The sequence below is a fragment of the Elaeis guineensis genome, chromosome 1 (genome assembly GCF_000442705.2).
Source record: "Elaeis guineensis isolate ETL-2024a chromosome 1, EG11, whole genome shotgun sequence".
NCBI lineage: Eukaryota > Viridiplantae > Streptophyta > Magnoliopsida > Arecales > Arecaceae > Elaeis > Elaeis guineensis.
The window spans coordinates 168741369-168812233 of NC_025993.2; the positions used below are offsets into that span (position 1 = coordinate 168741369).

General features: G+C 39.7%; 4 protein-coding genes across 12 annotated transcripts; 1 reads left to right on the forward strand and 3 right to left on the reverse strand.

The window, feature by feature from the left end:
• The first annotated feature begins 4866 nt into the window (after positions 1-4866).
• On the forward strand, positions 4867-28220 carry LOC105060200 (sister chromatid cohesion protein PDS5 homolog C). 4 transcript variants are annotated; one of them, XM_010943808.4, is made up of 15 exons: positions 4867-5026; positions 5196-5350; positions 7262-7465; positions 7587-7768; positions 8838-8964; positions 9052-9249; positions 12908-12958; positions 13048-13965; positions 15274-15387; positions 20346-20431; positions 21415-21466; positions 21578-21673; positions 21750-21793; positions 27108-27176; positions 27265-28220. In XM_010943808.4, exons 2-15 carry the CDS (start codon positions 5252-5254, stop codon positions 27869-27871), a joined length of 2847 nt encoding a protein of 948 aa, XP_010942110.1. In that variant the 5' UTR covers positions 4867-5026; positions 5196-5251; the 3' UTR covers positions 27872-28220. The 4 variants fall into 4 exon arrangements, with proteins under 4 accessions (XP_010942110.1, XP_010942109.1, XP_010942111.1 ...); XM_010943807.4 differs by having other exon boundaries at positions 4887-5026; positions 5185-5350; XM_010943809.4 differs by lacking the exon at positions 12908-12958 and having other exon boundaries at positions 4887-5026; positions 5185-5350; positions 27265-28118.
• A 1651-nt stretch (positions 28221-29871) lies between these two features.
• On the reverse strand, positions 29872-39642 carry LOC140853357 (uncharacterized). Of its 4 annotated transcripts, none has more exons than XR_012136357.1 (4): positions 39322-39634; positions 38694-39251; positions 38298-38601; positions 29872-30643 (listed from the first exon to the last, which is right to left on the reverse strand). XR_012136357.1 is itself a non-coding variant. In XM_073247878.1 (4 exons), exons 2-3 carry the CDS (start codon positions 39143-39145, stop codon positions 38343-38345), a joined length of 723 nt encoding a protein of 240 aa, XP_073103979.1. In that variant the 5' UTR covers positions 39146-39251; positions 39322-39642; the 3' UTR covers positions 29872-30643; positions 38298-38342. The 4 variants fall into 4 exon arrangements, 1 of the variants encoding a protein (XP_073103979.1); XM_073247878.1 differs by having other exon boundaries at positions 38298-39053; positions 39134-39251; positions 39322-39642; XR_012136356.1 differs by having other exon boundaries at positions 38694-39625.
• Positions 39643-44497: 4855 nt separating this feature from the next.
• On the reverse strand, positions 44498-48503 carry LOC105060198 (bHLH transcription factor RHL1). 2 transcript variants are annotated; one of them, XM_010943805.4, is made up of 7 exons: positions 47698-48503; positions 47535-47621; positions 47282-47440; positions 46949-47014; positions 45836-45901; positions 45552-45620; positions 44498-45262 (listed from the first exon to the last, which is right to left on the reverse strand). In XM_010943805.4, exons 1-7 carry the CDS (start codon positions 48352-48354, stop codon positions 44828-44830), a joined length of 1539 nt encoding a protein of 512 aa, XP_010942107.1. In that variant the 5' UTR covers positions 48355-48503; the 3' UTR covers positions 44498-44827. The 2 variants fall into 2 exon arrangements, with proteins under 2 accessions (XP_010942107.1, XP_029116327.1); XM_029260494.2 differs by lacking the exon at positions 47535-47621 and having other exon boundaries at positions 47698-48492.
• Positions 48504-53116: 4613 nt separating this feature from the next.
• Positions 53117-57502, reverse strand: LOC105060318 (protein POLAR LOCALIZATION DURING ASYMMETRIC DIVISION AND REDISTRIBUTION). Of its 2 annotated transcripts, XM_019855759.3 has the most exons (4): positions 56616-57498; positions 55199-55656; positions 53566-53843; positions 53117-53462 (listed from the first exon to the last, which is right to left on the reverse strand). In XM_019855759.3, the coding sequence occupies exons 1-4, from the start codon at positions 57112-57114 to the stop codon at positions 53459-53461; spliced, it is 1239 nt and encodes a 412-aa protein (XP_019711318.1). In that variant the 5' UTR covers positions 57115-57498; the 3' UTR covers positions 53117-53458. The 2 variants fall into 2 exon arrangements, with proteins under 2 accessions (XP_019711318.1, XP_029116313.1); XM_029260480.2 differs by lacking the exon at positions 53117-53462 and having other exon boundaries at positions 53562-53843; positions 56616-57502.
• Between the last annotated feature and the right edge of the window lie 13363 nt (positions 57503-70865).

Consider the following 70865-nt stretch of genomic DNA (forward strand, 5'->3'; position numbering starts at 1 on the left):
AGTGTGGAGACACTCCTATGGCATATAGGTGATATGTAATGGTACATCTGCACTGAACGTGACTAACTCCGGAGCTATTTCTGCTGTCAAGATTTGCTCCGATGGGATATGGGTATAAATGTTCCTCCGACCTGAGACCGTCACGGTGACTTACAAGCAACTCACTGCACTTAGACACTGGACTACCTAAATTTCTAATTCAATGACGGAAGGCTGCTGGGTGTAGTCAAGTACTTGACTTGTCGGTGTGTGTGTCAAGATGGGATTGACCACTCCAGTTTAGGAGCTGTGTACAGTCGTATTTTAATTTAGCAAAATCTTGGTCAGGGTAGTCCTAGTGAGGAGTCATAGGACTAATTGAGTTGAGCACGATTCGGATGATATCATCAGGGTTGACAGTTTAACTCTGAGTCGTCCTAAACACAGGGGTCAAAAGGGATGAATTATACGGTAACCATATTCACGTAGGTTTTGAATGTTGCGATTGTGATTATTCGACCTATCCGGTCATCGGGTACCATTGCTAGATGGTCACTTCGATTAGTACAGGAATTGGTTCCTGTACTACCGGCTTAGGTTCGAACCTGCGGAGTCACACACATTAGTGGTTCCTTTCTGATCAGATGGCTGATTATGAGTCTTATGTGTCTGGGACTCTATGATTGAGAATTAGGATTCTCTGATCATGAGTTCCACATATTTTGAGTACCGGGGTCAAAATTTTGAATTTTAAATTTTGAATTTGAAATTTGAACTCTTTGATCAGGGTTTCATATCGATGGTCTCTGATGCTTGATTGTCCATCGAATTTGGACTCAATATTTATGAGAGGTTTAATTAGTGATTTGATCGCTAATTAACTCAATTTGATTGAGTAATTATTTTTGGATCAAGTCTAATTGAATTGGATTCAGTTTGGATTGACCCGATTAGGTTAAATGTTGACCTAATCGCTAAGGTGGTTTAGTCCCTGATTTGATCAGGAGTTAGGTTTAGTTAATTCTTGATTTGATTAGAATTTTATTGAGCCTAATTAAGCCTAATTAAGTTGGATTTAATTTATTCTAATTGTGCTTAACCTATTTAGATTAGGTTGGCTCAATTAGGTTCAAATCACCTTGACATTTCTCCCTGCGCCACCTCACTTCTTCTGTGCATATTTAAATTCACGAGAAGCAACTTCTCGTAAATTTTCTCCACACAGAAGCCATCCCACGCCCACCCTTGTGCGCCAAATATCTGAATAAAAATAAGTTGGTTGGCCATTCAAATTCAAAAGAAAGTTTGAATTTGAATGAGCAACCAACTAATCCATGCGCCATGGTCTTATCTTGTGCGCCCCATATTTTACACGAGAAAATATTTCTCATGTAAACTCTCCACGCACAAATCAACTCACACCCCTTCTCTTCTCATGCACAAGTGGATAGGGATGAGTTGGTTTTGCATTTGAATTCAAATTTGATTTGAATTCAAATGTGCAACAACTTATCTTTATCCTCTCACGCGGATAAGACACGTTCGACGTTGTTTTAAAAAGAGGAGAAAGGTGGGATGTGCGTAGAAATTTTAGGAGAGAAACTTTGGGGTGTGAGGAAAGTTTGTGCGCAAGGTGAAGGTCCAAAATCTTCTGAGAGAAAAAGAAAGAAAAGAAAGAAAATTAAGCGTAGGGTTTCTAGTGTGTACCCTAGGGTTTCTACCTAGGGTTTGGGAAGTGAGATTGGTGTGCCACGAGTGTCGTGAGTCCACCAAATTTCAGGGAGAGATCCATCAGCCTCTCAAACAATCGTGCAAATGATCCAGAGCATCCGAAGAGTCGGCACACATTGATCGAAGGAGTTCGATCAACATCTGCCATCAAAAGGGTGAAATCACGAACTAGCATTCGTGAGGAGCTGATCAGACGGGAGCTTCGTGTGGATGATCTACAGAGGTCAGATATTTGTGTGGCTATGATGTGATGATCAGAGCTCCCCGACGGTGATCAGATTGCGGTGATCGACTACCCGCAAAAGGTGATGTGTTCTGAACACAGTACTGTAAAAGGTTTACTGATTCAAATTTGAATTTCAAATTTAAATGCATGCTGTTGTATCATATTTAGATCCTAGTATAGGATTAATTAGTATTAATTAATGAGATTAATTAATAATTTCGCTGTAAAATAGTAATTTTGAAAAAAATTTAAAATTACCATTTTGCCCCTGCACTAAATTTTCGCTACAAGTATATGCTGATTTTTTTATTAGATTATTTTTGTTTTAGATTTTGATGGGTTAACCTAACTCAGCCTATGGCCTTTAAAGGATCGGGCTGGGCCAGCTATATGCTGTCCCATTTTTTGGCTGGACCTAGTTCGGTCCAGTCCATCAAATTTTAGGTCTTTGTAGTTGTGGGCTGGGCCAGCCCATTTGACACCTTTAGGCTTTATTGAGAGGCAGTATTCTTCTTGTGTTCCATTTTTTTTGATTATAACGAAATATGTTCTCCATTCTCATATGTGAATATAGGCATGTGACTAAACTATGTAATTTTACATGTGCATTATTTTTCTTCTCTTTATCTTCTCAAATCTCTTTGTTCTTGATCATTTTGAGAGCCTTAAGTATCCTATTTTATCAAGATCTATTCTAATATTAACTTTCGACTTCTCTACTTTGAAAGTCTCTTGTCGCCATATGTTTCATTGCATCGCACATGCTTTTTTCTCTTTTCTAAGAATCCAAATGCAATATACATCTAAAATTTATTTAATGTGGAGTGATATATTATTAGGATGATATTAGGTTTATGCATTCTAGATGATGGCCGAGCACTACACTGTAGCAAATCTTCTGTACATCCGATACATCATAAAGTTGGCTCGTTGCATGATCATCACTACATAATTATGATAACATAAGAACTAATTTTTAAATATATTTTATCTAATTTTTAAAGTCAATTGATTCCATGCAATTGGATAATTGTTTCAAGAGGAACTATATCATCTCACCAATTTAATACAAAATTTTAGATTTGGAATTCTAGTTTGTAAAATCAACAGGAAAAACACTTCTCACGGAGAGAGAAAGAGTTTGAAATTTTGTTCATATAATTTTTGATTTATTAAAATGTTGGGATGACAAATACATGTTACTATCTTAGATGAAAAGATGTGTAAAATATGTTTGTTTATATGAATCAACATGTATTAGTTTCACACGTTTAATAAGTGATTGAAGGAGTGTTTTTTCAAAAAAAAATGCTTTTAACAATTTTAATGTGGGACAAAGAAATTTATGAAAAAATTACTCTAAGTAAAAAAAATTTAGATTTTAAATGCACTATACATTTTAATATTGTTATGCATCACCATAGTTGATGCATATATACCAATTCATTAAGTGTATTATAAACTAAATATCTTTGCATTAATTCTTATTATTGACATGTATCTTCTGAAATTTAGAAAGTTGGTGGCTAATCTATCTCATAGATTATGAGGACCATGTGTCAACCATTATAACTAACTAGAGTGGCTCCATTACGTATCAGGACGAGCCACAACTTAATGATGCCATGCTATCATACTTAAATTAATGTAAAAATAGAATGCATTTAATAGAATAGTACATTCTTGTGAATGCAAAGTTCTACCGCATTCAATTAGGCTTGCTTAAATTTAAGCTTTCCTCTGTTACCGCTTGTTGAGTAACTAAACATTTAATCACAGGAGAATTATCATTACATACATTGAAATTTATTTAATAAGATAATATAACAAACAAAAATTATGTTTCTATAAAGATATATCAATAATTAATTTTCAAGCAATCTAGTTGTTATGCAATTTCAGCACATATTATTCGGTCACAAGCATTTAGCATCTCAACCGAATATATTCTATACTTTATATGAGTTATTAAGTAACATAGTTAAATATCTTCATGCTATCTATAAATGATTTTGATTTAAAATTATAGATATTTAAAATTGAAATCAAAAATATCCAATCACTTTTCATATTAAATTTGGAGCTTGTGGCTGTGATCACAGGCCACTAAAATTGCTATTACACACCTTGATACTATTTATGCAGATCATTAATATTTCATAGAATTTGATTTCAAGCAAAATATCTATTTTATATTTTTTTAATAAAAATAAGATTAAAATGGTACATTTTTTAAAACTAATCAAAAAATATAACTTATTTTTTGATATAGTTTTTAATTAAATATAAAAATTTAAGTAATTTTTGAAAAAAAACAGCATTATAATTCTAAGGATCATATGCCTCGCACACTTAACATTTAGAGAAAAATATCTAATGATTCATAAAATCTAAATTTCTCCTAACTGTTAAACATAATCAAAAAACCAAAAAATATTAATGTATAATAATATTTATATAATAATTTATAAATAAATGTAAAATATCAAATACTTTTGAAAAAATGCTAACCAGTAGAGTAAAAAAAAAACATCAAGTATTGAATACCAGTGACCTAGGTTTGATCCCACCATTGTTTGCACTTTTTTCTATCATATTCTTCATGAAGGACACTAAAAAATTTCAAACTATTTCCAAATTTACAGTTATTTTTGCAATAATATTTTTGGAATACCTTATTTTTAAATTTAAAAATTCCCAATGCAGCGACCCAAAGCAGTCCCATCCCTTCAACGTCAGCGCGGACCTTTAATGATTCATGAAGGGCAAACTGGTTATTTCGTTCAAACTCCAAGATGGCACCCGCCATCCCTTCTCGGACCTTCCCACGCGAGACCCGGCAGCCAAGGAAACCCGTTGCGGACGCGAAAGTTCTCGGTGAAACCGATTGCATAAATCCGGCGGAATCCATCGGGTCCGCTGAAAAGTCACCCACCACCCTCCAGAGCGTGTCCGCAGCACCACCGCGATTCCGCGAGCGAAGCGAAGACAAATCGGGAAGACAACAACAAAAAAAAAAAAAAAAGAAAGAAAGAAAGAGAAAAAGTAATAGGAGACTTTCTTTTCGCCACCGAGAAAAAAAAAATCCAGGTAATATCACCGCGCTTGTCCTCCAAACCCACCCACCCTCTCTCTCTCTCTCTCTGTCTCCCGTTCGAAACCCTAGGTTTCGATTTCTTTTCTTGTTTTTTCGTTCCTTAATCTGTTGTCCCGGGCTTTTGATTTGAGTCCTGATGGCGGGGTTTTAGGGGTTTTCTAGGGTTTCGATGCCCTGAGGGCTTCGGGGGAGGTCGGAGCGCCGGCGATCTTAGAGGAATGGCGTCCACGGAGGAGCTGGAGGACCGGCTTCAGGAAGTTGGGAACCGGCTTGCCTCTCGCCCGTCCGCCATCGATGAACTCCTCCCTCTTCTTGATGTAAGCCCTAGTCTCTCCCTGCTGTTACTTTCTTCTTCGCTCTCTCGTTCTCGATTCGTTGTTGAGGCCATTGTTGTGTGGCTTATCTGATCAACATGCTGCTGATTTTAAGCAGATTAGAATGCATGGGTTCCTCCATTTGGACTCAGTAGTTGTTTATTTTATTAATCAGTATTAATCAAAGAAGCAGGATTTGTGTCCTCCTCCTCCTCCTCATTTTTCTTTTTTGCGAAATTTGGTGTAAATTGATATCGTTTCTTCACTCGTTGGTTAGCTGATTAGTATGCATGGGTTCCCCCTGTTTAGATTCCCATTTGTTTATTCTATGAATCAGTTAATTAATTAAAGAAGCAGGGTTGGTATCTTGTTCTTCCTCTTCTTTGCGAAATTTGATATAGATTAGTCTCGTTTCTTCACTCGTTGGTACTATGATGTGTTAGTTGAAACTTTATTTGATGTATAATACGTAATTAATTTCAATTTACATCTGTATTGTTGATTAGAAGTTGAAAGAGATTGTTTTTAGACACCTGTGGAGTAGTTGGGAATGATCACTTATGAAAACTAGTGGATTTTTACTGCATCGATGTAACGAGATTCGGGTCTATCGGTCATTTAAAATATCTTTCAAAAAAAAAAATATTTGCATGTTTCCTTGGTGGTTTACACGAAATGAGTTCTGATGCAAGTTTCAAATCTGCTGTATGGAAAACCTTAATTTTTCTTGGAACTTTGTCGTGTACTTCATGATCAAAGTCTTTATTCTTCTTCATCTGTGAGGAACTGATACTTCAGATTGTGAAAACTTATGCCAAGATGCTCCACCAAGCACATTTTGTATATCACAAAATCAATATGTGAAACATGCAGTTCTGTCCAGCACTAGAATGCATTTTTTATGTAAAAAGTGTCTGAATATAGCTGAATTTGCTACAGAAGCCTATTATAGTAAATCTAGACATTGCGTACACCTTATTTGATTCGTCCAAGTTTTGCATCCATTTTCATTTTCTGACATGACACCCTCAGAAAAACAACAAGAATGCTTAATACCTTCATATTATTCTCTCGTAAGATAATACCTTTTTGCCACGTGCTCCATGTTGTTTGGTAGTGAGAAACTTAATGTGTTAAGTAAGGGATGTCTGTTTTCATGGATATCAATTGGGCTTTAGAATTTTTGAAGGAAACAAGAGAAAAAGGCTGATGTGAAATTGAAAAGAATTATTGCGCAGCCCCACCACAAGGTATCGCTGGTTTGGTACTTTTCTTTATGTTAAATCATGTAATTATTCAGTCTTCTGAAGCACATGTCTAGTTTAGTCAAACATGGCCACAATGAGGAATTGTCCTAAAACTTTCTTTAGATAATAAGGATAGAATCATGGTTCCCTTGTATTTTTATCGGCACCCAGAAATCATTTGTGATAGAAGCTGAAAACTACATCAGCAATTTCATTCTTCAAATAAGAGTAGGCAGGTACATGCCTGTCCTTGCGGACTTTGTTTATATGTTCTAATTAGTCATAGTTATAGCTTGACATGGTCACACTAATTGTGGCCCTCAGGAAGCTTTTTTTTTTTTTTTGTATGTTATTTGGTAATAAAAAGCTGACAGACCATTTATTCTTCAACTTGTTTCTCCCTTCGTTTTTTATGCTTGTAATGCTGAATCAACCTTTCATCCACTGTTGAACAGTCTCTCATTGTAGGTCTACTGTTATCTAAGCAATTAAATGTCCCTTTGCACTCAACAAAAATCAATACTTTCATCTTTGATATTGAATATATCAGGGTTCAATCACTAGACTGCTTCCTCTGTGCATGGTGGATCTTTTATGTGCATCTCATAAGTTGATCTTCCATATGCTCTGTTCCTTCTTGTGACTTTTTGGTTCTTTTAATTTCTAGCAAACTGAGAGTTTTTTAGCAAGAGTGGAACAATCACCATCGGAGTCAATGTTGAATGCGCTTCATCCTGCAATGAAGGCACTGGTTGCTAAAGAGCTTATAGGACATGCAGACACAGATGTGAAAGTTGCTGTGGCATCTTGTATCAGTGAAATCACGAGAATAACAGCACCAGAAGCTCCATATGATGATGACTTGATGAAGGTTTGGAAACACGAGCATTTTTTTCTATGGAGGCACATCACATTATTTGAAAATTTAAGAAAGGCATCACGATGTGTATCTTTTGTCCATAAGTTTGTCTAACCCCTTTTTATTAATTCAGGAGGTATTTCGGAGGATCGTTGAAGCCTTTGAAAAATTGGATGACATATCAAGTCGTTCATATTCTAGGAGAGTTTCGATTCTTGAAACTGTTGCAAAGGTTCGGTCATGTGTTGTGATGTTGGATCTTGAATGTGATGATCTGATTCTTGAAATGTTTCATCATTTTCTGAATACCATAAGGTGAGGAAGTCCATTAATGATGTTACTATTTTATTCCAAGCTCCCTGCCCTGCAAACCATTAAATGCCAGTGTAATATAAATTGTTATCCCGTTGTCTTAAGAAAATGGAAAAATACATAGTTCACTTCTGTTTCTTGTTTTTGGTTTTTGCATGTTTGTGTTTGATATCATAATGTGGCTGTTGCAATAGTGTTATCTGAACCATTTATGTTTCTAACAGTGAAATTCTAGGGTCCCAACAGCTGTATAAAACATGGAAAAATTTATTAATTAAATATTTAAAGTGTAACATAATGAGATCTTGGGGGAACCATTTTCACATTAATTATGTTGAAACTATTGCATGTGTGGTAGTGTTTGTAGATGTTCTATGAGCAAATGCTGGAATTTTATGTTGTTTGTAATCTTTTTTTTTTAAAAAAAAATTAATTTTAATCAGGCTTCACTTATCGTTAATTTTCTTGTATCCTGATTGTATCTAGAGTAATCTAACGTAACTATTGATTGAAAGGTGGAAGTCTTACCAGAAGAAATTTTGATAGTTAAGGGGACATATATCCTTAAAAAAAGGTGGAGAAAACGTGTGAGGAGGAATTCACCATAAACAGTTGTCATCCAATATCCTGGCCCAAGCGATGTGCCACCTCTCATTCAGGATTTGGAATTTCATTTCCTTTAGACTTCTGACCTTGGTTTCCAATTTTCATAGTTTATCTTTTAAATTTTATAGCATTCAATAATTTATAAAGAATTAATTATATCTTCACCATGGTCATCAGGACATGTAATGCTCCAATTTTATATTTATTTTTGCTTATATGGTAACTTTATTGTCTGGAGTTGGTAGAGCTTCCTCTTCTTTCCTTAGGCTTTACTAGGTCAGATATACCTTTGCTTTGCTTCACTTTGCTGCTCTTATTTTGGTTCCATTTTATATAAAGAGTTCTATGTACTATCCTCTCTGTTTGTGATTCAACAGTTTTGTGTTTATTTCTCTTAACGATTGGTTTATCAATTGTGTTTTCTTGTGTATGATGGATGGTCTTTATTTATTTATTTTTTCTTCAGGCCAAATCATTCCGAAAATATTTTTAATTCGATGGAGACCATTATGACACTTGTATTAGAAGAGAGCGAGGATATTTCCCCAGAGCTTCTCACATGCCTCTTGGATATCGTGAAAAAGGATAACCAAGTAATTGTCATATCTGTAATGTTGTTGTCCTCTATATAATATGCATTGTTAATTCTTCTTCTTCTTTTTCCTTTTGGTTGCCTTCAGGATGTGTTGCCTATTGCTCACAAACTTGGGGAGAAAGTGATAAGTAATTGCACAGCAAAGCTCAAACCATACATGAGAGAATTAGTTAAATCCATGGGTGCTTCTTTAAGTCAATACAGTAAAATCGTTGCCTTAATATGCCAAGAGAGTTCTGATGGCATGGAGCAGAACGATGCAAATGCTTCTGGCATGGTTATGGTGTGTCCATCTTTGCTCTACTTTGTAAATAAAATGTGTTATCTAGATGTAACATGATAAGCAAATCATGGACATTGTACGCATCTTAGTTTTTGGTACAGGCACTAATCATTTCATGAAGAGAACTGTTTTACTCGTGTACATGGATGGAAAAGGAGCAAAAGGATGTCTGACTGATATCTTAGCTGAATTAAAGAAAATGCATGTCTAAAACACTACTACATTTATTTTTGATTGTTTTGGAAAAAAGGGGGGAAATCAACTTTCCTTCATTTAAACACTGAACATGATGATGACAAGACATCGAGTGAAAGTAGTGGCCAAAAACTGGGGCTGTGTTTGGATGTCAAACAACTAACCACATCTTGAATAACTTTAACCATTAGTATTCACCCCCAAATAGCTAACCAGCAAATATCTTTATTTGTTGTTTGGTTGGTGCTCCCATGGGTAGTGGGATAAAGTGTAGGAAAAAGTGAAAAAGTATGGAGCTGATGAGAGAGTGCTTTTGGTGGTTAAAGTTATATCAAGGGGAATGGTTGGTGCTCCCATGATCAGTGGGATACAGTGGAAAAAAATGAAAAAGTATAGAGGAGGAGGGAGTTCTTGGGGTGGTTAAAATTATTTCGCCTTCCCCCTGAAAAAACTATAACCCAGTTAAGACTTAAGACCTTTTTGACCCATCGACCAAGCAAGTTCATACTCCTTTTTTGAGGGTTGTTTGACTGGTTAGCTGGATAACTTTATGTTATCCATCCTTTAACCAGCATCTAAAACTGCCTAGGATATTGAATCTAAAGTATAAGATCTTGCTTTAATCAATTTCTAGCTGTCATGCTCGATGATGTTAAGAAAAAGATGCTGTCTGGTCATGCTACAGCTTATTAATAAATACTACTTGTAGATTGGTTTTAAAGAAGCCTTTCTTATTGTAAACTTGCAAGCACTGATAGCTAGAGGTTGTTGTTTTGCTAGGATTGCGAAATTACAGTACATCAATTCATTTATTTGTTGGACTGCCATTCTCTGATTTTTGTCTTCTTTTTCAGCTGATAGCTTGAATTTTACTTTTTTTCATCATGTATTTCATAAAACTGTTTGGAGCTTTACCTTTCATGTACTGCTCAACAACTACCCTTTACCAAATTAAAGCAGACATTTTATAACCTCACCATCAAAGCATGGTAGTTCAAAGAGTAGTAGTTAGAAATGAAATGACTGTTCATAGAACTCTTTCTGATTTTTGCTAATCAGTCCAGCATTGGTTGCCAAATGGATTGTCCTAAGATAAGTGCTATTACATTGAATAACATCCTGTGAGAGTGGGCCAATCCTGTGTGGCAGTGTCAGCTGCCTGAACTAAGGTTGTTATGAGTTATGACCCTTCTGGAATTCTTTTCCACCCAATGACAAGGGGCTCTGCATTTCATTATAGCACAAGCAGTATCTTCGCTAAGGCATTGAAGCACTGCTTGATATATTAAAGGCTATGCACAGAATCTGTAGATTGTCCCTAATGTTCATGAGTGTTATGGTCACAATCCACATGAAGGAATTCTGGAATCATTTAGTGAAATAAAACATCGTTAATCTTAACCATTCCATATTGAGTTGCCATTTGACAAAAGAAATGCCTCTCCCCTCAGGGCTTGTATTCAATGATGTTTAGAAGAGGATGTACAATGTTGGAACCATTGTGCACCCACTCAATCCATAGAACTCTTTGCGATTCCTTACAGCTTTTTTGACAATTCACTCAGCAGATTACATTGCTTCTCAAGCACCCAACTATTCTATTATTTCCATGTGGGCCACATCATACAGCAAATGGTATTGGTCTAGATGCTTCTTAGTTTCTTCCTACCCTGAGGCATGTGCCCTTGAACTTTTGCAGCCATCTTTCGCTGTGTTGTTGTTTAGAAGTGTCTTGGAACTAGCCCAATTCTTATAAGAGCAGGGGCAGTAGACAAGGGTATAGTTGAGGTGCTTCTCTCAAAAATTATTGCTGGGGAACACTTTTCTTTTTGTTTTTTCCAGTGGCATCCTCCATACCTGTACTAATCTTAACAATGTCAAGATGTTTCAAGTTTCTCAAACAAGCTAACCTTGAAGTGATTGAAACTCATCTGTCTGGTCAGTGTTGGTGGGAAAGAGTATAGGATGGTTTGATAACTAAATGCCTCATATGATTGCATTTTGTTCTGCTTTCAGTATTATAATGGATGGAAATGCGTGTTTTTTTTTTTTAATAAATTTTTAATCTTCATCTTTTTTGAGACTTCTGAACGTTGGGCATGCTGGAGATATTTTGTTGATCATTTCATTTTGTTAGGATGCTTTGTTAATTTCATCTTTTTGAGACTTCTGAACTTTGGGCATGCTTTGCTACTGCTTCTTAGTGAATGTCATGAAGTTATATACTGAGATTTTGGTTATATTCCCTTATGTTTTAAAGTTTTTTGTAGCGTCAAATGGAGCCTTTGACCAGCAATGCCATTTTCATGCTGTTTCCCTGCATATGGCCTTTATATTTCATGGGTTGTCATTCTCCCAATTTGCATTGGCATAAGTAAGAAGGTATTAGCAAGGTTTGCTGTGCTAGTATCGGTGGCCGTTCTGGCTAGCTGGTGGCACAGTATGGTATGACCCCGTACTGTACCGGGCCGGTGCAAACCGACGAAGGCAAAGAAAGCGAACTGGGATAAGAAAAGAGAGAAAGAGAGAGAAATAGAGAGAGAGGGAGGAAGAAAGAAAAGGAGGGAGGGGAAGGAGTTGGAGGGGCCGTCGGACGGCCTCCGATGGGCTGTCGTGGCCCCTGTTTCACAGGTTTTTTTAAAAACTAAAACTTAAGTGGAGCTAGCAAACCATTTGCCAGATTCACTGTTTTTGCTTTTTTTTTTTTAAAAATTCAAAAAAATAAAGCCGGTAATCCGATTACTGACTTCACTGATTTTAATTTTTTTAAAATATATCTTAAACAGTGAAGCCGGCAACAGTGAAGCCGGCAAATCTTAAAAATATCTCTATTTTTAAAAAAAAGGGCCGACTCGTGAACAGAGGGGACAGTCCCTGTTCCGCGGATGCGCCGTCGCCTGCGTTGCTTCCGCTGTCTGGTGGCCACGGCGGCCACCTAGAGACCTCCGGCGGCCTCTCCGCCATCCCGTCTTCCCATCTCCGGTGGTCTCCCCCCTCTCTGTCTCTTTTTCACTCGTTGGGGCTGCCCCATTGGGTGAACCGAGCCGCGGCGGCCGCAAAGGGCCACCGCCGGCTTTCGACAACGTCCTCTCTATCTCTCTCCTCTCTCTCTCTGCCTCTGGATCCCTCTCTTTCTTCCCCGGCACCGGCGTGTGCTGTTTTCTCCGCCGGAACCGTTCCGGTTCCCCGTTGGTACGGTTCGGTATGCTCCGAACCGGCCGGTTCGGAACGGTTTCGAAAACCATGGGTATTAGTATGTCCGATATGGGGTATCATCTAAAGGGAAAATATATTATGGGGCATCATCAATGGTTACCATGTTACCTGATGTCTTATTTGTTTGGGGATAATTCATCACCAGTTAGTTTGCTACTTTTCAACTTCAGTCTCAGAATGTAGTCATTGGATTTGAGATAATTGGATTGTCCGTGATTTTTTTAGTGATTGAGTTTTCATGCTTCAGGCAGATGACAGCAAACAATCTGAGAGGACTGTTTCTGATGAACTGCCTCAGGCATGTAACTTAAAATGGCTTGTTCTTTGTTTGGTAAATTATTTTGATCATTGAATTATGGATGCCAAGCAATTTTTCCTTTATTTCAGGGTTCTGCAAAGATGGAGCAAGAGGTAGGTTGTGCTGAGGAAGTTGGTACTGCAGCAGACAAGTCACCTAGATTGTTGATGAGCAATGGTACTGCTCAGATAGGAAATGGTGAATTGGTGGTCGAACAAACATCTGCAAAACAGAGGCTTGAACGTTCTCGTCGCAACAGTGAGTCCAAGAGTACTTCTGTAGGTAATATAGCTGATTCAGGTAACTTGGAGTCAATCCCTGCAAAACCAGAAAGTACCTCAGACCTTAACACAAGGAAAATAAGGGGCCGAACAACAGGCCATTCTCGCATCGACAGCGACAAAGAAACTCCTGCATTACCTAGGAGAAAAGGACGTGGTAAGGAAGCTGATAGCACAAAATTTGATGGTCCATCTGGAAAAATAGCAGACTCGGCTAAGAAAGATGAGCTTCAGCTCCTTTCTGGATCTGATAATGGAACTGGCAGTGCTGCATCACCAGATCATAGCGAGAGTCCTGATGCAACTCGACCCAGACGGGGTCGACCCCCTGGGTCAAAGGTATCCTCTAAGAGAGGTGGTGGCAGTGCAGTAGCTGGCGAGTCTGCTTCCCCTTCAGGGCAGAAGGGATCTTTGGGAAGTGGCCATAGTCAGGATGAAACTTTGCCCTTGAAAGATGTTGATTCCAAGAAGGAATTAGAGGGTAGTGGTGATTCAGAAGGAAAGTCTTCAAGGCGTACTCGCAAAAAACATCCAGATAATGCTGATGATGGTGAAGCACCAACAACTGTAACAGGTGATTTGGAAATGAAGCCACAGAGGCAAAGTAGAAAGGCATCCACAATAAAGGTCACTGATGGCGAATCATCACAAAAACAGTTGAAGTCCAACAGCAAGCAGCAGAAGGAAAAACGAAATGCTCAAAAAGATGTAGCTGCAGAATCTAAGGTAGTGATAGAAAAGTTGATAATCCTTCTTTTTGAGTCCTTAGTCATATGAGTATATGTACATTGATTCCTCGTCACTAGCTTTATGTGTCCTTCACTTTGCTAGCGAAAGGTTGCTTCCTCTGCCATCATTGACCTTCTGGGATATGATAGCCTGGTGTCTTATCATGCCATTTTATGTCTCTTTTCCATTCAAGTTTTTCCTTGCCAATTAGAATGGCTTGAATTGTTGTATTCTGCTCAGATCTTCTGTCAGTAGCTTATGCCCTCTCCATTTGGCATAAGGTGAGTTTTGGGGTTACCCTGTTAAAATGGGAATTTCAGTCATCAAGCCTCATCTTGTTCTTCGAAGTCATTTACCTCTTCTGGTACTACGACATTCTCTTCTCAAGCATTTGTGCATGAAGATAACCTTCTTGGTTGACCTATTTGGTGTCTGATCAGAATATTAGTGTTTTTTTCCTAATCTTGTCTTTTATTATCTTTGTATAATTTAGTGGGATTCAGAACTACAGTATCGTGAAATAGTTTAATCTTGTGTAGTACATTTATTTAAGGTGATTGGACCAGAGTCATTCACTAATCATGTGGCATTTTACTGATTTTAAAGATCTCAGTTGATATAAAGATAATTTAAGCAAGCTGAACTACCCATATGTTTTCCCACATTTCAGTTGGTTTTTTATTAGATCGTCTTACCTTTTTGGATCCAAACATCTTGTTTATTATATATCCATTTTTTTATTGTTTGAACTATATAATAACTGACATGCAAACTAATTGGTTCTGATAATCGCCTCATGAAAGTCCCTCGATGAATTCCTCCAGTAATCATTCTTTAATTATCTTAATCTCACCATTGACCAAACATTTATTATCCCTCTTGGACCTTGTATGGTTTATTTCTTTTGTTTTTCTCACCCTTGAATTGTAAATCATCTTATCCAGTTACGAGCCTCTCAAATAAACAATTGCATGGGTTATATTTATATGTTATCTTGTTGTGTCTTATTTTTGCAGTGCCATCTTTTTTATTTGTTGTAGATTATGCATCTTTTTCAAAGCTTGCCATGCCATTTGTTTTTTCTCTTACATAGAAACTTAAGATCTCACATCATAACCTCTTGTATCTACTAGCTGTGTCAGAGGCAGGAAGTCAGTGGTTGATAAGTTCAATTAATAAAAGATTAATGATGCCACTTAAAGAAAAAAAGATAAAATTTTGATTGCATATGATGCTTGTTTGTTATTTTATATGGTAAATTGGTTCCCTGTAATCTTGCCAAGTGTTATAATTTTTTTTTTTCAGGAATTGGTTTCTTCACCAAAGTCTACTTTGAAAGCTAAAAGTAAATATCATGGCGGTCTGGAGGCCAGCGCCAATGCAAAAACTAAGAGAAAGCGAGGTCGAGGAACTGAAGAGGTACTCAGTTCTTGACAATTCTGAAATAATTACATATTACTCCTATATGGTTTGTAAGTCAGTATCATATATATCGCTATATATGTTACTGCCCATCCTTTGCAGCATAATGCACATCTTTAGTATGTGGCTATGATGGAAGATCATGAGGTTTTACTTTGCAGTTTTTCCTTTATTTGCCAATGTTTGGATTCCGTAGGATTTGCATATTCTGTCATCGGCTATTTGTATGGTTCATTTATACGGTGGTATGTGGAAATGCTCCTTGGGTGATTCATACAACTCTGATTGGTTACTTAGGTGAAACAACATAGAGCACTATAAGGTTCTGCAGTGTGAACTGCGAACTGTTTCATATTTTGTGGGATGTTAAATTTGTGCATCATGGGGAGCATGTGACTTTTATTGGTGTGATAGATTTAGTAGCTATTTCTGTCTCTGAAGATAGAAAGGAAAATATTGATGGATTTCCTAGGTATTGGTATAATGCCATTGTGAGATTCTAACTCTTAGGGTCTGTTCTTTTGTGGATAAAAATTTACTTGGAAATCTATATTTTCCTAGGTAAATATTTTCCATGAAACATTTACTCATGTTCTTTTATGCATGGGAAGGAGGCTTCGAAATCTATTACCCATGTTCTTTTGTATCACTATTTTTCTGGATAAGTTGCTAAAATTTATCCATATTTTTCATAATACCTTTTATGTCTTTTAGGTTTGGAGAGAGTGGATGACTTAGTTATTGAGCATTTAATGATGGAGGTATTGGAAATGAGGATGGGGTATTTTAGGAATAAGATAAAATACATACTTTACTGGCTGATAGAAAAATAATTTAGCCACCCTCTAGGTGGGTTAGATTTTTCCTTCATTTCATGGGTAAATGCCACCCATGGAAAATAACTTACCCATCTTGAAAAGTGCAAGGACATGGGTAAGTTGGTCAATGGGAAAGTTGATCAATTTTTTCATGATATTTATCTACAAAAGAACGGGGCCTTAAGGTTTGTCATTTGCATGGAAGGAGGAAACGTGAGAGGTCATTTTTGGGTTTCGAGCTGACTGACAGTAATTGGTAGACTCCCTCTGTATTTTGCCCCCCTTTTCTTTTCATTTCCTTTTTCTTCACCATGGGGAGAAAGAAGAGGCCGCCGGGGGGGGGGGGGGAGTGTTGCCAAGCACATGGCCTTTCACCCCTTGGACAGGTTTGTTTTTCTGGGTGTTTGTCTGCTTTCACGTATGTTTATCATGATTTTTATTTTAGTTTCTGCAGTTTTGCTGTCCTCATTGAGATTTTATTCTGTCGACAAAATGAAGGCTTTATTTGTTATTTTATTTCTATATGCATTTTGGATGACTTGAGAGTGAGACTAATATTTCAGTTATGCCTGTATTGATTAACAGTGTTAATGAGTTTATGCTCACTCGGGTGTTATCTAGAGTGGTGTTCTGGTCTTTGGATATATAGGACTCCGCAGTGCCTAACTCTGTATTTTGATATTTAGACATTCGGAACAATAGTCTGTGTTTAATCTTTGTTCTAGATTCTCTTTCCTTTCTGTTTTCTTGCTCATCCTCCTCTATTTTTTGTATTTCTTTTGTCTTTCTACTTTATACTTGGCAGCTTGCATGCTGCCAAGAGCTTCCTCTTCCTTTTCCTTCAATTGCTCAATTTATTGCATTTTCTTTTTGTAAATATTTTTGTTATTCTTTTTCATACACATGCAATGGCTTAATTTGTTGTAGCAATCAATACAAAATACAGCAGCATCTTCTTAGTCCTGCCTCTTATCTTTGGGCTGCTGTTTGTTCACTTGTGACTATCTGTTTCCGGGGTTCAACTTGAAGCAAATCAGACATGCTTTCCAGAGGTCAAGCCATGATTTACTCTAAAATCTTACTCTCCCTACCACCTATTTCAAAACCTTTCTAGTATTTGAAACTAGTGGTAGATTTGATTGTCTAGGAGAATTGTGGAGGGTTTCAATGCAAATTTTTGCATAGAGTTCCGGAGTCTCCAGGAGCTTCTAATCACTAAACATGTTGGTTCTTTAGATGTATGTTGACTAGAAACTCTTGTAAAGGGCAAGATTCTTTGAGCAAAAAATATATATGCTAATGAACTAATGGCTGCAGTTAATGCCCTGTGAATATGTCTGTCTTCAGTGAATTAAAAATTAAATGTGGTATATAGGATGTTAATGAATATTAATTGGTAATATATATTGCCATTGAAAGTTTTAGACATTCTTATGTTGTCATATGCTAGTAGTATGGGCTTGACGATGATGGAAGAAATTTAGGCTGCTAAAATGACATTTTTTGCTAATAATCTATGTTATGTTTTGCTGTATATGATTGCTGTCCAATGCATGGTGTTGGCTCTGGTATCGTACTGAGAGAGATCACCTGCCGACCACAATAGCAGTTATCCAAAGTAATGTTTGCTGTACCTTCTCAAATTGTCCAGCTTGGGATGTATTGGTCCATACCGAATCAGAATCAGTATGAAAACACTGTTTGGGTCGGTACAGGCCCCTACCGACCCATGGTACTGAGGTGCGTACCAACCCATACAAACTCAAACTGCCTGGTTTTAGGCAGTACCATGAAAAAGTGTGAAAAACGTCTCTGGAGTTGTCTCGGTATGGGATGCATATTGTACCGACTTGTACCATATCAAACCGAAAATGTACCAGTTTGGTGCTTTGTACTGAGATTATTTCAAATGTCTTTTAGTTTATTTCGAATGGCCTTTGATTATAATGTACTATGATGTAAAGTTGAAGATTAGTTAATAAATATCAAAATATATGTAAAAAAATTGTCATAACATAATATTACTCAAGTATCTTGTATTTTGTATGAATTGTGTATCTGAAGACTGTTTAATATAATCTTTACTAGCATGAATTTTGATGAGGCGTTAGAGATGTACTCGTAAGTTGGGTAAAAATTATTGAAAGGAAGCAACTAATAGCAATGATATTATTTATAAAGCTTTGGATAATAATCAACAGAAAAGAAACCCAAGTGAACCAATGATTTTGTTGGGGATCTGGTGCCATTCCTTTTGGACTGTGTATTTGATCAGTATCATTTTAGCACAACTCAAAACACCTACTTAAATGTTTAGGGATTCCATTAGGTTCATTGTGAATCACTGTTTGTTTCACCAAGAGGGACTTTTAAATTTCCAATCATTTTGTTCTTTTTCCCCACATGTGCTTAAAGATATCAGATCATAAGAATCACTCTTTGTATACCAGTGTGCCTTAATGTTACTATTCTTCATTGATGAAAGGGGTCTAATTCAAGACCACTGTTAGATGCTTCCGTGGATCTTGATTTTCCAAGTGAATTAGAGAGGCCAAAAAAGTTCTACAGGGAACTGTAAGAGAGTAATACTGGAGGCTTGAACTTCCTGTTGCAAATCCTTGGATAGAAGTTACATGGGCTGTGTAAGGAATGGCTTGTTGGATCACACACAGGTTGATGCAACTAAGGTTAAGCAAAGGGGCTCTATTGGACCTTGTTTTTTAGCCAAGGTTCATATATTTTGCTTTGGATTTAGTTAGGTTATTTTTGGAGTATGCAGGGATTTTTTTTTCTTTTCTTTTGTAAGTTGCAGGGATTGTCTGAGGGGCTACTCGATGCCCCATTTATGGGGGCTTTTTTTTTTCGCCTCATCAGCATGTTTTGTATAAAACATTAAAGTTAGCTAGTTTTGGTTTCAAAAAGTTTGTTGTTCAGTTTCATTTTCAGAGACCTATTAAAACTCAACCAGCATTTATGTTTCATTCCAGTTCCATCAAAAATAGATAAGTTGGCTGATTTAGACGTGGATTGGAAGTCCTAGTATGCCTTAAAGGAGAGTCCTAGTGGAATGATGGTCATCTTGATTGCTGTAATATGTGATGACATGACACCAAACTGCATCTTATGATGCAAAGGAGTGTCTAGCCCATGGTCCTACATCTTAGAATCCAGATTTATGATCTTATGGATCAAATTGAACCATTTCAATGTTGCTTTATCCAAATTGTAGATCATGAGATCCTAACAGTGTTGTGCCTTCTTGTGTTCTTTCTACGTATAATCCTTATTTTTTTCCACTTGTCTCATAGGTATGTAGGCATGTGATTTATGTTAACTTTTTTTTGTTGACCTTCATTGAGTTTAGGCCTGAAAAGGTTTGAGCAAGGTTCGCCGATGGCACCACACTGATATAGTGTTGGTATCCCTGATGCTGGGGTCCGTTCAGCATATGGGGACTTGCTATGCCCCCGCCCCCGGTACTAAGTCTCAATCCAGTACTGATATGGTATGTACCACATGCCTGGTATGGGGTAGTACGCAACGGTATGGCGAACCATAACTCTAAGACATAGTTTCTTATTGAGTATTGCCTTTGGTTAACACGTAAATATTGTGTGAAACCATAGATACATACATAGAGATAGCTTTCCTTAATAGGAATTGTTGATGTATGAGGAGAGGAGGCAGCTCACTTCTATCATTTGGGAGGACTGTTACCTGTTGTTGGTTTTAGTGTACATGGATACTGAAGTGAACTTAATTTAAAATCTTGCATGCCTTTTGTCATTCTTTTGTGTTTTTGGCATTCTTTTGTGTAACTTGTTGCATTCCTTTTGTCCCCATTTAAACCTCTCTCTTATGTGTAACTTGTTGCATTCTTTTGTGTTTTTGGCATTCTTATGTGTAACTTGTTGCATTTCTTTTGTCCCCCCCCCTTTTTTTTTTTTGAGGAAACAATAGGTAAGAGGTGCCTAGAACATTTAAATCATATTGAAATTGTGATTTGTTGAATATGTATTTTTTTCTCTACTTGAGTATGTTCAGTTATTGTTTCTTCTGTTTGTTCATTTGATTTCTTACATTAAATAATATTTTTCTTGTATCATTTGTTGAACCACATTGTCCTATTCTTCCCAGGGTTCTGATACACCAACTCAAAGTGCAGAATTAGATGAGGGCCTTGTAGGTTCAAGGATTAAAGTATGGTGGCCGGATGACAAGGCGTAAGTATCACATGATCTCAAATCTTCTATTAGTATGACATAATCCTGATAGTAGAGAGGCAGCATGTTCTTGACAGATCCTAGATTGTGCTTGAAGATTGTTCATGTTATTATTTAAGTACATTTTTCATAATTTACACTTAATTATAAAAATAGGAAATATTATTATTTTCTTATGGGCAGCTTTGTATTGCTATCATGAAGTACAAGCTAGCTATTCGAGACACGAAATGGCAATTAGCTTCTTTAACTGGTATGAACTTGGTTGGCAGGAAAGAATTTTGTCTTGTTTACAAGAAAAAATTATTCTTTGCATTTTCTGTCTGGTCTGTCAGTTGCTACAAGACATACTTTTGAAACTTGTGGGCCACCCTTACAAGAATTTTTAGTTGCAGCAGAAAATCTAGACTTTGTTAGTTTAAGAGGACCATAGCTTGCTGCTATCCAAGGTCGTGTGGATAAGCTTTGCCCTCCTGACATTGTTCATCGATGGTATCTGGATTCATGATTGTTGTCTTAATCTGTTAGTTGTCATGCGAGCTTGCCTTTTTTAGTGGAGAAATAGAAGAGTTTAGCTAAGGTTTTAAGTATGGTCTTGGTACCTGTACCGTATCCATCAGGTCTATACTGTGCATTTCTTGGTGCTGGCACACGGTATAAGGGATGTAGTGGGTATTAGTTCCATAACAATATGGTATGGCATGCACAGCATGGACTGTTACAGTCTGGTGTTATGAAATGTTGATGTTGTGTTTATAAGCATGCAAATACTGCCCCACTATGTTATGATTGCTGACTCTAAAATGTTGCTGAAATAATTTTCTCAAAAAATTGGTGAACGAACATCAGATGTCTGATGTGCTTGATTTTTTGTTTACATGATGCAGTGTTTAATGAAGTTCTGTACCTAACTGATAGTTCGTCGCTCTTATGGGGTCATTGTCATATTGGTTATTATCATTTGAACTGCTTTTATTCTGCAGGTTTTATGATGGTGTTGTTGCTTCTTTTGAACCTGTTTTAAAAAAGCATAAGGTAAAATATGAGACAAGTATGCTCGATTTTGAAGTTTTTTCTTGGTCTTGAATGCAACTTTATTTATGTCATTTTTATTATTTGTAATATGCTGAATTTGTGTTTTTTCAGATTCTCTATGATGATGGGGATATAGAAATATTGTCGCTCAAGAATGAACGCTGGAAATTTATTCTAGAGGATGCGGGCAAAGATAGGGACCATAGCGTGAGTTGATATGATCACTGACATTATAAATGTAATTATTCTCTGCATTCTAATTTATACTCATTTGATGTATCAGGGACTAGCAGAAGATATTTCAAGTCCTGATGCTGCATCAGAATTGTAAGTATTGCTTTTATTTGAATATAATACCTTTCTTGAGTTGGTCGCCTCTTTGGTGCATGTTTTCCTTCAATAATGCAGTATTTTGGATATACTTCCCTCCCTAGCTTGACCAAACCAATAAATTATAACTTTTGAAGTGTTGATCTTATTAGTTAATGGGAAAACATTTTTCTCGTTGTTCAAACATGTCGTTCATTAAACGTGCTTGTCAGTTCTTCCCATCCTTCTTCTCTCGACTAGGTATTCCTTTAAGCAGATATTAAGCCATTAGTAACAAAGAATGGACTAGTCTGCATTTGTTGATTCATATGTTATTTAGAAAACCGAAGGATTCTGTGTTCTCTCCTAGACATATCAGAACGGGGATGGTGTTAAGGACTGGTTGCAGTGATTTGAAGGAAATAGGTTTCTTACTAATGAAAATCAGAAGTGATTAAATTGGTTGAGTATATAGGTTATGATCTAGGGAAATATCTATATTTTGTGTTGATTTTCTTTTTAGCGGGAATGTTTATGCGGAGGGTCTTGTGGAGTAGATTACTAGATTTTATTTAGCAATATTGATGTAATGTGAATTTGCATTGTGCATGTGGTAATGAGTTTTAGATACTCAAAGGTAATATGCTGCAGAAGGTTGAGACTTTCTCTGCATTGAGAAACCTGTTACAGCATGGGACATTTAGGAGGAATTGAAAGGATGAAGAGGAAGAAAGAATAAGAAGCATAGAACAATGGAAGCATAAGAAGAGTAAAAAAGCCTGAAAGTGGCTAAGGAAAAATTTACGTTCTTGCAAATCAACCCAAGAATTAAACTATAAAGTGTCAATGTTTTCAACTTGAAAACCAAGTTTTAATAAATATAGATTGTCACCTACTTTATCCTTAATTCCGTACCCTTCTATTGCTGTACCACTTAAAATCAGGCTTACTAAATAATTTGGACTCAATCTTCTTATTCCAGCTTGTGGCGAAAGACAGATATAGATCACACTCGTTGAAAACATCTGATCTTATTTATGTTATTCTACTTTTCCATCCCGATGTGGGTTCCAGGTTCCATCACATCATTACACCGGAAATAATGACATCTGTCTATTATTTCCCATGTTTTGTGCTTGATGATCTGCTAAAGGGCATTTTGTTGTGGGATCATTTTTTTTGTTATAATTGAGAGAATAGGCAGAATTGATGAAGCGGCATGTTGGTATTAAAGGTTGTGATTGCATAACATGGAATCTTTTGTTATGGTCTTTTAGCATGCGCTTCTTACAATCCAGGCACTCACTATCTTGTTTCCCTATCTTCTCTCAAGGGCCTCAAAGCAAGCATCTCTGGCTTAATGGCAAGTGCCAATGCCTTGAAGAAGCACATATGGGTCCTTAGACTGGTTTGCTCAACTTTCAATGTCTTTTGGACCAAAAGCCTGCCTAGAAGTGCATTTGGACCAAAAGCATGCTATCTGAAGCCAACTTGATTGTTAGATGCTCCTAAACAAATGTGGTGTGAAATCCATTCATGGTTGCCAGATTTGGAAACAGGATGGTAGTTGTTTATTTTTTGTTGTCACAGTTCTGCATAAGAATGAAGTTGGCAGACATCCTCAGAAAAAAAGAAGGTTCGAACTAAATAATGCTGGGGATTTAGGAGTTTATGGTAGAGTTAAAGATGGAGCGATAAGTCTAATATTTTGTACATCCAATGCTGGATGTAATTTGATGTCTGACTTAGAAGTAAAAATTGCACAAAAAAATAGGATGAAAAGGCTTTGTAAGTTTTGAAAGTTCGGAAGATGATGATGTGAACTTAATCTGAGTTGTTGTTATTGTCTTGCATTTTTAATGATTAAATCTGTAAACAGGTATGAGATTATTTTAATGAAGTTTTTAGGGATGCATATACAATCGACAGCTATGGAGCTTAGGTTCAAATTTCTTGTTACAATGATGACATGATGATGGGAGTTTAGGTTGTTACACAAGCTGTTACCATAAAATTTTGAGTGTCTTTATTGTACATACAATTAGAATTGGAGAGGAGAGGGAGGGCAAAAGAAATTAATTTGAAGGAAATGTGGAGGGGAAAGAAGGGAAAAATAAGGTTGTATGAGAAGGGCAAAAAACAAAAGTGAAAATATTGAGATATCCAACTAAGATTGGGGTTTCAGTGACTTCTTAAATTTTAAAACGATAATTTTATTTTATTTCTTGATTCTTTTTTTTTTAAAATTTAGTTTTGAAAGTTGAGATTTTTGGGTAGGTTTTTGGTTTTGAAAGAAAGATATTTACCACTGAGCGTTAGAATGCATGGTGCCACCTCACGCTCCACCCCCCCACCACCCCCAAAAAAAAAGAGAAAAAAAAGAATGTTAATTTTAAGAACTGAATTTGTATATGATAGTGGCAAAATGCTAAAACTTAGAAAATTCTACTTAGTTTCTAATTCCTTTATTTGAGGGATATAGGGGTATTTCTTTGTGCTACTAAAAACCAAGTTCTTTAAATTAATGAATTGCATTTTCAAAAAGAAAAGAAAAAAAGGAAAACCACATATATCCACATTAATTGCATTCTCAAAAAAAAAAAAGAAAAAAAAAGAAAACCACATTGTGATTCTTATAGTATATCCAAATGAAAGTTTGTGAATCCTTGCCAGGATCAACATTAAACAAGTGACACTGTGCCAATTTTTTCTAAACCTAACCTGACTTAAGTTGTTTTGGTGATTGGGTCCCATATTTTCTAGTTCAACTTCAGGTCTGCTTCATTCTTCTTTTTTGGGTTGAGGAAGGCTCATAACTCATCTTCCATATTCATAAAGGAACATTCTTAGAAGGGAATGACCTCTCACCCTCTCAAATATAGTGGTCTACGATTCCATTTTTATTGTATGGAAGCAAAGGTTGGGGATCCAATTTACCTGCCAATTGGATCCATGTTCGCACCACTGGATTTGCCACCTTCCTCGCTGGGCAATTGGGTGTTGGCAAACAGATTAGACTCCTTCCTACCAAACCTACTTCCCTGTTGGTTGATCTTTGCATGCGCCTAGGACCAGAACCCTTACGGCTGCAATTTTGAGTTGGATGATAGCAACATTAGTCAGTGGTCTTTGGAATCCAGAAATATTGGGCCAGAGGGGCTGTAACCAATGAGAGGATGGAGCATGGTTAGAGTTCATGGAGTCGATGTATGGTTTGAAATTTGAATGTCATTTCATTGAAACATCTACTTGGACGGTTCAAAATTGGTTTTTCAGAAGTCTGATCATGACATGGCCCAGCTCATTTGTATGATTGGTCAGATGAGTTGATTAGTTTGACCCAGTGAAGTTTTAATAGATTATGATGTAAATTTGTCCTGGTTAAACTAAATTGTCCCTCTCCACCTATTATCATGTTAATATCATTTTGCCACAATTTATTTAGTGATATCAATTCAAAACAAGACATTAAACTTGCTAACCTTTGTATCAACAAGGACTCTTTAAAAGCTGAAAATTTTGGTAGGGGTGTAAAGACTGGAACCTTGACAAATTAGTTCAACCTAGGGTTAAGAAGGAGAGCAAAGTGAGCCAGGATGGCAGAAATTGTGATGGCTATGAGGGAGAACTTAGTGATGAGCAGGACATTGCCTACCTTCGTTGGTCTCAGTGTGAGGGTGTCTGGATGTCAACATCTCAGTTAATTGGCGTATTGATGGGGCAGCCATGAGGTGAAAATGATGATCAGATCACAACCTGAAGCTGATAGGGAGCTGGGGATGACTCAACATGCTATTCCTTCTGTCTTGTGGCTTTTATTTATAGTGTTTCATATAAATTGCATTTTTCAACTTAGTGGGATTTTTGTATAATAAAGAGCAATCTTTATGATGCATTTTACGTGATTGGTCACATGTCGCAGTGATGTAAGGAGTAATCTGTTTCTTTAATACCTCAGAATTTGCATTTGTCCCCTTCCTCTTCTTTGCATGCCAATATTTCTATCATCTGTGAAAAGCTGTCATGTTGTCATCTGTTTTAGATCTGTGAGCATGCTAATAATTGCTGTAATTAATACATATCTTATCCGAACAAGATGCAGCTTTGCACTATTTCTTTGCTCGACTGTTATGCAGCTTCATGGTTCTATTTTTAATGTCTATGACAACTCAGGCATTAATTCAAAAAGTTGAGGCTGACGAAATTAGCTGGGGGATTTGGGAGGGACAAAATTTGGAATTAAGTTGTTGGCATTCCAAATTGGAGGTTCTTGTTAAGAAAATTGATTTTTAAGGATTCGAAATTCACCCTCATAGTAGAGTATTGGAGGTCACCTTCACATTTTCATGAGATGCCTCATGTACCTTCTGAGTCTGTCAATAATGTATAGTGGATTTTTTAAAAATTATTGCTTCATTATTACAGAGAAAGGTAGAAGATGATAAACCAATAGACAAGTTATTCCATAAACATGAAGTAGGAACCTCAAGATGGAAGGTGAAATGGGAGTTGAATGATAGAGAGGAGGAAGATTTGCAAGAATACGAGAAAAATGGGATGAGAGGGTGAGACTAATGTACCAGCTCACCAGTCAATTTGAAAGAATAGCGAAGACAAATGGAAAGGGAGTTAGAGAATAATAACGAAAAAAAAGGCATATCACTGTAGATGAAAGTATGAAGAAGAGGGGAGGTGCTGTGATTTTTGAGCTTCTCGTCATATGCCTGATTTTGAATTTTTTTTTGATCTTGGTAATTGTCTTTTGGTTTGGCAGTTCAGCATTTTCATTTCTGGCTTCTGTAGTTTTGTGCTGAAGAATTAAATGAAAAATCTGATTCTAGCTTGACCTGGATCCAGACCAACCAACCAACCTTGGGATCCATGATTTAGTAACAAATTGGACCCCCGGTTCACTAAATCATGAGTTAGGTCAAGTTCAGGTCTCTTATTGGGTTCCACATTGGCACTTTGTTTTAAGCATTTGGCTTGGATATCGAATTAATTTTGTCAGGTATAGTCAGAGGACCATGTGGATCTGAGTGGTTTTGGTACTGATTTTCCAAGATAGGTCACTGTCTTAACTAAAGTTGTCTTAATTTGGGACACACTGGCTTGTGGATATTATGATATATTTTGGTTTTGAAGGGGACACAGATGAAGATGATGATTTCATTTCCTTTTGCTAAATCTTAAGGCCTTTGTGGCTTTTAAATGTCATATTTTTCCCCTAATTTTAGATTTGCTGCTTTGTGATCTCTCTACACTTGTGAATATTTTTCATCCTTGCAAAATTAGCATTTGGTCTTTTGATATGCTGGCTTTCTGATTTTAGGCGACGGGATAAAAAAGCAAAAACAAATTCTGTTCCAAAACATTTGAAGATGGAGATGCCACGGATAAGGTAAATACCTTCTGTCCATTTCATTATTGTGTTATGAACCATTCAATGATAGTGGATCTAAAATGGTATTCTGTGTGTTTTTGGACAGTGGTGCAGAGTGTAGTAGTATTGCGAAGCGTAAAGGTAGACCTAAAGGTGGAATAACAAATCCTGGTATGCTGTCCGGTGATGAGAGTCCTAGAAGTTCAGGCAAACCAGAAGAGAAGGCCGCAAGCAGGTACAATGATGACACCCCCAAGACTGGCAGTAGGCTTAAGAAGGATACTGGTAGCAAGTCTAAGTATGACACTCCCAAAACTGGTGACAAGTCTAAAGATGAGACTTCGAAGACCGATGGTAAGTCTGGGGATGATAACCAGAAAACCGGCAATAAATCCAAGGATGATCTCCCTAAATCAAGCAGAAAGTCAAAGGATGACACCCCTAAAACTGATAGCAAATCAGAAGATGATATGATTGGTACTGGTGGCAAGGCCAAGGAGGCAGGTAAAGGTAAGTCCAGTGAAGAAACTCCCAGAAGTGGGCGGAAATTCAAGGGCTCGTCTACCAGTCGGAAAACTGGGGATGAGGCCAAGGCAAATGGCACTTCTGAGAAAGGAAAATCAAAGGTCCAAGAGGCGCACTCGGATTCAGTCAAGGCACAAGAAAGTGAGGCCTCAACTGGGAAGAAGCGCAAAAGAAGGGGTCAAAGTTGAATTATTTGTGCCGATATGTGTTTATGTTTGCTCTTTTCTTCTCCGGTAAATACATCCGCTCTCATTTTCTTTTTACTACCACAGGTAGGCATTTCCTTTCTGTTTTGCGTTGCAACTTACCAACTGCCTATCTGGTAGTTCTGGGGCTGGTTGCCGTGAAGTAGCTGATAGGTTTAGGAATTATTAAGGCTTGTAATCTTTGGCATTGCTTTGTTTCCTCTGAAAGAAAACATGTTGCAAGCCTCTAGTAGCTGACATTGATGCTTACCCTATTAAAAGTTCTAGATGGTAATGTAGGTTGTTACTGGTGATCTATTTATATAGTTCATTTTGGAAAATTTACGAGGAATTGTTGGTGGCAGTGTGGTTCTTATCCGTGTCATTGAGAATTTAGAGCGAGTGGGAATTGTTGAAATGGTTGTATTGGTTTCGGCACGCGGGCATGGACAGGAGACGTGATGTCATCATCGGCTTGACATGGTTGTATTTTACCAAACAATCTATCATACATTTTGGTCGTGGTACATCGAAATGTGTATCGCATACTATGATGTTCATATCGCATTTTGTCTTGTACTTTTGCGGCAATAACGCCCATCTTTGTTTCATCTTCCTGTCGCTAGTGCGACATGATCAAATGTTGTTTCACCGGGTTTAGAAATGAAACGTCCTCGCCCACTAAATTCTGTTACCATCGCATGTTAATAAATGCCCAGAGCCTTGTTTCTCTATGAATTTTTAAGTTGGATTAACTTCTGGAAGGGCTTTAAAGATGCGATAGAATTAACGTTCTTGATCTCACGGAAGGAATTTTAATTTGGTTTGGTCAAGTATATATTTTATTCCGATCCCACGTAAGGATTCTTAGTTTGGGATTTTCAAGTATATATTTTATTGTGGACCTAAAACATGATAACAGAAAAAATGACATGCTGTAGATGAGTTCGGTTTGGGTTTCGATAGCTTCCCATTTCAACCAGATTGTTTTTCTGAGGAGGAGGAAAAAGGGGAAGTATCAAGGTGGACTTCAATAGCAGAGGGGTAGATGGTAGCAGGTGCGTTGTGCACCTAGTTGCATGGTCGAAATTTGGGAGGGAGGGCATCATTAGACGAGGGAAAACTCGTATTTGAGTCGAGCTCCAATGGACGAGCGCGGCACACGTACAGGGACAAAAAGCCTCCGGTCTGTTCTGTCGTGATGATATCGTCATCTTGAAACTAAGCTGGGCACCCCGGGTCAGACATGTCCGGCTGCTCAACGCAAGTAAGCAATCATTATTGTTGTTTATAAACCGATGGTAATGCCGTCGGTATCCATCTGGGGCAGTCAAAAAGTTTGTCTAGCTACGCGGCGTGAAGGTATTGGTGCCGGGTGAAATTTTGGTGCAATAGACGGGGACGGCCGAATTTTTTGTCAACCCTGCATCGAATAGGTCTGAAGAACATTTTCTGTTCCCCTTTTTTTTTCTTTTTTGGTAAAGTTCTGTTCCCCTTGAGGGAACCCTAAATTGGATTGAAAGCAGATCAGAGATGCAGATTGGGTATTTGTACATTCATATTTTAAGAATATTGGATATATATATATACGAATATTGATTGGATGCTGAAGTCAATATCTATTTTTGCTTTGAAGGAATGAGAGTACAAACCAGATATTGAAGCTGTGGACATAAATGCAAACACAAATTGAATAATTAAGCTTTATGAACTGCCAAAACAAAGATATCATTGTATACAGCGTAAATTGCACTAAAGATAGACACAATCAAATGTTTGAATACAGATTATATATATATATATATATATATATATATATTTTATTTTTTTATTTTTTTATTTTTTTATTTATTTTTTTTTTTTTTCTGAAGGAAGAAAGAAAGCTTTATTTCACAAATTATAGTTTGTGACACGAGTTAGAACAGAGCCTACATATATCAATAAACAAAATGGCTCAGTTCTGAAGAAGCAAAAAATAGCAAAGTACCAAATAACAATAGCACTCCTAGAAATCCAAAAAACTATATAACAAACTGAAATACACGAGTCAAAATGGAGAACCAAACAAACGGAAGCGTCGCCCAGAGTCCTAAAATCACAAATAGCAAAACATGCCAAAATGCTGTAAGTCTTCATAGAGTAATATATGCTGTAGATGATGCAGCAGTTATGCTGATATATTCTATAGGAAGCTAAAACAAACTTCCGAACAAAAGTCTCAAATGTACTAAAAGTGGATAGTATGCCCACAATCCCATCAGCATCATCGTTCATTGAAACATCATTTGGGACAAAATAACACCAGCAGCACAATGTAACCAAGCAAGAAAAATCCGACCAGAAAATCCCCTTATGCACCAAAACAATAGCCGAGCCCGCCATTAGAGTGATATTAGTGGGATGGCCAACCATTAGGGATAGAATAAAACTTTTGAATAAGGCCCAACTCCCATCAGAATCAATCACTTGAATAATATCATTTGGGAGGTAAATGGGGTGCTAATGAGAAGTCCATAACAGGCAAGAAGAGATAATTAAAATGTGAATCCCATCAGTGAGAACATCATCTGAGAAAGGGACAGCATAGGTGCCCTTGCGTGCACTGAATGAATTCAGCTTTTGCCAATAAATCACTATGAAACGTAGCTTGAACCACAGAAGATCCCACTGGGAACACCAACACTTCCAAGTACCACAGGCTATAGGAAATTGCTGAAGATGCTTACCGAGCCGGACAAATAACAGGGAATAGATTAAAGAACGACTCCCAGCAACCTGTAAAGCACACCACAAGGTCATACTACTTGGCAAAGGAATAATGCATATAATGCCTTTTTAGAGAGATGACTCCTTTTTTGGATGATATCCATGCTTTCCTTTGTATGGAGATAAAAAAGGTAAGAGCTGTCATATATCGGAATATAGAGCAAAGGGCAACCCCCAGCAATCAGTGACTGAGATACATAAACTAGACTCTGTAAATAGATGATAAGAAATCTAACTATGGATGTGACAGAGCGAAACCACCAGCCAGACAAACAGAGCCTAAAATACAGGGGGAGCAGTAAGTTCAGAAGGCGATTAAGCATGGTGAAGTCCCTATTAAACCAAACCTCCTCCAGCTGGTGGATCGGATAAAAGGTGCATAAGTTCAGGTCAGAGAGCCAAGAAGAGGGCAAGCCTCTAGCAATCCAATGACGCCCCGATCCACCAGATGATAAAGAAGAGTTCTCACATATAAAATAAGAAGTTGAAGAAAATCAAAGAAGAACACATAATAATAATAGCCAAGGCATAACTTGCAACGATCGAGAGAAGGAACTTATAGACCTCGATACCAGTCAATTCCTATAATCTATGTCAAGGAAATGCAACAGTATAAGCATCAGCTCGTAAAATATGGAGCAGAGTAGGGTATAGATGCAAGAGATTAGAATTAAAGGAAAAATTCCCTACTAAAGCATTGGTGGCTGCCCAATCCGCAGCTTGATTGCCTTCCCGACAGATATGAGAGATTGTTAGAGAATGGAAAGAGGCAAGCCATACTTTAATATCGTACATCCAAGGCGAGAGACTCATCCTATTACTCTGGATATTCTTAAGCCATGAGATAACAACTGATGAATCTCCCTGAATCCAAACACACCGAGAGTAGAGATGGGTGACTAAAAATTTAAAGTCCCAACCAAAGTCCGATAAGTTCAGCAAAAGGCACAGCAACAAAAAGAAGAAGCTTTCCTCCTATCACCAACACAGCTCCATCATGGTCCCTCATTATGAAACCTCCAGCAGCTCTCTCTTTAGTAACTGCTCCATCAAAATTAATAGTAAGCACTCCAAGGGGTGGGGGTTTCCATGAAATACAATTCACTGACGAAAGCTGTTGATACAGCTTAGGATTACCCCAAGTCCTTGGCTAAGTGGACTCACTAGGAGGAAGAGAAACGGAGGAGAAAAATCGATCTTTGTTAAAATAGACACACAGCTGGAGAAGATGAGTAGGAGAGAAAAATTGGCCCTGAAAAATCCACGGATTTCAGCATACCAAATAAGAGATGCCATGAAAGTGACAATTGCTTTACCTCTCATTCCTGTCCTTGAATTAGCTAAATAAGCCAGCAGATCCGATAGAGAAGATGGAATAGGGCAGCTAAATTAGTGGTTGATAAGGTTCTAGCAAACTTGAGCAAAAGAGCAAGTGATAATAATATGCTGGCCATCCTCCACAGCATATCCACAAAGATCACACACAGGATGCCCAGAAGATAGAATATTTTTATAACACAAAAATTTCTTGATAGGTAAACATTGCCAAAACAGTTTTCAGCAAAAACATTTGATAGGTAAACATTTGATTCACAAACTCCCCGTCGCCTGTATTCGGAAATGAACACCTGCAAAATAACATCTGCACTGATCGGATTTGTGTCCGGTGGAGACCCTCTGATGCTTAAGTTAGAGAGGGAAGTTAGTGAACAGTAGATATCAATATTCAGAGTAACAGAATTCTGGCCAGCCCTATTTTCCTAATCCTCTTTTTATAGACGAGGTTCTTGTAACCGTCGGACGTGGTCCCGTATTTTATGGCGCTAAATCATCGGGCCATAATCACGTAGTGGGTCATTAATTTTTCAATTATGGCACCGTGATGTACGGTCGGTAACCGTTCATGACGGTAATGGTATGTCTGGATTGACTGGCCGACCATATATCAGTAGAACCCATGAGCGACCGTCTGTTAGTAATTCTGTTATGCCGATGGTCTAAGTCATTTACTGTCGATCGGTAAAAGTCAAATCATTAGTCAGTCAGCCGGAAATAGGTCGGTGTGGTTTGTTCAATTGGTCGATGAAGAGTCGGAACCGCATATTCAGCCGATGTAGAGTCGGAGTTGTATGTCCGATCGGTCGGCTGTTATTAAGTCGAAGTCAGTAGTCGCTTTTAGGGTCATGTTGTTTGTGGGGGCAGAGTCGAGTGTCGGACTGCGCTGGAGATCAGTCGGTTTATGGGGGTCGATCGGTTTATCCCAATAGTTACCCCTCCACTTCTGAGTCCAATGGTGAGTCGCCGCGTACATCGCCACGTGGTCAGTTACCTTGAACAAAAGAAGTTGTTGTCTGTCATGTCGAATCCCGACTCTGCCATCACATTCTCTGGAGTATGGCCGATCAACCACTTTGTCGTCTTTGAGCTGTCGTATCAGCAGGAAGATTTGGTGTTAGGTGTCGTTTGTGGAAGATGAGTCGGCGCCAGGCGTTATATCGAAAAAGCAAACCGACGTTGTGCGATTTGATTCTGATATGTAGATTTTCGTCACGTGTCGGGATGTTATTGGGTCAGAGCTGTACACGCAGATGGAGGTGATGTGGTTTAATCTGGTGCAGGTGCGTCGAACCGTCGGATCGATGATAGGTCCAGATGTTACCACATGTCATCATCTGGCGTGGTCTCGATCTGGCTGCTTTCATATGGGCCGTTGGGCGTTCCTCTATATAATATAAAGGATTGCTGTCAGCCAGGTATCCATCCCTCATTTTGTCTCTTCTGGTGGGAGAGCTCTGCCAGAGAGCTGCTTTCATGCGAAAATATTTCTTGTCGTTTTCTCTTTGAGTTTCTTTGGATTTTTGATAGTTCTTTCAATGGGTGAGATTTCTGCAGGGGGTGGTTGGTCGGAGATTTCGACCAACGACTCCATATCGGGCCCTGAAGTTCTCTCATTCTCGGGTCTGACTGTTGGTCGGTTTCAGAAGCAGTATTGTGCTTCGGACCGTTGTCAGCTTTTCACTCCTGATGTCGATGGTGGGGTCAACGACCTGTTACCATATATCCCACATCTCCGTCTCAGCTTCACGGTCATCTTCGACGGTGGACAAAAATCTGAAGCCCTCCTTTAGCTCTTATACGAGGAGGGTGTGATCATTGACTGGGTGAGACCCTCTCCGTTCCTGTACGAGTGGGTCGAGCTATTGATGTGGTTGGCCGAGCAATGTGATCGATCAATCATCTTCACAGCTCAACTTGAGTCGTATCATCCCTCGAGTTGGAAGGTAGAGTTTGTCAAAGAAGTCGATTCAAGATGGGCCTGTTGATTCTTCAGTGGAGCGAAGGACGACGATGAAGATTCGTCGGTATTTTCTTTAGTTTCTCTTTTTGTAAAGAAAGATGTAATCGATCTTCGGTCCAATTTTGTAATCTCTCTTTTTTGATGATGAAAGAAGTACTTCTATTCTGAAATGCTCCTCTGTATTGTCGAGCCAGCAATGTCTGTTTGTAGAATAATCTCTGAATGTAGATTGTAGATCCGACCAGTTCGCAAACTTTGTAGAATCTGCTAGTCGCGTAGTTTCTGATGTATTTAGTTAGGATAACGATAGTAAGTCGAATGTCCATTATCCGAAGCTTGATCGGATTTATTCGTCATATTATTTGATAATCGATGGCAAGCCGAAGATCTCTCAATTGGCCGTGGCCATATCGGTATAGTTCCAATCCGACCTTGGTCATCTTGGTATTTTGCCTTTCTCAATCGATACTAAGTCGGCAAATTAGCCAGTTGCTTCAATGGAGAGCCGACTATGAGGGCAGCGTAGCTTTTATGGAGAAAGTCTGCATCGCCGGCACTGACCTCCAGTTGAAGTCGATAAGTTGGTTCTGCAAGGGAACCGAAATGTAGTCAGTGTCGAGATAGTCGATCCTCTAACTTTTATAGTGAAAGTCGAAGTATATTTGATGTCGAGATAGTCGATCTTCTGACTTTTACAGTGAAAATCGAAGTATATTTGGTATCGACATTGTCGATCCTCTGACTTTTACAGTGAAAGTCGAAGTATTTTCGGTGTCAAGATAGTCGATTTTCTGACTTTTACAGTGAAAGTCTGCATACTTGATGTCGTTTTAAAATCACAGTCGGGATGTCAGTTTTTGCAAGAAGATCGAAATATAGTCGACACTAAAGCAGTTGATTTTTCGAGTAGTTGCATTCGGAAGAAAGTCAAGTAGAATAAAATATCCGTCATACTTTTATTAGCTAATTGTCGAAACAACAACAGTATCGTCGTGAGGAGTTTGAATTCTCCGAACATTCTTTTTCGAAAAAATTATTACATTGAGTTGTTGTCGTTTCACCGACTCTTCATCGGGAGTTATCCCTTAGTTCAGTCGTTCGAAGATCATATTGATGACTCTCGCAATCGGTTGATTATTTACAGCTTCCTCAGTCAGTTGGAGATTGAGTCGGTGGATCCCTCCGATATTTTTTGAGGTAGCCTCGTCGTATCAGGACCTCTATTTTATTCCTGGGCTGGATGTATTGTTCGGTGTCGTGACCGTGGTCACGGTGAAACTGACAATACTTTCTTCAATCATGGTTCCTCGTTTTCTTCAGTGGAGGGTGTCGTAGATATCCGCCCCTTTGATCTCCATGAGAATCTGTGCATGAGGAGCAGAAAGAGGGGTATAGGAGTCATACCTGTTATACGTCGGTCTTGGACTCTGTCATCGGGGTGAGGCTTGCTTATTAGTCGGTGACCTACTTGATTTGGTTGGAGCCCCATTCTTCTTTCGCTTCTTCTGACCTTTGCTTTCGGTTTGGCACCAGTCAGAGGCTCCTTCGTCCACGCACATGTACTTGTACGCGTGCTTCAAGAGTTTAGCATACGTCCGAGAGAGAGTCTTATCCAGTGAATACGTGAATCGAGACCTCCTCAGACCTCTTTTCATGACCGATATGGCCATATCTTCATTGAGGTCCTTGACCTCGAGCGTGGCTGTGTTGAATAAGGCCACAAAATCTTGGAGTGTTTCGGTCTCTCCTTGTTTAATCGAGAAGGAACTATCAGAAGTGCGTGGCAGCCTTCGACTGGTGCTGAAGTGAGCCACGAAAGAATATTCTAGCTATCCGAAAGAATATATGCTCCTGATTGAAGTCCGGAGTATCAGGCTCGAGCAGCTTTTCGAAGAGTTACCGGGAAGCCGATGCATAAGAGGGCATCGATGGCCTCCTGAATCATCATGAGAGCTTTGTAGCTCTCAAGATGGTCGATCGGATCGGTGGATCCGTCGTATGGATCCACTTGAGGTATCTTGAACTGAGATGGGATCGGTTGGTCCAAGATGTGCCGAGAAAGTGATTGGACGGTGTGAAAGTCATAGTCGTTGGAGGACTTCTGACCTTTCACTTGAAGCTGAGCAAGTTGGTGATTGATCTTTTGAAATTTACGTTCATAATCATCAAGTCGTCGTTGGAAAACTCCGAGGGTGGAACCTCCTGATGAGTTAGAGGAGGAAGCAGACGGTGTTCGCGGTCACTTTTCCTTCCTTGCTCGATCCAACTGAGAAGCAGAGGGACACCGTGAATAATGGATGGCACGTCGAGAGTGCCGTGAGTGCCGTTGCTTGTCCCGATGAGAGAGTCGAGATGGCTGTTTTGGTGAAGGAGATTGTGATCACCTTGGATGACGGCGGCTGTGCCTGGATGGCACCGACTGCGCTACCGGTTGCTCTGTCGGTGGCTGTGATGGCTGAGTTTGCTGCTGCTGGAGGCTTCTAACCACCTCCATAAGAACAGTCATCTGCTGCATGAGTGCAGCGATCTGGACGTCTGTGGTGACCACAGGACGTGAGGAACTAGGCTCTGCTACTAGAGGAGGGGGAGGAACCTCTTTCCGGTGGGAAGAGTGTCTCACTGATGTGATTGCAGTTGAATGTTGGATTCTGATTTTCGCCATAGTGAATATTATCTCTCTTTCTCCCTACCTGACGTGTTAATCTGTTGCGGTCAACTCTCCATCGCCTGTCGTCGGGAACAAACATCTGCAAGACAACGTCCGCACTGACCGAATTTGTATCTGGCAGGGACCCTCCGATGCTTAAGTTAGAGAGAAAAGTTGGTGAGCAGTAGATGTCAATATCAGAGTAACAGAGTTCTGGCCAGAAGTGGCCTGCCAGCCCTATTTTTCTTACCCCTTTTTATGGACGAGGTTCTTATAACCATCGAACGTGGTCCCGTATTTTATGGTGCTAAATTATCGGGCCATAATCACATAGCGGGTCATTAATTTCTCAGAACTTAAGGGTATAATTATTGAGGATGGACAATTTGTTGGATTATTAAAAGATATAGTTGGACATATGCATAGCATAATTAGTTCACCTCGATTGTTTAGCAAATAACATAAAGTGGGTTGAGTGGTCTTGGAGTCAATTTGACTGATTGATGAGTCGACTCAATGTCTTTTAAGGATTCTTTTCAATGAGATTTGTTTCTAAATTTATATTTCAATTCGAGGTATTCTTAATTGATCTCAGTTTTATTTTAATGGTATTCTTCATCTACAAAAGCATTTTAGAAAAAAATTCAAGAGAATAATAGTAGATATTTTATTTTTAGATTTGCTTATCATTAGGGTCATCTTAAAGGTTGATAAATTTGATTGTGTCAATTGCATCTTGTAGGAAAATGATGCAAATAAGATCAAGATTTTGTGGAAGGCAACTACCCCTAGGTCGGGATCGAGACTGAGGTCAGGATAGACCAATAGGAGTTGATAGAGATGGTCAATCTCATAGAATATCATCTTATGCCTCATCTTTTGCCCCGAGAGCAGAGGCAGAGGATCTACAGTCATATGAGCATGTGTATGATTTTTCATCTATTACATCAGTATTCACACTTCAAGCACAGGCACAAGCATCCATTTTTGGGCTACAGAAATTGGTAGGCATAATTACTCAGACTGTTGCTGCTGTCGCAACTTCTGCTCATAGTGTACAATCTCAAAGTTTGGATAGAGAAAAAAATTTTGAAAGAGCTAGAAAGTTGGGTGTAACGGAATTTTCGGATACTACAGACTCAATTGAGGCAGAAAACTGGATCTAGAAAATATAGAGGATGTTTGCACTAATGAAAAGTATTGATGAGCAGAAAGTGAACATTGCTATCTTTCTACTAGAAGGTCGAGCTCGGCACTGGTGGAAATCCTATGTCAACAGGTAGCTGTAGGATTATGTTATCTCTTGGGATGATTTCAGAAGGAAGTTTTACCAGTAGTATTAGTCAGTTGTATATCAGGACCAGAAGAGGAGAGGGTTTCTCAATTTAGCACAGGAGAGAATGACAGTGGCTAATTATGAAGTCAAGTTTGCTGAGCTGTCCTACTTTATTCCAGCATTTGTTTTAAATGAAATCCTGGATTGATTTTGAGAAATAATGAGTTAACTGAATTATTTGGGTTAGCAGTTCGAGTTATTAATTTGATTTAAATATAAACAGATTATCAACTCAGCTATAGTTTAGTATTTTTTTTATTTTTATTTAAAGATGGGGTGCAGCAGCATCGTCATCCGATTTTTGGGGTGGGGTGTTATATTGTTTCTACAAATCCACAGATATTCAGGCTATGCTTTGGTAAAAGTAGTTTGGAATACTTACGAAACGATGGCTCAGCAGCACCCCGACAATTACACATAATCACCTTCATTGAAGAGCAGATGAAGATGGTTGGCCTTTGTTAACACACCGAGGATCAGCCTCCACACGCTCTGCTTGAGTGTTAGAATTTGAAGTAGGAGATGAAGATGACAACTCCTGCAAGACTTGGGTAACCAGAGTAGAATGATCCACAGAGCCTGGTCGTAGTGAAGCATGGACTGACTCCTGAGAGTCAGAGTGAGGGGGCAGTAGACAGTGATGACCCTTCCAGTCGAGAGGGGTTGGACACCACCGGCCGCCAGACCTATTTTTTCCAAACCCTTTAGAGTATAAAATAAGGGCATTGGAAGCTTTAGAGAGAGGATCAACATTCGTCCCCATTTCTCGAACTATTACCTTTGTTTGGGGAGGGGATACTGAGGGTGAAGATCTTGTAGTGGGAGAAGACTGAGTTGGGAATCGCTTGCATTTCTCCTTAGAGGTAGAGGCATTCCCACGAGTGGAATCAGCAGCTTCAGACTGAAGGACTTGCATAGGCATTACATCAGCTACTGAAGGATCCTCTTCCAAAGCCAAGGAATTGAATCTTGAACCCCCAACGTTAGGAGCCAAGTTCTCCGTATTGGGCTTGAAGGGAGGTTTAGATGCAACTTTCTTAGGAGTAATCCAGGGATTACCTGCAGCAGCAGCAAAGGAAGACGGAGAAGATTCGGTACCATTACCAGGAGTAGCAGATCTGACAAGAACTCGAGCCGCCTGGATCCAAGGTCCATAAATCATGTCATCATGGGCTTGTGGCAAGTCCTTGCATTAAGCATACTTGTTCAGAGTGGTACCGATAGTTCCATGGTAGTAGTAGATATCCGATAAATCTTCGTAAACAAATTTCTGCCAAACCACCTGATCCTTGATGAGAAGCTTCATGCCAGGACAAATAGGTTTAGATAGATCTACCTGCACACATACACGGACAACCCAAGATGAGATGAAGTATCTGTCCAAGGATCTAAGAACTTAGGTTTACCAGCTTTGGTTGCAATCTTTAGGATCATCTCCTTCTCCCAAACTTCCAAGGGCAAGTCATGAAGATGAAGCTAGACATTGACGTATTTAATGGAATCCTTAGCAGGCTTAAAGTTTGGTCTCCAGCTTTCTAATGCAAGCAATGGATTGGCCAGCATCCAAGGACCCAGCTCAAGCACACTCGAGAAGACTTCCTCTGATGGTAAACAGAATAAAAGAAAACTCTCAGATAAAGTGCTTATCTGATAATATCCTCTTTTTTGTGGTTGCATTATTAACGTGCACACTAGGGACTAAATCATTGACACTTTTCATCACTATACCATGAATAGATCACTTAACACCATAGATAAGAAGAGAATTTGCGATGTTCTTGTAAGTCGAGATTACATAAACAAGGCTCCATGAAAACAGCAATGTCTATCCACTATTTATGTTTAACATTTAGTTGCTTTTTATTTATATTGTTTTAAATAAGATGTTACTTTTAATGTTTAAATCTGGAACCCGTCTAACATGCATCCATAAACTTATCCTCGCTCCTTAGTTTCTAGTTTTCAGACTTAGTAGAGTCATTAATTTTAGACATCAAACCATTCTTCAACCTCTTATTTGCATATTTATACCTAAAATTATTTAGTAATTGACCAACTATAGTACATGGTCCAAAACATTAGGCCCATCAAGATTTGGAAAATCATTTATGTTGTGACGCTGGGAAGGTTTAAGTTTAGCCCCTTGTTATTTGTAGAAGAGGCCACATGTGGATGGCTTGATGCTGAAATTAATTTTCTAAAAAAAGTTATCATGACATTGGATCGTAATTTGTACGTACAACCATCCAAAAAGAAATTATCTCCGTAAATGTCTCGGTAAATATCAAAAAAGGAGACATCGAATGAAGTTGATTTGGCAAATCGATCGAAAAAATTTGATTGATTTGCTTGATTTGGTACGCCAGCGAACTGATCAATTATATTATGGAGGTAATTTATCGTCCGTAACATTTCTCTTTCTTTCGGGGCATAACTGGACACCCACTAATGATTTGACGAGATTGCCTTGGGTATCAAAAATTAACAGATGTCCAAGGTGGACCAACCCCTCACCACTTCTCTCTTCCCGATCTCTAGCTCGATTGCCGATTCGATGGTCAAAACCTTCCGACTACAAAGTCAGAAGTGTATTGACCCAACAGCCTAATCATTCCAAAAATCGAAGACAAAACTCTCATAAGTTGATAGGAGACAACATCCAAGTATTGGACACAAGTGTTGGCGAGAGGCCTCAGCTCAGCACCGACCAATGATTACTAGCTCCTCAATCCATGGGGACAAAATCCACAGCCACCTAACAACTTTGATTTGTATGAAGGTGAAAAGATTTTCTATCCTAACAACCTATCAGAATGTGGCCTAGTGCCCTAATGAAATTGGCATAACGGCCTACAAATTCTAGCTAGACCGTCTATAGTTTCACCTTTATATAAAAAGGTACTAAGAAGACCCTCATATAAGTTCCATTGAAAAAAAGGAATAGCACACCACCACTTTTCTATTCTTTTGCTCCTACTCTTTTCTTTATTATTCTCAAGGCTCCGACTAACTTAAGCATTGGAGGATCCTCTACCGAAAATTCATCAGTAAATGTGAACTTTTTTTGTAGGTTCTCTCCAGCATCCCAATATCTAGACGGCATCTAACTCCAGCCACATCATCAGCAACTGGAGACTTACAGTAACAGACTATAACTTAGTTTTTAAAAAAATATTTTTAAGCATAAGCTAGCTGAATGAAACGCCATAAAAGGCTCTAAGGTAGCAAGCCAGGTGATGAGAAACAAGGCCATGAAGTAGATAAAGAATCTCAATGTGGCCAAAATATGACTAGATGCAAAGGTGTTGTCCCTGTATCAGATCATGATGGCGAAAAGGATGGTCCGGATAAAGGACAATTCAACGAGAACTTGGTTAAAAAAAATTGGCTGTGTGGTTACCCAAGCAATGCAGGCCTTCTTCAGGCCATTCTTCATTCTTAAGAAATCTCTAGGAGAGACGCAAATGAGAATCAATTCATTTAGATATGGAGAGGAGCATAAATAGAACTACACAAAGCAAGTGCTTCTTAGTAGCAAATCCCTAAGATTAACAAAAATGAGATTAGGAGACTTGCATGTCCTGGACCAACAAAGCAAATACTAAACAATTTCGATTTCAAATATGACTACAGCAAGTCTGCGGGATAAGAGACCATTAAGAAATAGGCAGAATATGGCCTTAAATCGAAATAAAGAACAGGTGATATAATTATTAATTGAATTTATTGGGCATACTCCGAGGCAATTTTTTTTTTTTGGGGTAAAATGGATACTCCGAGACAAGTTGATTGGACAGTTTTTAAAGGTTTGCATCCAAATGAATATGATAGGATATATGAATATCCCAGAAATTATAAAATTCCAAGCTTTACCAAATTTATTGGTGATGGAACACAGTCAACCATAGAGCACATTACCCAGTCCATGACTATACAATATGGTCAATTCCACAGAGATGATTTTTAAGAAATTCAGAGTATTTATAAGTTCATTTGGCTGAGACTGCATGATTGTATTGGTATATCACTTTGCCATGGAATTCTATTTATATTTGACGAGACATGAAAGATCAATTTCATGCTCAATTTTACAGAAATTTGTCAGATATTTCTTTAGCTAATTTATTTAAATTACACAAAGAATAATGAGCTTGTTAAATTTTTTTTTTTTTTTTTGCAATTTAAGAAATTTAGATAATGCTGCCATTTAATTTTACCCAAAACGAGTATTATATAATCAGCAATAGCCGGTTTGAAGTGTCAGCTAAGGCAAAAGTTTTTTTTGAAGAAGTCAAATTCAGGGACTTGCTCGTACCAGCGGTAAGCGCTCCCGATGTAAAGCATCACTTTAAAAAGAGATGCAAAGGAGGACAGGATTTTAAGGGTCATATTACAAAGTCCCAAATTATAAAATTGATGATCTGGAGATGGATGCTTCTATCATCGGCAAAAAGCTGCACATCCATGAGACTTTACCGAAAGCTTGATATGATACTTATGAGCTATCAATCTCTTTATTACTTTCATTCGTCATGCATTTCTTGTTCTACTAGAAATTATGAAAATCCTCATGTTGAGGTAAGATCGAACCCTATTTTTTGACTCAACCAGACTCCTTGATTAATTTGCTCAATCTGGCATGCCAGTGATGTGGTCGGACATAGTCTAGTTTCTCAGGAATCGGTGCATAAAGAAATTGATATGGCATTACTTTTTATCAAAGATGTCACTTTATGCGGACTAATTCATATGGACATGACTATCATATTCGATCCCATGGCATTTGTTACTTATGAGACAAGATCAGTAGGTAATGAGTGTGTCTATCTTGGACCATAGAAGTACTCTTGCTCTATATCAACAAGATAATACTATTTGTTTGGAAAATTTTGTGGTACCGGTGGGTGCATTTATCGATCATTATTGTCGTATTGAACCTCGAGCATTTTTGCTCTGGTTGAAACCATTGTTATCCGCACTGGTGCAACTTGTCAAACTTTTTTGCCTAAACTTCAAACCCATGTAAAGAGACTGACATCAGCTAGTCCATGCTGCATTAATCAAGTGGTCGACATCTTTAAAAATTATAACGAGGAAAGTTCAAGCAAGCCTAATTGCTTTCATAAAGAAAATGAATGCTGTACCTTCAAGAATTATACTAATTACACGATAATTATGTGGCCAGGCTTGGATCTTCACTCAGCCACATCATTGGCATAAAATTACGTTACATCCCGGTTGTAAGGTATATTAGTTTTTAATCCGGTAGGTGGTCTCGATGCCCTTGTGTCGTGACATATGATGCAACGTTTCGTGGGTTACAACCACGAAAGCACAAAACAAGAATTAAAGCATTCAAACGCTTCTGCGTCTCACCCATCCATATCCACATGCCAAGTGCATGCGCCTTAAAATTCGTAGGACCGCCTATACGTCAATATCTTTTGCTTAAGCCCTCACCTTGACCTGTTAAAAAAGCTTAACTTATGGTAAACAAGGAGATGCTCGATTCCTCTATGTGCCCATCTGAATGTTGATGCCATTGCAGTGGGATGCAAAATAAACTTTTTTTTTTTTTTGTATGTCTTTTATGTGTGTGATTTCGTTTGCTTTGCTTCCAAAAACATAGCACCAAATGGATGTATAGCAGCTGCTCTCTTTTATCATAAAAAAGGCAACAACACAACTGTTGATGATGTCATGCCATATGCTAGGCCATGCACCATGTTGTACCAAAATTTTTAGTGCATCGGTATAGAATAGTGGATGAGAACAGTTTGCATGAAAGTAAAATAGAATCTTAGTCTCATAATTTTCTGGCGCAAGTTTGTTTAACTGATATTCCCTCCCAAAATTAAAGAAAAACCATAAATAGGTGGATGCAACAAACAGAAAAGGCTGCCATATGCCCTGCATTTGGTCTTCTCCTCCCATTCCAAGACAAGTTACAGACAGCCGCACGCAAATGCCTCCAACATCTCCTTCCCACCCAAATCACAGTGTGTTTGTGGAATATCCGGATTGCTAGACGACAGACGCTTCGTGAGAAAAGAAAGCAACCACGACGTGCGAGAGAGAGAGAGAGAGAGAGAGAGGGAGGGAGGGAGAGACAAAACCCCACCTTAGTCGGCAGCACATCTCCCCCTTTCTATTATTATCATGAATGCCATCACATCATGCTTGCTGAACCTTTATAAAATACTACATATTATACCATTGCTACTTTTGTTTGACTCTACACACTTAAAAAACCCCTCTAACAAAACAAAATATGCAAACACTATCAGTCATAAGTTACATCATCACAACACCAGTTATAGAACATGTAGTAATCCTTACTCGACCCCCACCATCCTTCTAATACCAAGGCTACCATAATTGTGATCATCTTTAATCAATTATTCGGGCATCCCCACCTCCAAATGTCATCACCAAGGCCATCATTTCCATCCTTTGACCAACGCGCCAAACCCCACCTCCTTCGCTTCCTTTGTCTTTTAAATTCAACGTAAAAAATTTTACATAGTATTATCATATCATATTTTAATGTTAATCATTGCTCTAGAGTAGTAGTCATCTATGCACAACCAATCGTAAGACGACAAACTTTGATTAAAATTAAACCCAAAAGAAGGCTTAGATAAACACTGAAAAAAAAAGTTGATTCAGAGGGGAAAGGCAAAGTGGACGGGGAAAAATAAAAAAAGCTGATGGAGGAAAAGAGGAGGAGGACGGAGATGTGGGGCGGTTGACGCCTTCCTCCAAGTCTAAGCAAATACGGCCGTCCAAACGCCGACGTCCTTATTTCCGTAGACTCCGTTTGACGTGCTTACCTCTTTATCCTTTCTGTTCCCCACATACATTGAACCAAAAAGCCTTCTCTTTTTTCTCCTCCAGTTTTCCGAGCTTGGCTTAGGGTTTGGAGACGGAGGCGGCGTCCTTGACGAAGGGCCGGGAGACGTCGTTGTCGGCGCCGTTAGCTATGGCGGACTGCACCGTCAGCACAGACATGCTCGGCGAAGAGGGGGCGTCGCCGCCTCCTCCGGCGGTGCCGGCGGCTGCGTTGCCGTGGTTGGGAGGTGGTGGGACCGGGATGAGTCCGGGGTTCAGGTGGTGGGCGGCCCCACCGTTTCCCGCGGCGCCGACGCCTCCGGCCGCCGGGCGGGGGTGGCAGGTGGCGGAGATGGCCGAGGCGAGGGAGATGGGCATGAGGCAGAGGCCCTTGCCCTGAAGGTACTGCATCGCCGACCCCATGTCCTCCTCCATTAGCTTCGCCACCTGGTGCTCCGTCACCGTTAGGCTGTCGTTACCCGCCGCGCCGTTACTCCCGCCCCTCCCGCTCTGCCCCTGGATCCAATCACCGCCAATCTCTTTTAAATCCTTATTATTTTTGCAAAAGAAAAAAAATGAAGGGTATTTTGGGGATTCTACAGGGTGGCACGCGTGCCGCTGTTGCTGCCGTCTTGATCAATCACTATCAACCAGTATAAGATATTCCAACGTATAAATAACTCCTTGCCCCTTCCCGACTAGCAAAAAGCGGACCATCAAGTCATACGCCGAATCGGGGTCGGATTAGGCCGACTGGGAATATCTTATACCGATATTAAGAAAGAAAGGGGTGAGCGAAAGCTACCTCTGAGGACATATCAGCCACGAGTGGGGCGACCGCCGCTGCTCCGCCTAACCTACTCATGCTCAGCACCTGATTTGGATACGGTGTACCCGACCGCAGAGATACCGGAGGCGCATTAGATGTAAATCCAAAGGTTAAACATTAGTTCAAATAAATAATTAATAGAACACTGGAAAGATGCGATTTGCGTTACTAATTATCTATTTAATAAAAGAGTAAGGAGAGACTGAGAGAGGGGGAAGAAAAAATATTGGTTAAGAACTTCTTGGGAGGAGAGAAGTTGCCTTGACTTGAAGCTGGAGGAATTTCACGTAGTCGATGATCTCATCCAGCATCGAGGCCTTGTCCGACTGTCATTCATGGAAACATTTTTAATAACAATAGTCAGTAATTAAAATTAAAAATAAATAAACAGTTAAAATGACAAAAATATTCTCGTCTCCAGATGAGTGGCTTGGAATTGCGGTCTATTATGCCGGCGGCGTGACGAGTGCTCCACTAAGCATGAAAAGCATTGCGTTTGGTTTCGAAAAGTGTGGGGAAACAGCACGACGGCCGAGCAGGGATGTCTCTGGAGAGCCGCAAGCACACCATTAGATATCTACGAGCTCATGTTCCGTTCTCGAAGGACATGATAAACGAAAAACTAAGGCCCGGTTCACATTCTCCAACTACTATCCGACAAGCGGACACACGGTTTCCCGGTTGCCACAGGTCCCCAGAAACCCAGGTTCAACGGTTACCGGAATTTACGTAAATGTCCTTTTAAATCAATATCAAACCAAGCGAACTTTGCACTATAGTTGCCAAACAACATCCGGAATTATGTATTCACAACCCATAATACGGCTGTTTCCACGTATAGGAAACTCCTACAATTGATATTCCGGCAAAAACAGGAATATACCACGACTGGCCCTCTCCAAAAGCCACGTCTGGATCGATCACCAGACCTCATAAATTGCTATCCAGCACTTAATTGTTCTTGTCTTTGCTTTTGACCAGTTTGAATTGATTTAAATAACAACCCCGGTCATTGACAGAAATCTTAAGCCACCATCTGATATGATTTAGTGAATCCTCGTTCACCAATCTGTCTCCAGTAAGGGTCACATCTGACGTTGTTGCAAATTTTAGTGCAAGTTAATTATGACCGTTTCACATCATATCTTTTACGGGACAGAGTGTGTGAAGGATGGATTATTATTTTCCATCTTAGAAGCCTAGTCGGTAATGGTTTTTGCAAACAGTCCAATTTGTTATGCTGCGAATGTAATCATAGAAATTGAGGCGTTTATTTGTAAATTCTTGGATTTAGATGGCCAGTTATATAAATAAATATTAGAAAGAAAAAGACCAGAAAAAAACAAAGAGAGTGAGGAAGAAGACAGGTAGACCTTATTGGCGTTTGGCACCAACTCCTGGAGAGCTTTCATCCTCTCCGCGATTCTCTCCCTGCGAAGCTGCGCAAAGGGACAAAATAGAGAGCCAACGACTCCATTAAAAGCATGCATACAAACAGAAGAGAAGGTGAAAGATAGCAGAGCAAAGACTAAGAGAGAAACAGATCCAAATCCGAAGGAGAAACTGCCACTTCGCATTTAGTGCTCCCGCCTGGGTCCTGGTCCTTTTAGTGCACCCAATTAATTTCTCCCTCTCTTACTTGTTAACTAAAAAAAATAGATTTTATTTTACTATTATTATTATTTTTTTTTCCCTTCATGGCTTACTCGTTCGGCGATGCTGTGGGGATCCGTCGCCTGGCCCCTTCTCGCCCGCACCCGCTGCCTCGGTGGAGCCGTACCGCCACCGGGGGACACCGCCGCTGCACTCCGTCCCACCCCGGCAGCCGGTGATCCTCCGAAGTTCCGAGCCGGCATCGAAGCGCCCTGTTCTTTTCGAATTTAGTAATTGATACTAAAATGCTCGTAAAAAGACCGTTATTTTCCCAGACGATGGGGAGAAATTTAGGGTTTTGAGAACCTGGGGATGGTGGAAATGCTGTTGGGTGGCTGCTTCAGCGGCTCGCTGAAGCGATCCACCGAATCCGTTGTAGAGCCCTTCCCCACCCTGGCCGAAATAAAATAAAACAAAATAAAATTTCGAAACCAAGAAGATCGACAGGAGTCGAAATAAAGAATCATACGGTGGGATTGGGGGATTTGAATGAAGGGTCGACTTCGTCGCGAGATCTGTCCACGAGAAGGCGGGAATCGGCCGAGCCACCGCTCCCTAGGCTCAGTGGCAGCGGAAGAAGCCCGGAATCCCCACCGCCGGCGACCACCGGAGATCTCCCCATGCCCTGGAGTAGCATCTGCTGCTGCTGTTGGTGGTGCTGGTTGAGCTGGAGCAGCATCGGCTGCTTCCCCGCCGGCGAGCTTCCGCCGCTGATCTGGTGCTGCCGGAGCTGAGAAGCGAGCAGCACGGACTCGTCGTATGGAACGTATTGGAGCCCCTCCGCGGCGGCGGAATCCTCGGGCGACTTCCCGGCGAGGCCATTCGGGTTGGAAGAGGAGGTCAGGTCCCAGGGAGACTTGGGGTTGCCGAGGTCCGGCCAGGAGGAGGGAAGGTTGCAGAGCATCTGGTCGAGGAAGTCGTCGTGGCCACCGGCGGAGTGGCCGAAGTGCGAAGCCGGAACCTGCATGCCAGCGTTCTGGATCTGCTGCTGTCGGTGGCCGTCGTGGAGATCCTGGAGAGAGATCTGGGCGGCCGCCGCCGCCGCCGCCGCGGCGGCGCCGGCGGACGACGATATCCCATTCAACGGAGAGGCCATCCCTTGCATTTCTCTGCTGCTCTGCTGCATGGCCTCGTTGTCCCCAAAACTAGGGTTCGAATCGGAGAATTCGAAAGAGGGAAGCAAAAGAGCTCTTCTTCTCCTCTTTTGTATTCTCTGGGTGGAATCAGAAAGCTGTGGGTGGGATATGGGAGAAGGGAGCCCTTGAAGAAGACGGGGATTTCGTATCCAGCTGCTATTTATAAATACAAGAATGGTGATTAATTCATCATCATAATTTCTGGATTAATTTGGGTATATTTTTTTAAAGTGGGCGAGTTGTTGGGATTGGGGAATTGACCGGGGTTAATTTAAAAGGGGGGAGGTGATTAGGGGTTGGATTCGGATCGCACGGGTACGTCCTATCAGGTAGGTGGGGGCTACGGCACATCCGTCCGATCAGGAGACGAGATGATCGGTCGGTTGGAAGCCGCTGAATGGCGGACCAAAGTAATAATTCGGTGGTTTGACCGGCGGAGATTTCACGGCGGAGTGGAAGGAAGTCAGAGTCAGAGAGTTAGGTAACACGTGCGGAGTCTGGGGAGATAAGGCCGACGCACGCGTTCGATCTGGTTCGGCATTTGATTGATCGAACCCAACTTGTGGGTTCATCTACGTTAGGCTAGTTAAATTTCGATACAGTCTAGGCACTGAAGGTCGGTTTGGATGAGGTTTTGTTTGGATAATTGAGTCTAGATCTTAGATCGAGAGTATCCCCCCAATAAATTGGACGTGCGTATTTTCAGTGAGGTCTAAAGTTATAAGATCACTTTCTGAAGAAGATCTATTGATAAAAGAGTCATCATCCGACAAGCTTCCATCATCTCCTTAGTGATATAATGGCACCTATGTAGTATTCCATCGAAAATAATATAATGATGACTACGCAGGATCTGATTGGACATATTAAAAAGCTTGTTGCTATTTTTTTTGGTCTGGTTCCAAGCTATCTTAGGAATTTGGATGGTCAAGGTAGAGGGCTTATCGTCGAGCTTGCTTAAGCAAGATCTCAATATATATGTGATCATGCCATCAACATTGGGATAGCTGAAAATATATGGATCGAAGAGAATATGAAGAGTAGTATGGGTCAGATGTTTTGAGATGAAAACAAATAAGGGTATAGCATCAAACTATATGAAAGGATATAACATTAAACTATAATAGAAGTGTAGCACTGGACCGCTAAAAGGGTATAGCACTAGACTATAGTAGATAATCTAAATTATGCCTACTCATAGGTGAAAAGTAAAAATAAAGATAAAAGTAAATTGATTAGATTGATTGTCAAAGTATCCTTTTACATAATATGATTCTATTTATTCACTAGTATATAACAACTGCCCTCGGATATATTAAATGTCTACTCCACTGATTGATCCATACTCCTTGTGATTGTAGTATCTATTGTCAACCATCTTCCAACTATAGATGTAGTATGATCATTCTACAATTATCGGACTGATAGTCATGTTTTATTGACTTCCAACTTATCTCAACATAACTTGTATCAATCATCTCTCTTTATTTGACCTACAATATAGTATTCTATTTTTGAAAACTAGAGACCGACATGATTGTCTTGATCTTCTACCAGCCTGCGGCTCAAGATGATATTTCTGCCTGCTTCTCCACGTTATGGTTGAATTCTATCTATTCGACTTAGGTCTCCACCTTCGGTGTATTTTCATGACTCTATCCCGTTTTAGCAAGGGTCTCATGGTTCTTACCTATTATGATTCTATTAAACTTAATCCATATGTTGCTTTTCTGTACTTAGTTAGATTATTGAGATATGATATAAATGTTTTCAAAATAAAATCTTCTTATATTTAAAACAATATCATATTAGTTTTTTTATTTTAAATCATTACGGTGGCAAGTGATGAGAAAGGTGTACAATAAATTATCCCACATTTGATCGGCCAGTGTTTTTCATGTATAAGCAATGATTCATTAGAAGGAGCATTGTAGTCACATAAATTGATGGGGGCCAAGTAACTAGGAGTTCATATGTCTAAAATGATACAATCTTGGACTCCTCTCAAATATCTCCCACGGCCAACGAAGAAAAGGCCTTAACATAATATGAAAGAAATTAAAAAAAAAAATATCGTACCCAACTAGAACGTCTTTTGCGATAGGAAGTACTAAAGCATCACGTATTATTGAGACCAGACATTTCATTCAGCAATAGCTAGAAATTAAGACTACAAAAAGCAAAACACTAGCACAACTCTCTCATCTCCCGGTCAAAACCTAGAAAGTTATTGGATGGGCGTTCATATGAAAGTCCAGCAAGGAGACCATGGGTGTCACTCAAAAGGAAATTCTCTTTTCCTCAACTTGGCAAGCAGGGGATGCACTCAGTAGTGGTACAAGTTTGAAAGTCAGGGCAGAGGTGGCAGGTAAACCTCAAAGTGGATACCCATTCATCAGACAAAAATGAAGATAATCATCTTTACCATTTGCGAGAATATTATACATCTAATTCAAGCTTAAACATTCTTATCGAGCTACGGGAATTCCATCTTTGAGTTTACTAGATAAACGTTTGAGTACGACAAATTAAAGAGCTGCTCAAATATTCCTTTATGAGGTTATGTGTTGAACCTTTGCATATATGTATCATGGCACCACGATTCTTGTTGGGTGATGGTATGCGTTCTGTACTAGTTTTGATCCAAGATATTAAAATGATGCAATTTAACAAATAAATATAAACCTGGCGTGTAACTATCTCCCCTCTCTATGTCATATTCCACAGTGTAGGTAAAAGAGTGATGGAAATATTGTAAGTTAGATGACACTTCTTTCTCTGAGATTTTTTTGTTACATTAACATTGTTCATTTTGATTGGCTTACTCGCACCATTTGAGGATTCCATTCGACAGGCCAATCTGGCCTTATTATGTCACCTTAGAAAGCAGTAAGTCATGTGAAAAGATACGGTTAAACAATGGGTCCTATGGATGACTGCATTGCTTGACACGACAAATAGGCAATAACTTCTTCTTGGATTCTCACATGATTTAGGACTATACATGAGGGCCAATATGAGTGGCCTCTGCAGGCAAGGAACATGAGATTTACAGTTACTCTTCCGTACGAAGAGACCTTTATCTTTTTTTTTTTTTTTCCTTAGGACAGGAGGTGACCTTCTTTTATAGTGAGGACAGAGCTTGCTTAGACTAGAATTATCTTTCGCAAAGGTTGCTTGTCCTGGCTAAATAAATAGGTGTTCAACCTTGTCTTGTTTCAATCACAAATCAACTTTACTTCTTTTCTTTGCTGGGCCACACCCTCTTTTCAACACATCCACTAACAATTTAGAAAATTATGACTGCTTTCTAAATTGCATCCAAAAGCCTGTCCTTGTAGGGCACTCAATCCACTACGCCCACAAAAAAGGAACAGGAGACCAGATGCTCCAGTAACCATTGGCAGCCTATGTCTGTTTTGGCACTGGTTCCTATTATTTTTTGGGAGAAATTTCCAGGCATCATTGGAGCAATGTGATGTATGTTCATAAATAGTTTTTATTAATTTATTAATAGTTTTTAAAAATAACAATGTGATGTATTGTTATTTTTATAAGAGTTACACATCAACATTTGTAATTCTGTATAGCTTATGAACTTAACCATACTTTTGGAGCTTCTTTACAAGTTTCGTCTGTTTTTTTCTATCTGTGATTACCTAATAAAGACTCTAAAGTTTACACCATCATGAAGTCAATCCGTAGCTAATGGGGTCTTCTTTTGGTCTCTCAGATTCATCCAAGGGTCAAATGAGGAGCATTGCATGAATGGCTTTCACACCGTAGTGCTCGAAATGAGGTCAATGCGGAAATGAGGTCCATTCCCCAACCTTCAAAGGCCAGCTCGTGGTGCAGTCCAGATCTTGTACCTTATAAAACAAACAGTAGGTTAGTGGGTGTCTGCAGGACTTGCATACCGAGCACAGTAGTCGGTTTGGCACCAGTTTCTCATGAGCTGGAGCTTTGTATTTTGATTGCTGTGAGGTGCATTCATGAATAGTTGGTCATCTTTTGTGTGCAGGTGGTGCCATGCAAATAGTCTCAGAGCAAGGTGGTGCAGATAATGGTTCTATTTGATTTGTGGGTGCTCACACTAATTAACCAGCTGCCTGGCTCGGTTATCATTAAAAAAAAAAAAAAAAGAAAAGAGAAGAATCATAATATTACAAAGAGAGGAGGAGGTGGGGAAAAAGAAAGAAAAGGAAAGCTCAATACTGCATTCCATTTCTATGTGGACCGATCGATGAGGCCAGACCTAGCTTGCAGTCGCAGGATTCCCTTGCAGCTGCTATCTTACCATAAATGTATGCACATGGAAAGATATGCAGCTCAGCATGGTGTGGCCCAAGGAGGCCTGCTTTGTGCATACGTCATGCAAAATCTTGGCGAGCTCAGGTGGGAAAGGACTTCGAATAAGACCTCATGGAATATGAATATGACTGCAAAGTTGCACAAAAGGTAGAGATAATGTAGGAATATGTAATATTCTGTCATTTGGAAGTATGGAATGGTTAAAAGGTGCCAAAGCTATAATGATATGTATCCTTTTTTCTGTTGAAAAATTAGGTTCCTTCTTGAGCTTTCAAAATGGAAGATTGAAACCACACAAGGAGAAGAAGCATGTATACCTAATGGAAAATTTTCAGCCGCGTTAGATAGGGAAGAGGAAGTCCCTAGTGGGGTTTGATCATAATTATGATTAAAACCAAAACTAATCCCAACTCATTGGCTTAGCCTGATGGCATCAGACTGTTTACTCTGCAGATTTCAAAAGCATCAAAATCTGAAACAAACATCATAATCCATGGTGATTCATCACCTTAAAGCAGTCTTCACAAGGTTCAATGGAGTTCAGGAGGATGGATGTTACAGAAGTCTACATATATGGCAAAATCTGACTCATTGCATCTTGAAGTGCAATACCAAGCCAAACAGTTTCTGATTCAACTCGTCGCATTCTTCATTTCAGCTTCACCACCATCAATCACTTGAAACATGCATTGCTTCAAAATATGAGCCTTCTTTGCTGCTGACACATGCATCCAAAATATTCCAAGAAAATGCTGCATGATATGATATGTTCTACCTGCACAATTACCTGGTACAAGAAAATGGCTTTTAGGTTTTCCTTTGAAACAAGGAAGAGTGTGCTGAAGAGTGACAACCAAGGATTGCATGTTTTGCTTCCAATAGTAACTCACCTAAATAGAGTTTCATCCTTATGATGTGAGACCAGCTTTGCAGTGTCCCTCCACCAGCATATCTCTCTGTCCCTTTCATGTAGCATTCTCTCAGCATATTCCAGTGCAGATTCTAGCTCTGCTATCCTCTCTTGCTGTCTTGTTTCTAGAAGCTCATGCAATCTCCTTTCCAGCTCTCGTGGGTTAACCCCATAGTGAAAACTTCTTTCTTCGGCTTCATTGCCTTCTTCAGAACTTTGGGTTAAGTTCTCAGAAGGATCCGTATTCCCGCTTGTCAACTGCAAGTAAGTTGGTATGTTATGTTGGTAAGATATGAATACGAATGTACATATTAATCTATTGACAAGATACATACACATACACAGTGCATATCAACTAATTCCAAAGGTTATTGCTCGTGGGGCCATACCTTCATCTACACTACTTCATCAACACCAACATCCTCTCTCTCTCTCTCTCTTTCTCGTGTGTGTGTGTGTCCTAGATTAAAATTAACATTTCCATATTTCTATAATCCTTTTTAGCTCTGGATCTTCTCACTACACATTTAATTAGAGCTGATATAATATTTTCCCCTTTGAACTCTCAAAAATACTTAAATGTTTGCGCATCATTCTTGAACCGCTGCTCCAGTTAAACTGCTCGGCTCTAATTACATTGAAGACATCATCTTCTACTTATCCAGCCTTTAGTGAAGCCTCAAAGTAATTCTGGGATATCCTTGACTCATCCAATATCCCTAGCTGAAATTGATAAATTGTAATACAGTTATAAGTCATATTTTTGTGCTTCTGCCTCTTACTACTAGCTTAAAGAAAAAATTGGTTCTCTTTACTGCTAGATTAAAGAAGACATGGATTTTACTTTTCTTGATAGGTTTGCGAATCCAAGTGTAAAATATAAAAAGGAATATAAGATCATAGCTCAAACTAAAATATAATATACCTTTTCAAATTCCTCTGGGTTTATGTATGGGTTTTGAACCATTGTATTATCTTTGAATCAAGAGTCAGATAAAGGTGCTAGCTTACCAAGCCAGTAAATTATTTGGTAGTGACACCAAATTTTGACTTGAGATCAAATCTGGCTTTCACCGGAGTTTGGGGGTTTAGAGGAATTTTCATGGAAGGCTATACCCCTGTGATATGGCACATCGCCAACAAGTGCTTTCAATCAAAAATAGATAGGGTCAAACATATTAGCCAGAGGTGACATCATGGAGAATGACAGAACAAAAACTACAATAAATTGGAAGCATCTGATTTTAGATTTTTAGAAGGATTGCACAAGCATAGTCAAAGAAACAAAAAGGAAAATGTTGTAAAATTCTAATCATCGTTGAGCATATATGACTAGATTCACAATCAAGTATTTATAGAAATTATTGCAGTGAATTACAAACAGGAAACAGATATCTATCAGGGAGAAAATAAAAAAGAGCAAAAGCAACAGAAATAAATGGAAAGGAGTTCTATTCTAACATGGGAGTACTGAAACTAGGACGTCCATCAGCAACATCAAGTTTTTTAGTTCATAATTTTGAATCTCTGTAACCTAAGTGAATAGTATATGTCATATATGCTACATTTTCTCCATACAAGAAAGGTAAAACCTTTTTTTAAAAGAATAATACCTCCATTCCGTGTGGTTGTAGATAAGCAGATGAATCTTTGTCTCCCAAATCGAGTCGCAGACGTTCTAGTTCAATTTCGAGCTCTGCTTCTATTTGATCAACCTTCAAGCACCTTTTGCTTCCTGGGGCCGTATCACACTTGGACTGTGCAGCAGATTCCATGGCACTGTGCAACCTTGGCAAATGGTAAGATGCTCTATCATTTCGCAAAGATATGGAATTGCTTGTATTTCCATTTCCAAAGCTATTAGATGCAGAAGAGCCAATAATATTATTTGACTCTGTATTGTTAGGAGGTACTTCCTTCCTCTGGATCTCATCCTTAATGTCTTTAAGCAGCGTTTCCATCTGCGCCCGCAGTTCTACCATCTTATCGAATTCAGTTGCGCTCCTGGCTAAGAGAAAGACCAGACCTATCCCCATACCTAGGTTTAAAGACACTTCTTCTGGCTTCCTTCCTGAATGAATAATGTATTTCCAGTTAAGGATTAAAAATAGTTTCATCAAGAACAAAAAAAGGATGATGAACAAAGGCTACTTCACGTTTCAACTGGTGCCTTTCATGTTATAAAAGGCTCCTTCATCAGTTTCCATCATGTTATAACCCAATGATCTCTCACAATTTCACCAAAAGAAACAGTAGTGAATATGTATTAAGTTAAATGAAAGATACAACCATGATGCACATGAAAGAATACCATTTAGTCATGAACTGCTATGAGAAAAATTTTATTTGTTTCAGCAAAGAGAAGTGGAGATACAAAAATGTCCAAAATACTTCCCAAAAAAAGTTTGAAATGTACAGGTCATGTCATACATGATCAAAGGTTAAAAGAAGCAGGATTCTAACGATCATTCCATCTTCTGCTTTAAGACTAGGAAAGATTTGGCATGAGTATCAGAATAATGAAGAAAAGAGACAGGTAAATGTTAGACGGCAAGCAAGCTAAAGTATGCAAGACAAAACATGAAGTGACACAAGGGATGCAAGATAGATCTATCTAACAAAGGTCAACTGAGATCAACATATAATACACTTAAGAGTAAAATTTTAAGCAATCATACTAGAAAAATACAGCATATTGAGAGAAAACATAATAAGCAAAAAACCATAATTTGGATGAAGAGCAATAGAATGGAACCCCTCACAATAGCTAATTAAAAATCTCGCGAATACGAAGAAAAACATAAACTTTAAGCTACACTCCAAAGGGAGACTTAAAGACGAAGGACAAAAACGAGTCAGGAAACAAGCAGAGTTAAACTCAAACTGCAGAACTCTGCAAGAATGAGACAAAAAATCCCACTTTTCCTATCAAGCAAAGCACAGGAACGGCACTGGAATCATATCCAGGCATCGGAAGCAAGAGGAATGGAAGAAAACCACAAGGCCAAATGAGACGCAGAGCTCTGTTACCTGTCTCGCCGGAACCCTCCCTGCCTCCATCCACAATGGCGGAGTCCGGCAACGGCGAGGCCCTCCCCCCGCTCGCCGGCGGCGCCGAAACAGGTGAATCCACCACCTTCCCTCCGCCCACCTCCGCCTCATTCTCCTCGCATTCCACCTCCCCTCGCTCCTCGTCCTTCTCCTTCTTAAAAGAGCGATGCCTCGGGAACCGCATCCGGCATCCGATCCCATCCCCCGCTCCGCCGCCGCGGGCCGGCGATGCCTTGTGGAGCGAGAGGCGCAGCCGGGAGAGCAGAACGCGAGGAGAAAGAGAGTCGGCAGCGGAGGCAGAGGAGTGGGGAAGGGATAGGCAAATGTCCCACGTTTTTCTTCTTTTCTTGTTCTCCATTGCCCCGGCTTTGCATCCCGGGAGGAAATCGGCTATTCTCTTCTCCTCCATGTGACTTCCACCCAAAGAATCGGAGTCCACGCAGGGACTCTCCTCTATGTCCAACACCAAGCCATGCATGAACTATATATACTCGAGAGATAACGACAGAAAGAGCTCAAGAAATGTATCGAACCAATTTTGAAGGCAAGGGTTTTGATAGAGAGTATAGTTAAAGGAGAGAGAGATGTAGGGGACCGGAACAAAACCCTGAGTCCGCTTACTCGCGTGTGGGCGTGACCAGAACCCCGAGTCACGGGAAAACCCCGGCAAATATAATAACTACTTGGATGATGAATGCTTTTTGAGATCGTGGGAATATTTGGAGTATTTAGTGACGATATCCTTCTTTCTCCTCTTCAAAGCAAAGTGTCGCTGCAACTATTCAAGCAGGCAATGACCGGAGTCGATACCTAGACAATTATGGCCCAAGGCCCAAGAAACAAGTTCATGAATTTTAATTATTTTGTCACCAAATTTAAATTTAAAAAGTTTCAGTGCATAGCTGGCATTTATGATTTCAATCTCGAATATCTGCGCTGACGCTGAACGCATGATAATTTTGGTCGAAGAAGAAACGAGAGCAACAAAATTGAGAGATGTGGAGGCGCTTGAGCTAACGGAGGAGGACGATTCACACGCAAGGCGTGAGGCATTTAATGGTAGCAATAACTGATAATTATTAAAATATGCGTACTTGTGTATTAAATGACGTGCTTAATAATAGCTGCCAATTATTGGAGTTGCTTCCAGATATGGACCCGCACTCACTAATGGCTATTTATATAGTCTCGAGTCTGCATCCTAGCTGGCACATCAATAAATTCTGTGTGGATGGATTCCAATAATTTTAATTTGAATATTTTGGCTCGGGTTGGTTGCAGAAAGACGCGTCCGGTTGCAAAAAAAAAAAAATAATAATAATAATAATAAATAAATATATATATTTTTTAAAAATATTTTTATTCTGATTTGGAGAAGCAAGTGAGCAAAAATTTCGAAGAAATTTCTGACATCTTTAAATTATTTTTTTTAATTTTAAAATAAAATAAATAATATTATGATGGTTACTACGAGCATTTCGGATCAGCGCTATATCACAATATATATTAAGCTCTGAGATCATCAATACGGCCATCGATTATCGTATAAGCTGAAGAGTTCATCTCCATGCTGAGTTGAGACGTCTTTGAGATTTGACATGTGTGTAAGTTGCTCAGTCGATTTATCTTTTCAACGTACGAAATAGCTGTCTATCCCAAATAGATAAAATTTGACATAACCATCTCTCCTGGTCTCACGGGAGCGATTAAGAGTTGAATTATCTCGTCCAGTTTAGCATGTCCAATGGTCCGACAATCTCGAAATTGTGCAATCTCACAGCTAATAATTTAACTGTCCGACATTCATCTATATAAACAATCAGAGCCCCAAGAACTCAGGTAAGTTCAATCAAATCCTTCTCAGAGAATTCATTGCTGCTTCTTTGTTCTCTGCTTTTCTAACTTGAGCATCGGAGAGTCCTCGCCGGAGCCACAACATTCGGTTTGAAATTTATTTTGCAGATTACTCGAGCACCAGCATCACCGTTTGAGGTTTCTAGGTATCCGTCTTTCGACTCCGACCGATTTAAGCAGCAACAGATAAAGAAAGGGCCTACATTCGCATTCATGGCTCCAAGATGAACATCTTTCCGACTTTTCAATACCACCGCCTCCCGATAGACGGCCAGCCAAGCTGACAGTCAAATTCAGTAGCTGGCGTCGGAAATCCCCCCATCGATCCAACTGGCTCAGTCGGCATCAGTCATGGTCGATCAATTAGATAAACTCTTCCAGCAAGTTCAACATTTGACGACCGCAGTCCAGGCGGTCCAAACTTTTCTCGCACCTTTTTAGACAGTATCACAGCCTCCTCAGGCTGTCTTTGCATCCCCTATGGCGATGCGTCATACAGTTTCCTCGATGGTGCTGCTTGTGCCTTCCACGGTGATGCCCTCATAGAATTCTGTTTTGACTGCAGTTCCATAGCCACCACCTCAATCGGAGCCGTAGGTGCCTCCTCAAAGTCCGAAGAGGAGGTTGACTCATCAAAGTCGCCTGAGGATTCGGCAGCCGACCAGGCGGTGATCTCCAAGCCCACGTCGGGTCATGACTCAACCTTCGGATGCCGATCTCCTCTGCACTCTGAGGCTAGTACTGTCCGTGAAGTTGATTTTGAAAGGCAGTTCCAGGAGCTCGGTCAGCAGTTGGGATAGAAAATTAAAAAAACTCTCAACAATAATGGCTCCTCGATGCTGCCCTACAAAGGGTATAACAACCAGTCGCCCTTCGTCTCGAGGATTGTGTAAGAACCACTCTCCCTCACTTCAAACTGCCTCGACTGGAGGTCTATGATGGGACCACCGATCCCGTTGATCATGTGGAGACCTTCAAGACAACCATGCTCCTTCAGGGACCGTCGGATGCAATTCTCTATCGAGCATTTTCTCCAACCCTTGAGGAGATCGCTCGGCAGTGGTATTCGAGTTTGAGGCCGACATCTATCCATTTCTTTGAAGGCTTGTGTTGGTCTTTCATCGGTCACTTCATCAGCAGCCGACAACAGCAGAAATGGTCCAACTACTTCCATACCATCAAGCAAAAGGAGGGTGAGTCAATCTGCTCTTTTACGAACAGATTTAATGTGACCATCCTGGAGGTCCAAAATATGGACCAATCGATCGCGATGGCTGCTATGATGAGCGGTCTACTGAAGAACGACTTGAAAAAGTCATTATTTAAGACTTATCCTCAAAAACTTCCATATATGCTTGCTCGTGCGGAGAAGTATGCCCGTATGGAAGAGGTCTTTATCGATGATACTCTTACTGATTCAGCCGTGACAGGACCCAGTAAGGAGCACCATCCAAGGTGAGAGGAGGAAAAATGCCAGCACTCCTAGTCTCCGCCCCTGAGATGGAATAATGGAGGGCGAAATCGTTGATCCCGCAGTCCTCCAAGAAGGATTCGGCAACCATTACCTTCTAGGCAGTATGATAGCTATACACCTCTGAATGTTCCTTGGAGAGAGATATTGCTACAAGTGAGGCCTGAGTTACTTGAGTCTCGACTGATAAGAACAAGATCGAAATACTGTTGAGACCCGAATAGATACTACTTTTACCATCGTGACCACGGTCACGATACTGAAGACTGCCACCAGCTTCGCGATGAAATCGAGAGGCCTGTCAGGCAGGGGCAGCTGAATCATTTTGTCCGAAGAGTGGCTCCTCAACGTCGAGCTCTGAGAGTTCAACAACCTCATCCTCTACCTCAGCAACCTCTCCCTCAGCCTTAGCCACAGCAAGCACTAGCGCGGCAGGAACGATAGCAGGTTGGAGGGCAAATGGCTGAAGAAGAGCGACCTATCCGAGGAGAAATTCACATGACTACTAGAAGGTTGTCTGAAATCCGAACCAGATAGTGAAAATTGGCTCACATCTAGATGAGGTAACCAAATGCTGACTAATTAATCTTTTACAGAAAAATACGGATCTTTTCATCTGATGACCAACCTTGATCTAGTGATCTGATGCTACGACGAGCCAAAGTCTCACAGCCTACTGAGCAGGCACTAGAAAGAAGGCTATTGCCCAACCGAAGGTCTTTACCGAGTGGATGAAGTGGCACACTCAGGAACTTATAGGCTAAAGCAGCTCGATGGAACTTCAATTTTTAGACCATGAAACTCAGTGAACCTCAGCATATATTATCAATGATGTAACTATTTTCTATAAAAATAAAATTTGCAGGGCCATCAATTTGTGATTGGTACCTAAGTTCTCCAAGAGTCGCCTCCTCCTTCTACTCAAGAATCTGAACTATAACTACGGTCAACCAATATGAGAGCTAACTTACTAGACTCTCGAGAAGACCTCGATGACTCTGAGATGGGGCTAACTTACTTGACCCTTGCAGAGCCCGAGTCCACGAGAAGTGGAGGGAGACCCTTAGGGAACCTTCGAAGGGATAACTAATCTGATCCTTAGAATATTGCTGAGAGTACAAGATGCCGTAGGCACAAGCTCGCCGCTGGCATACACTGCCTCTTGCACGAAGACGAAAAGTGCTAGATGCCATAGGTACAAGATCGCTGCAGACACATAATGCTACTCGTGAGGGCTAACTTACCAGACCCTCGAGAAGACCTCGGTGACTCTAAGGCAGGGCTAACTTATCAGACATTTGCAGAACTCGGATCACACGAGAAGTGGAGGGAGACCCTCAGGGAACCTCCAGAGGGATAACTAATCAGACCCTCAGGATGCCATCGAGAGTGTAAGATACCGTAGGCACAAGCTCGCCGTTGGCATACACTGCTTCTCGTGTGAAGATGACAAGTACTAAATGCCGTAGGCACAAGATCGTCACAGATACACAACGTCACTCGTGAGAGCTAATTTACAAGACACTCGAGAAGATCTCGGTGACTCTGAGGTGGGGCTAACTTACCAGACTCCTACAGAGCCCAAGTCGCATGAGAAGCGGAGGGAGACTTTAGGGAACCTCTGAAGGGATAACTAATCAGATCCTCCGAACGTCACTGAAGAGCCCTAGATGCTATAGGCACAAGCTCGTTGTTGGTACACACAACCTCTTCAGAAGAAGAATAAAAGGATGGGTAACGTACGGCCAGAGGTATTATCTTAACAAGTACTCCTTCCGCCTGAGGCATTCTCTCAGATTCAAGAGTAGGGGGATAGTGTTGAGATAATTGTTATGATGCCTCAGATTCATGAACGATGAACGGCTAGATTACATTCAAATTGTTCTAAACTAATCTAAATATGTTCACTTCAATCAAAGTTGTCTCAGGTGTATATATGCTAAAGCTGAGCAATCTAAAACCTTACTCACGCTGAGCTGAGCACTGAGTATTTTCTCACGCTGATCTGAGCGCTTATCTTTGCCGTTCTCTACGAGCCGAGCAAAATTCATAAAGTCCACAGATATAAATTTAAAGCTGAAAATGAAACGACGACTTCTATAGCAAAGCATTCCCTTTTTATCCATTAAAATCTTTACAAAGAAAAAGCTAGTGCTCCAAGCACTTTACAAAGAAAAATTATTGTTTCGAATACTTTAGAGGATGATTACTTCAGGCACCGCCTTGCAAACAAGAGAAGAAAATAAGAAAGAAAAGAGGAAGAAGAGGAGGATAGCAGAAGATGGAGAGAAAAATAAGAGGAGATGAGGAGGGACGTCCTGCTGCAATCGATGGTACACCGGATCGATCAAGTGAGCTGATTCGATCTTCGTCTATTGAGGACTTCGCCTCCTCAACATCCAAGTGAGCTGATTCATTCTTAATCCGTCGAGGTCCCACCTCTTTATCGGTACCGTCAGCCTGTATGCCGTAAAGTTCTAGATACGGTATTATCTTCAGTAAACGGGTCTTACAATCATCAAAGTCCTAGATAAAAGCGACGGTGGCAACATCGAGCACCTCCCATCGAAACACCATAGAATCTCAAAACTCCATAATGCAGCACTCCCGAACTGCAGGTGGGATGTGCTTAAGCTGATGGGGGAGTCTGGTTGCAGGAGGTAAAAGAGGGGGGCCTTATGAAAAGTGGATGCGTCGGCCTGTTTAGCTCTCTCCTTTTCACGGGTATCCCTTGCAATGACAATCAAGTCTCTCATCCGTCTCTTAATTAATTCTAAGGATGGCAAATTCAAAGGCAACGACATGGCAGCGAGCAGAGAAGGAGACTTCTTGCCATAGAAGGTGGAGTGGAGATCCCTTTGCTCCCTGACTTCCTATTTATAAGCACTAGCAGTCACATCAATCGCCAATCGATGTTTTTCAGGAGTTAATGATCAAGAGGTTAATGACGCACCTTTTCCAAAGTGAAAATAAATTTCTGCGATGCTTCGTAAAATAAAATATGCTCACGTGGCGCATCTTCATAGACCCCATACCATCTTCCAAGCATGGTCTTATCGGGTGAGTCATCGACCATTATTCTCCATAATCGCGTACATTTAAAGGAGTAGAACGAGGTTATCATCTACTTAAATTGCCTCGGATTAGCATGAATAAGTTCATAAAGCAGAAGTATGACAAAAGATTCTACTCATTTTATTCCTTTCAAAAAATTTTTATAATGACCCTAAAATATAAAAAAAATATAAAAATTACAATGTGGTGTCTGGAGCTGAGGTGCCGATCTCTGAGACATCTACCACGATAGGATCTTAGATTTTATCTAAAAAATTTAAATTCAGATCCGGATATTTGGCAGCAACTCGGGCTCAGATAGATTGCCTTCTGGCATCATAGGCATCGGTGGAATACTCAACCCTTTCTTCCTCGTATTTTTCTGAGGTTCGAAAGTCCTCCACAGTCTTAGAAGTGGCCTCGGCTATTCACTTTTCCTCTGCCTCCAGTTAGGCCTTTGGCTCTTTTATTTCCTTTTGCAGATGAGAATTCTCCTCACAAACAGCTGCATTTCTTTTTGCCTGAGCTTCGAACTCTGCTGTCTTGCCCAACAATCAAGAATTCTCCTCAACATTCCTCTTCAACATCGCCTTAGCATCTTCGGCTCTCTTCTCGACAGCGTCAAGTTTCATAGAGACTTCTCCAACTTCCTTCTCGGCCCTCTCTTTTGCTCTTTTGAGCATCTCAGCTTCAAGCCCAGACTTCTTCGCCTCCTTGGCCAGCTCATATGAGCTTTCAATGTACCCGTTCAAATAATGAGTGAGCTGGTAAGTGAAGAAAAACTCATAAGTAATGAATGAGTATACGGTAAGTGCTAAATGAGAAAGTCCCAATATATCTGAATGAGGCAATTCATGGCTCCTCTCCTTATCTCCCTCCGAGGAACGCTCAGCAACTCATTCGCATTGCCAGGGAGGAGCAATCCGGAGAGTAACTCGTTCACCAGCATGGGATTCCTCAGTGCTGAGGCCTTAAGCTTCAACCCGGCTAGCACAGTTCCAGATGTACCAACCATCTCGGTTGGTGCCTCATCCGAGGAGAATCCAACAGTGGATGAAGCCGGTCGGGTCGGTGAGTTGGGAGGAGCAAATAGACTCAGAATCACCTCCTCCAGACCTTGATCTACATGGCCCATTCAAAAGCCTGCAGTAGCTGAGGTAATAGGCGAGCTGCTTTTTACCTAGATAATCTCATGGCCTTCCAGATGAGAAGGTTTAGGCTTTTTGGTCTCTAAAGTCGGTTGTGTGGGATCTCTGACTCTGACTCGGAGGCTCCATCTGATGGCAGGCTTGGCACCTCTTTTTCATAAAATTTTTCTCTTCTCCTTTAGCAGGCTCGAGCTCTTCCCAACATCCAGCTTTGCGATCATAGTGATCAGATTGTAAGACAAATAGAGCCAGAAGATTTAAGACTAAAATAGCTGACTCACGTACCTTGAGGAGTGACTTGGCTGATACCGACATTAAATAGCGCCTTAGCCAACAGCAGCTCTTTCAACTTTAAAATCCTGAAACTCTGCAGAGCTACCATCTCCTGCTCCATGCTCTTGTTCATCGAAGACTCCTTTAGCGCAGCCTCCCAGAGTTTGCTCCGGGTGGAAAAATTTTAATCTTCGCTTGATGTCTGTGAGACGAAGAGAAATTTTGGCTTTCAACTGTGCACGACGGAAGGCATGCCCGAAAATATCAAGTAGAAGCTATCCTTCTTCTTTTGCAGAGTCACGTACCACCACCCGCATGAGTCTGGGTGTCGCTTGAGACTGAAGAAAAAATGAAAGAATATAATATTTGGTGCAATCCCAGCCAGCACACATAACGTGATGAAGCCATAGATATGCCGCCACGTATTCGGCACCACCGTACACGGTATATCTCAAAATATTGGAAGAGCACCACAAAGAAAGGATGGAGAGGAAGCCTTAGCCTGGCTCGAAAGTACTCCTCATAGAAGTCCATACGTCCTAAAGGAGAATGGCAGACTCGATCATCCAGTCTTGAAACTTTAAGTTGGAACGCGGGAGATATTTGATATTGCTTGTGCAGCACGATTATGTCTCGCTCCATCAACTCTGATCTGAAGTCCAGCGATGCAAAGTCAGGCTCCATGGTGGCTATCTCTCCCTCTCGTGCAGGAAAATCACGAAAGGGTGAAGAAGAGAAGAATGCACAGTGAAAGGAGAAAACTAGAATTTTGTAAGGTCTGTGTTCCATTATGTTTGAAGATTTTAAATAACCTCAGACCTCAATGGAACCTCCAAAAGCCGCCTCCCATCGACGCATTAATTACAGGAGACGTGCATCGACAAAAGACTGACATACGCACAACACATGGAGACTGCGAATGGATATAATTGCTGCCACCGATATGGTAGTTAATGCCAATAGTAGGCGAATCACACTTTGTGCCACTTTTGGAGGAATATGTGCATACGTGCTCCAATTCCTCCTACGTAGATGCAATTCGAATTTTGATCTTTTCAAAATCTATACGACAGGTATAGAATTTTATCTCGGATCGGAATGAGAATTATAATCTTTATTACACTTGAATTTCTAACTACAGCTAAAGCTAGCTGGAACCAACTCGGGTTTTCGTCCTAACTTCAGCTCAGCTCATGCCTTGCTTGAAGCATGACATAGGTCAAGTCTTCGCCTGAGCTATTTACTCTAATCAAGTTTTGTAGTTACAGCCAGGGGCTGAGCCTGTGTTAAAGACTTTGACTCACATATTTGAAAGCATGATTCTTATTCATCAAAAGAAGAGGAATACATCTGTTCTTGTGGAGATTCTATTACAAGACTAGGGGCCTCGGATCATAAAAAAAAAGAGAGAAGAGGGCATAAATCACTCGTCAGGGGGATTGTCGGAGCGATCATCTGCGAGATGGTATTCCTTAGTGCTGATGATGCCTTCGGTCTGGACGGTTGCGTCGATCTTGTCTACCTCATTTGGAAAGTGGGACGTCATTATAAACCTCGACCAGTTATCCGATGACACCATCTGTAAATCTTCATCCAAATAATCGACTTGAAGATGCTTGATGAGGTCAGGAGGAAGGTGCATATGGGCAATGGACTTGCACTTCTTGAAGGCCACAAAGAATGCCGCTTTGCAAGTTTGGGCTATAATCTTAGCCCCTTCTTTCTCGAGCTACTTTCTTTTGCTTTCAGCATGTTTGAGTAAAATCTTTTGATCTATAAATTTATCTCAAAGAAGCTTATGATTTATCTTTCTCTCTTTCAACCTCTTTTTCAGATGCTCCACCTCCAGTCCGATCTCCTGGACTCCCAAGAGCAGCACCGGAGAGATCTAAACTCCTCTGAAAGTAGAACGTCCATCTCCTCGACGAGCTCTCTCTCCTCAGCTCATCCCTTCAGAGATTCTGGCCCTTTTGGATGAACCACCATTGGGGCTCATTTGAGGATGAGTTTCAAGACAAGGAGAACCTTTTGTCGCTTCAAATGACCTCTTCAGGTGCTCCAGGTCATTACGTGTCACGCCCCAAATCCGGGACATAACACGGCCATGCTACCGAGGGATGGACCCACGATAACACGAAGCCAAAATTCATCTTCTTAAATATAACAACAGGTGTATCACAAATAAATGTAATAATAAAGTTCAATTCAAATATTTAATTAAACCAAAACTGTTTCAGAGTATCTAAATCCAAAGATAAAATAATCCAAGTCTTAAAATTCATAATGACTACAATCCATAAACATAAACTGAATTCCTAGAGTAAAATTTCTAAACTTGCTTTGCTGATCCCCAAGCCTGAATTCCCTTTCCTTCGGTCCTAGCCTTATTTCTCTGTACATAAAAAAAAATAAAAAGAATATGAGCCACACTAGCTCAGTAAGTAGACTTCCACTTCCTTACCGGATCAAGCATAAATTTTTTTTTTTATGATAATGCAATATTTAGCAAATAATAATTATTACAAAAATAAATATTTCATAGGGCATATAATAAAATAAGTTATAAGCTCATCATGCATGCATAAATCATGTATATTTCACAATTATGAATCGTAAATTATTTTCATCATGTATTCATGTCATATTTTAAAACATTACTCACAGACATTCGTGCTAAGGTCACTATTATACCCGTGGCAGGGCCATGTTGCTTAATAGACAAAGTTCTTAATTCATGTGCCAACTTTATACCCGCCGGCAGGGTCATGTTTCGTGTGGATGCTAGCTCCGGATGTCGACCTTCCCGAAGGGATTCATTCATAGCTATCTGAGAGCCTTTGAAATTATTTTATCTTTTTCTTAAAACATACATATACATAAATAGAAAAACAATGAAATTCATGCTTCATAATCATGTTATTTTTATAAGATATATTCATGAAATCAATGCTTATAATAAAACATGCTTTTTCATATCACATATGCCGATCCTTATTTTATGAAAAATTATGATTTTATCAATAATAATTCTTTACATAAAAGCATGATCATTTAAAAATAAATAAGGAGCATAAAATCTACTTACTTCGATCGTCCGGAACCTTTTAATCTTCCTTAAAAGAATCGGACAGTCCTATTTAAAATATTAAATCATCAATAAATTTTATTTCATATATTTAATAAAATTACATAATATAAAAAAATGATCGATTTGATGATCAGTCCACTAAATCTCTCCCTTCGATTCTAAACCGATTTAAGGTCATAGGTCCCTAGGAGTGAAGAAGATAGCCTAATAAGGGATTCATAGAATTTTTTGGAGAGAGAATTTTTTTTTAGAGAGAAAAAGTAGAGAGAGAAAGTAGAGAGAGAATGAATCCAATTCTAGAGAGAGAAAGACTTTAGAGAGGGATGAGAGAAACTTTCTTTTTTTTTTGTATTTTTATTTTTATTTTTATATATTTTTCTTTTCTTTTCTTTTCTTTTTCTTCTTTTCTTTTCTTTATTATTATTATTATTATATGATTATATATTTTTCTTTTCTTTTCTTTTCTTCTTCTTCTTTTTTTTTTCCTTTTCTTTTTTTTTCCTTTTCTTTTTCTTTTTCTTTTTCTTTTTCCTTTTCCTTTTCTTTTTCTTTTTCTTTTCCTTTTCTTTTCTTTTTCTTTTTCTTTTTCTTTTTCCTTTTCCTTTTCTTTTTCTTTTTCTTTTTCTTTTCCTTTTCTTTTCTTTTTCTTTCCCCCCGTGGCCTTCTTTGGCCGGAACAGGGGACCTAGAGGTCCCCATTCCCTATGTCGGCCGTTCACGGCCACACCTTGCCCGGCGGTGGCCGACGGCAAGGGTGGCTTTCCCCCGAGTTCAGAGGGCCTGTACCGGCGGTCGGTGGTGACCGTCGGTGCCAGAAAATAGGAGAAAAGAAGAGGCCGGACAGGAGGTTCTCTTTTCCAACAAAATTCGGCGACACCCATCGCCGGCAATCGTGCCCACAGGTATGGAAAAGAAGGGAGAGAAGAGAGGAAGAGGAAGGAGACCTTACCACAACCTCCGGTGACCCCCACCGACGTGAAATCACGGCGAGCACAGGTCGAGGAGTCGCGGCTTCAAACGGGAAAATCAGAGAAAAACTCCGGCGATCGTCAGTGACTGATGAATCTACCCTTAGAGGAGAGGGGTTCTTATAGAGCTCGTCCTAGGGTCTTTTAATGGCCCTAGGACTCCGATTCTTGATCGAAATCGGGGAAGAGGAAGACTCCGATCGGGAGTCTTCCTCCTGCTCAATTTTTTTTTTTTTGTTTACTGGGCTTAGTGGGCCGGGTTTTTACTGGGCTTAGTGGGCCGGGTTATCACATTCTACCCCCCTTAAAAAAAAATTTCGTCCTCAAAATTTAACATACCTTCATTTTCAAATAAGTGTGGATATCTCGTCTTCATATCGTCTTCAAGCTCCCAAGTAGCCTCTCTCTCTACGTGATTACTCCAATGAATCTTTACGTATGGAATGATACGCCGTCTTAGAACTTGCTCTTTTCGATCAATAATTCGGAGAGAAAATTCTTCATAGGTTAGATCTTCATGAACTTGCAATGGCTCATATTTTATCACACTGTTTAGATCAGGTACAAACTTTCTCAGTAGTGAAACATGAAAGACATTGTGTACTTTGGATAAATCTGGTGGTAAAGCTAGTTCGTAAGCAACATCTCCTACTCGATTTAAAATTTTAAAAGGTCCAATATACCACGGACTCAGCTTGCCATGTCTCCCGAACCTCATGACACCCTTAGTAGGTGATATTTTTAGAAAAACATGATCACCGATCTGAAATTCTAATTCTCTTCTTTTTCTATCTTCCCAACTCTTCTGTCTATCCTGTGCTGCCTTTAGTCTTCTCTTGATTAGATAAATTTTATCTCTGGCATCTTGAACTAACTCGGGACCTATTAATTTCTTTTCACCTACTTCATCCCAATACAGAGGGGATCTACATTTTCTTTCATATAGGGCTTCATAGGGTGCCATCCCGATACTAGAATGAAAACTGTTGTTATATGCAAATTCAATCAATATCACATGATTATCCCAATGTCCTCCGAAGTCAAAAGCACAAGCTCTTAACATATCCTCAAGAGTTTGAATTGTCCTTTCAGATTGGCCATCGGTCTGGGGATGGAATGCAGTACTAAGCCTCAATTTTGTTCCCAAAGCATCTTGAAAACTTTTTCAAAATCTAGATACAAATCGTGGATCTCGATCAGATACAATACTTATTGAAACACCGTGCAGACATACAATTCCATCAATATATATCTGGGCTAACTTATCAAGTGGAGTGCCAACTCGAAAAGGTAGAAAGTGAGCTGATTTAGTAAGCTGATCAACAATCACCCACACTGCATCATTTTTTCTTGTTGTCCTTGGAAGTCCAGTAACGAAATCCATCGTGATATGCTCCCATTTCTATTCTGGTATCTCTAATGGTCTTAGCAGACCAGCAGGTCTTTGATATTCGGCTTTCACTTGTTGGCATACCAAGCATTGAGATACAAACCGAGCTATCTCCTGCTTCATTCCATTCCCAGAAGAGTTATTTTAAATCTCTATACATCTTTGTACTATCGGGATGAAAAGAGAAATGAAATTTATGAGCTTCTTCCAAATTTTTTTTTTTAGTTCAGGATCTCTTGGTATACATAATCTATTCCCAAAATAAAGAGTTCCATCTGTATGGAGTCTAACTCAGTTCGTAACCCTTTCTCCATGTCCTTCTTAATCTGACAAAAATGAATATCACTTTGTTGGGCCGCTTTTAGCTGTTCGATCAATGCTGGTTGTACCATTAAATTTGCTAACACATTCTTAACATCAGTACAAGTCACTTCAATTTATAAATCTTCAAGATCCCTAAGAATTTATTGCTGAAAGGATAGCAGAGTCATCACATTCGCTGAAGACTTCCTACTAAGTGCATCTGCCACCACATTAGCTTTTCGAGGATGATATTTAATATTTAGATCATAATCTTTCAATAGTTCAAGCCACCTTCTTTGCCTCATGTTCAGCTCTTTTTGAGTAAATAAGTATTTCAAGCTTTTATGATCAGTAAAGATTTCACATGATTCTCCATATAAATAATGTCGCCAAATCTTTAAAGCAAAAATAATAGCTGCTAACTCCAAATCATGGGTCGGATAATTCTGCTCATAGGCTTTTAGTTGTCAAGAAGTATAAGCTATGACCTTATCATTCTGCATCAACACACAACCTAATCCTTTCTTAGAAGCATCACTATAAATGACAAATCCTCCTTCATTAGATGGTAGAGTAAGAACTGGGGCAGATATCAATCATTGCTTCAGATCTTGAAAACTCTGCTCACATTCACTGCTTCATTCAAATTTTATTCGTTTCTGAGTTAAGCGAGTCAGAGGA

Bases quoted from the DNA above. Each gene is read 5' to 3' on its own strand.
- LOC105060200 (XM_010943808.4), top strand. From the start codon at position 5,252: ATGGCGTCCACGGAGGAGCTGGAGGACCGGCTTCAGGAAGTTGGGAAC. The intron at 8,965-9,051 runs GTAATTGTCATA...GGTTGCCTTCAG, and splicing joins TCGTGAAAAAGGATAACCAA to GATGTGTTGCCTATTGCTCA. The intron at 21,467-21,577 runs GTAAAATATGAG...GTGTTTTTTCAG, and splicing joins CTGTTTTAAAAAAGCATAAG to ATTCTCTATGATGATGGGGA.
- LOC105060198 (XM_010943805.4), bottom strand. From the start codon at position 48,354: ATGCAGCAGAGCAGCAGAGAAATGCAAGGGATGGCCTCTCCGTTGAAT. The intron at 47,622-47,697 runs GTATGATTCTTT...TATTTCGGCCAG, and splicing joins TCAAATCCCCCAATCCCACC to GGTGGGGAAGGGCTCTACAA. The intron at 47,441-47,534 runs GTTCTCAAAACC...CGAAAAGAACAG, and splicing joins AGCATTTCCACCATCCCCAG to GGCGCTTCGATGCCGGCTCG.
- LOC105060318 (XM_019855759.3), bottom strand. From the start codon at position 57,114: ATGCATGGCTTGGTGTTGGACATAGAGGAGAGTCCCTGCGTGGACTCC. The intron at 55,657-56,615 runs GTAACAGAGCTC...TTATTCATTCAG, and splicing joins GGAGGGTTCCGGCGAGACAG to GAAGGAAGCCAGAAGAAGTG. The intron at 53,844-55,198 runs GTATTATTCTTT...ACTTACTTGCAG, and splicing joins TACAACCACACGGAATGGAG to TTGACAAGCGGGAATACGGA.